This window comes from Erpetoichthys calabaricus, chromosome 17 (assembly GCF_900747795.2).
Source record: "Erpetoichthys calabaricus chromosome 17, fErpCal1.3, whole genome shotgun sequence".
Taxonomy (NCBI): domain Eukaryota; kingdom Metazoa; phylum Chordata; class Cladistia; order Polypteriformes; family Polypteridae; genus Erpetoichthys; species Erpetoichthys calabaricus.
The window spans coordinates 80,056,796-80,128,884 of NC_041410.2; the positions used below are offsets into that span (position 1 = coordinate 80,056,796).

General features: G+C 39.4%; 1 protein-coding gene across 3 annotated transcripts; it reads right to left on the reverse strand.

Moving 5' to 3' along the window:
* Positions 1 to 10,398: 10,398 nt before the first annotated feature.
* On the reverse strand, positions 10,399 to 50,192 carry golm2 (golgi membrane protein 2). Of its 3 annotated transcripts, XM_028822414.2 has the most exons (10): positions 49,439 to 50,190; positions 35,452 to 35,506; positions 32,308 to 32,410; positions 29,245 to 29,335; positions 21,365 to 21,464; positions 18,458 to 18,538; positions 17,784 to 18,068; positions 17,494 to 17,649; positions 16,831 to 16,998; positions 10,399 to 12,123 (listed from the first exon to the last, which is right to left on the reverse strand). In XM_028822414.2, the coding sequence occupies exons 1-10, from the start codon at positions 49,763 to 49,765 to the stop codon at positions 12,047 to 12,049; spliced, it is 1,443 nt and encodes a 480-aa protein (XP_028678247.1). In that variant the 5' UTR covers positions 49,766 to 50,190; the 3' UTR covers positions 10,399 to 12,046. The 3 variants fall into 3 exon arrangements, with proteins under 3 accessions (XP_028678247.1, XP_051776867.1, XP_028678248.1); XM_051920907.1 differs by lacking the exon at positions 18,458 to 18,538 and having other exon boundaries at positions 49,439 to 50,192; XM_028822415.2 differs by lacking the exon at positions 16,831 to 16,998 and having other exon boundaries at positions 49,439 to 50,189.
* Positions 50,193 to 72,089: the final 21,897 nt, after the last annotated feature.

Sequence of the window (72,089 nt, forward strand, 5' to 3'; positions counted from 1 at the left end):
GGCCAAGAGATGCTAACACTACATCTTAACTTCCTCTAAGCTAAGTAAGAGAGCCAGAAGATAGAGCAGAGATAAGGTTAGGGACGGGAAAACAATGTGACTCCTGGAGCAGTCAAAAGCACTCATCATCAAAGCCCAATGCACAGAAACAAAATTCAAAGTTAAAAGAGAGCTAGTAAAAGTATGATAGTTTTCCCCAAACTATACCAACACTAAAATGTTTGTTTTATGAGTAAATCCAAAACACAAATGCAGTCTACAACTTAAATAGGCACATCATTGTAATGCCATGTGATGCGACCTCCACAGATAAATGACAATAAAGATAGCGACAGTAAATATGTACATGGCCTTGAAAAACAAGCACAAAATGGAGGTGCTCGTGGGGTGGGGGAAGGTCCTAAGATCAGGGGCCTCATGTATAAACGGTGCATACGCACAGAAATGTTGCGTACGAACGTTTCCACGCTCAAATCACGATGTATAAAACCTAAACTTAGCGCAAAGTCACGCACTTTTCCACGGTACCTCATGCCCTGGCGTACGCAATTTCTCCGCTCAGTTTTGCAGACTGGCGGCACCCAGCGTCAAAGCAGTGCTACTGTTCCTGTGTGGTCACGCTTTCTTTCTTAGATCCACATTCCTGACGTGGCTTTATAAATACACTGAAACTAACTGCATATTGTTTATTAGTGTAATGCATCTGATTGTAATTAACCTGCAGCAATATAATGGTCCAGGGAATAGCCATAGTATTCCAAATACCATAACTGCTTTAGCGTTGTAACTCTCACTGCATCTTCTTCGTCTTTCAGCTGCTCCCGTTAAGGGTTGCCACAGCGGATCATCTTTTTCCATATTACTCTCACTGCACCACTCGGAGTATTTATATCACTGTATCTGAGTGGGGAATCACAGCAGCAGCTGATCGGAAAGAGAATTATCAGTATACAGCATGAAGCAGACGCTGCCTCAGCCATGGCAAAACGTTTCAGAGACTTTCCTGTACGAACTTCGCGGTTTAGAAAAGGTTTCATCCCAAGAACTATAAACGCACTCAATCAGTCCATCAAGTGCTCCTTGTAGAACTGTTTGGACTTATAAGTACAATCACCTCACTGTAAACTTGCACTACAGTTATAATATTGCACAACCTGCGCCACTTTATAAAGCGTGTATTTACATAGGATGACGATATCATTTTTAAGATGAAATGCAGCAAAATATATTGATTATATTATACAGAGAAAACTAACTTCATTTAAAAAATCTGTATTGTTAATAATTAAACATGTGAGGACACAGTGCCATAGCGCTAGCTAGTTCATGGATTGTTCCTGCATTGCGTTGTATTCTTGCTGGTGCTGACGCGACACTGGAAGGATAGACGGATAGAATAATTAAACATGTACTACGAAGATATTTCAATGTTCCTTAAAAGTTTTGAAGAATCTGCGTTCTAAGCTTACAGATGGTTTCACGTCTATTACAGAGCTGATTGTGTGGCGATTGGGTATTTGGAGAAAGAAAAGTAAGGACAGGAATTGGAGGTTAGTACGTTTGAAAGAGACAGTACTTTTGTAATACATTATTTCATCGAAGGTCGTGCATGGCGCAGTAAGCCTCTTGCGTGAGACATGAACAAGCACTGCACCACCGTGTTCCCATGTTTAATAACATGCTTTCATTCCTATCATCATGAAAAAGATATCACGTATACATCTCAGTATTTTAATTATTCAGAGAACTGTAATATCACGAATGTAATGGATTATGTGTCCTGTCGGAGAAAGAGAAAGCCCGTTTAAGAAGCAGGTAGTGATTCACACATGTAGAGCACATAGAAGATCAAATACAGAACAAAGCATTTAATGTGCTACTTTAGTTACAATGGGATTTGAGAAACTAGTAAATTAAACGATTTTAAGATGAAGTTTATGATGTTCTACTTTAATGGCAAAATAAACTACGTGATTGAAGTGGAAATTTCGAGATTAAAGTTGACATTTCGTGCTTTTTTCCCCACTGTGTGCCTATTTTTTTTGTTTGTACCCTAATAAGCTTTCATATGACACTCAGACGGTGGGCTACGACTCGCCTTTTCACACCGACTTTGATATGTGATTTCTTTTTTATTTCGGGCACTGTGCGACTTTGTGAACTTGAGCTTTCGAGTTTCTCCGACACTCTGTCACTCGATCAACTTTCTTTTGTTGATTATACCACTGTTTAAACCAACAAATAGTACGTTTTTCCATTGCCTCCACTTGGTATTCGCTGAAATTCTTATATTTTCCCCTGTGCTTTTCTCATTGTCTTTTCACAGAAGGCTATTTATATTGATTTGCGTATTCAAAGAGGCGTAATTCTGGGAGGAGTTGGGGCGGGACAGAAGGCACGTGCACGTGCGTTACTTTTCACGCTGATCGGGATTTATGTAGTGGAAGAACGTCAAAGTTTGCGTGAGCACAGATTCCTGCATCTGGATTTTTCTGTGCGTACGCACATTCCCGTTTTTGTGCTTACGCCATGTTATAGTGTGAGTTCTACGCACGGCGTTATACATGAGGCCCCTGGTGATTATGATGACTCCTTAATTGTTAACAAAAACCATGTCAATTTGCTCCTTGTACAAATGATAACCACACACAATGATCCTAGATTGCAACAAATGAAGTAAGACATTTCAACTTTGTGACAGAATTCCACTTGATATCAGCTGCAATGATGATGTGGATTTCTTTAGTAATAAACTAGATTACATTAAACTAAACACTGAACATTCATCCTCTTAAGTCTAGCATCACTGTATCAATGCATGTTACCAATTGCATTTACCTCTTTGATAAATTAAATTTGTTCTACGAGAATTTGGGATTTTAAAATAATGCGTGAACAGAAACAAAAGTAAAGAAAACACACCGAGGTCAAAAGTTAAAAGATCTAAGTTGAACCAAATACCAAAAAACATATTTGAAATGTTAAAGTTGCTTATGAGAATCAGTAACTAGCACTCTCAAAGTTTTGTTTTTCAATCTTTGAAACTAACAATAATGTGCCCAAATTAAATAACACTGCACTGCTGCATCACTTTTCCCCTTCCCATGTTGTCAAGGCAAATGCAAAGAATCCTAGACACTTAGAATAAATTGCCAAGTGCTGGGATGGAGAGTAGGACTTCAGGGACTTTCAAATCTCAAACTTGAAGTTGCAGATATCTCTTCGCTTTCCAAACACAGTGATGTTTCTGATGCATCCGTTTTTAGATATGGAGATGCACTCTGTAGCAACTAACAGTGCATCATAAAGACGGTGACTCAAAATGGCAGTACCCATAAAAAAACAAAATGGCCATAAAAAGGGCACAATTATTTTTATGAGTAACTGATATTATCATTAAGTGACAAATATGATGTAGCACTTCAGAAAACCAAAACAGGACAGAAGCTGAAACAAGTCCACCAGAAACATCCATCCATCCATCCATTTCCCAACCCGCTGAATCCGAACACAGGGTCACGGGGGTCTGCTGGAGCCAATCCCAGCCAACACAGGGCACAAGGCAGGAACCAATCCTGGGCAGGGTGCCAACCCACCGCAGGACACACACAAACACACCCACACACCAAGCACACATTAGGGCCAATTTAGAATCGCCAATCCACCTAACCTGCATATCTCTGGACTGTGGGAGGAAACCGGAGCGCCCGGAGGAAACCCACGCAGACACGGGGAGAACATGCAAACTCCACGCAGGGAGGGCCCGGGAAGCGAACCCGGGTCCTCAGGTCTCCAGACTGCCGCGCTACCCACTGCGCCACCGTGCCGCCAAGGTGAAACATAGTAAATGTAAAAAACACAAGCTCATTCTGGCTTTCAGAACAATCTAAGCCAAGAAATGTCCCAAATTTAAGGTGTAAATTCAATCCTACAGCCTCGTGCTACTGCATGCCTTGCAATAAACTATCACTTTCCACTATTTGGTCTAGTGATCTCTCTTCTCATACAACAGTGGGTTTCAATTCTGCATTCAGAAGTGTTAGAAACTCATCCAAAAAACACTATCTACCATCATGGCCAGTTCAAAAGTATATCTAACCCCCTGCAAGTGCAATTTAATGGGTTTGGCTCCACACTCTCTCGTCACTTTTCCTGAAATGCCCCAGCACTTTCTTTCCCTTTTTCGTGTCCTCAATTTGCTTCTCTCTGGTCTTGTGTGTCCAAATCTCACTCTTCTCCAATTCTTTCTGTGCATGCTCCCCTGCAACCTCATGTTGTTGTTCTTTTGGAGTTTCCCCACTCTCTCCCTGGCTGTACCCCAGCAAAGGGTCAATTCTTTAGCAACTACGGTTGCAAACATACTCATGGCCTCTTTCTAAAGAGTCACTGACTTTGTCACCTCATTATTGTTTAATCCAGTCCTTATGGAACTTTAAGTACTGCAGATAAACAACTCATCTAGTACTATAATTCAGAGACGCTCAGTGCAGCCAAGCTGGTCACGAGCTGGGTGGGGGCTGTCCTGTGATGTAATTCCCTCTCTTTCTCCTTTGGTCACCTCCATGTGCTGGCCAAATGTTGGACTTCTGTCCCCTTCTCTTTTTGTTTCCATTAATTAACATTTATGACTTCTTAACAGAAGGGGGTATTCAGTTGTTTTTCCTTTTTTCATTTGTTGATGTTCTATTGTTTATTATCTAGTTCATTATAATACTTCTAGATTTTTGTGCCACTTTTCAGACTGTTGATTATAGCATTCTACCATACATGTTTAGGAATTTAGTTGGCCTATCCGGCGCTGCTGTGTGGTGCTTACGTCACACGCCACAAATCATTTAAAAAGAATCTGGCTGCAGCTACTGCAACGTGTGGTGCTCCACGCTACACAAGAAACATGTGACCTCTACTGTCCACTGGAAGGTGTGGAGGTCCACAAAGACAGGAAACATTCTTACAGCCCCCAGGTGAAAAGGATTGCAGAGACTGTACAGGCGGTAATGATCTCCACTTCCAATATATGCCATTCTGACGTTACAGTGCCTGCAGAGACTATCACTTGGAATAAACTGTAATACAGTAATCCCTCACTATATCGTGCTTCGACTTTCGCTGCTTCACTCTATCGCGGATTTTATATGTAGGCATATCTAAATATATAACGCGGATTTTTCGCTGCTTCGCGGGTTTCTGCGGACAATGGATCTTTTTACTTCTGGTACTTGCTTCCTCAGTTGTCTGCCCAGTTGATTTCATACAAGGGACGCTATTGGCGGATGACTGAGAAGCTACCCAATCAGAGCACACAGTTAAAGTTCCTGTGTGCTGATTGGCTCAGCGACGGAATGCTGCATTAACCAGGAAGTCTCATCTCACTCATTCAGCATTAACGTGCCCCTGCTTCAGGGGCTGTGTCCAAGCGCCAACAGAAGATGCAAATGATTGCAGAAAAGGTAAAAGTTTTGGATATGTTGAAGGAAGGGAACAGCTACACCGCTGCAGGACACCATTACGGCATCAATGAGTCCACGATTCTTTTTATTTGAAAAGGAGGAAAAGCATACAAGATCTACGGCCGCAGTGTGCTTTTACCAGGGCGCAAAACGAGTTGCAAGTGGAAATGATGAGGCAGTAGTCTGGGTGGAATCTGCTTTAGGGATTTGGATTGAAGACTGCTGGAAGAACAACAACGGCGGTGCTACACAGTCGCCTGAACAGGATCCTTTAGAAGAGCTGTAACGCTCTCCTTTGTTTTGCAGTAAAATTAAACTCATCGTTATCAGACAAGTCGTCGTGTCATTGTTGGTGAGTAACCATAATTAATTATTTACGTACAGTACTTATTACATGTACATAGTTTAGTGTCACTGTACACACATTTTACTGTATACAATTTTTCTTGCATTGTACATATTTATTGCTGGTGGCCTGTCTGTCGTAATGGCTGTAACATATGTGATATCGGAGACGCTCGATATCTTTAAAATAATATTTAGGTTTTACTGTATATAAACTGTGTTTACATACATAATTTCGCGAATCTTACCTAATATCTAAGAGAATACAAAGGGTTTATGCTGTATAATTGTGCGTGAAATGTTTATAATAGTGTGGGAGAGTTTATAAGGGCTTAAAATATATAAAAAGAACCATATGAACATATGGTTTCTACTTCACGGATTTTCACCTTTCGCGGGGGGTTCTGGAACGCAACCCCCGCGATGGAGGAGGGAATACTGTAGTCCTTTATGAGACAGACCAGGGGTTCTCAATGTCGGTTCTCGGGGCCCACTGTGGCTACATTTTTTTGTTTTAACCAGATTCATAATCAGTGACAACAACTGACAACACTGATCTCAATTAATTAGCTGGTATTTTTTTTCTCTTCTCTAGCACCACAGCATGATTTTTACATTTAAATAACATTTAGAAATATTTCCATTTTTCCAAGAGATTTAAATGCTTAAGTCCCTTTTGTTGATTTCATTATATTTTGCCCTTTCTCTTTGCAGTTTGCTCCCTTCATTGTATCCTAATAATGACAACCAGCAGAGCAGACAGTCAGGCAAACAACACTGAATAATCAATGGCTGCAACTACTTTAGCGTTAGACCCACTAATTAGAAAATAATGAATTAATTAAACAATTAGAACACACGGCAAAAAAAAAAAAAAAAAGAATGAAAAGATGACAAATTGTTAAAAAGAAAAAAAAAACATTATTCCCATATAGCTGCTTAGTACATTTTAATTTTTTTTTTTATATACAGTATATACTAGCTGACGCCCGCCATAGCATACGGCAATGTAAGAATAGGAACAGAAAACAGTGAGAAAGGAATTCAGAAATCAAGAAGAAATAAATACTTCTTGAAAGACGCAGTTGTGAATAGGTGTTTTGGTGCAGACGACAGATTAATGAGTCGAAAGATCTACTCGTACTACAATATCAGGTCTGTGCTCTGGTCTTTGGGTATCTACAGTGCATGTAGAATTTCCGGCCAAGCAGGATTACATGTGGAAGTGATAAATAAATCAGGATTTCCGAATTTATGTACTATGGCCATGGCATCTTGATAGTTTTGTTGCATGTATCTTGGACTTCCTAGAAATGTGGACGGTAATATGATCATTTTGCCTACAAGTACGTTGTTATTTTCAGCGTCTGCTTGCAGTGCGTCTGATAGTTCCAAGCGCAGATCTTGTTGATGTAATCTGAGATAGTTGAGACGCGCGCCCTCTGTTTGAACATACGCATCTACGACATACTGTTGGAATAGTTTGCCGCTGGAGTGCAAAATACTAAATGTATTCCTCATTGCTAATCTGTGCATGTAAAATTGGCATTGAGTAAGCCTTATTCGCTTGGCGGTTCTTTTATCAGGAACATGTTATAAATCTTTGTGCCAGCTAACGTCTCCGTAAGGGAATAAAAGTGGGTAAACCATAGGATCACAATTCATATTGAGCATAGAAATCTGTTTACAGGAGTTGCCTATGGGATAGATGCAAATGTCCCTTTCAGTAGGTGGTTTGCCATCTTCTCCATTGAAAATCGCTGCAACATTGGTGTGACATGTTGGGGCATTATATCGTCGTAAATCCTGCCTAGGGTTATGCTGTTGGACTGGACTGAGCGATTTCATGCATGTGTTTGTATGATTTAGCGAAGGGATTGATGGTTCTGAGCATGGAATCTAGCTGGAGAAGTAAATTTTCGCTGCATGCAGAGTTTGCTTTATTTTGTAAGTGTACTGCAGTAGCTTGCGCTGTGTCAAAAACACAGAACTGTCCATATCCTGGAGAGGTAGAAGTGTTAGCATATAGTGGAGAGATTTGGTGATAATTTTGCCCATGTATTTTAAAACAGTATGGTCCGTGGCCAGGAGGTCGAGTTATACATAGATAGATACTTTATTAATCCCAAGGGGAAATTCACATACTCCAGCAGCAGCATACTGATAAAGAAAATATTAAAGAGTGATAACAATGCAGGTATACAGACGGACAATATCTTTGTATAATGTTAACGTTTACCCCCCCCCCCCCCCCCCGGGTGGAATTGAAGAGTCGCATAGTTTGGGGGAGGAACGATCTCCTCAGTCTGTCAGTGGAGCAGGACGGTGACAGCAGTCTGTCGCTGAAGCTGCTCCTCTGTCTGGAGATGACACTGTTCAGTGCATGTCGCACTGCGTGAAGATCATTTAAAAGTCTGTACAGCAGCTGTCCTTTTGTCTCACTTCTTTGTCTCGTGAGATGTTAAAGTGTATCCAAGAAATTGTTTGCAAGTAGGGTGTGACGTGCAAGTAGTCTTGCGGGACTTCAAAGTGTCTCTCTGAGATTATATTCAAGCATTGCATATTCCCAATCGTAATGACACAATACATTTTAAAAGTCTCACATACTGTCTTCTGTGCTGTCTTTTTTTCTAGGGCTTCCATCCGGTCCTGACCGCAGCGGATCGCCAGCTATAGATCACCACATCGAGCACATTAAATGTATGATATTCTAACTCTCTGCACATTTAGAATCCTTAGATTTATACTTGGTATCACTTTCATGATGAAATGCATTAAAGTATGTGTGTTACAGATAAATCGGTAATTTCGTTTAAATAATGAATACTGTTAATTATACACATGGGGGTTACACGGTGGCGGAGTGTTAGCGCTGCTGTCTTGCAGGGAGTCATGTCACTGATATTCCCTGCCTGGAGTTTTCATGTTTTCCTGCTGGGTTTCCTCAATGTGCTCCGGTTTCCTTCCAAAGATATGCAGATTTGGTGACACTAAAATGACGCTAGTGTATGTAAGTGCTTGTATTCACCTTGCGATGAGCTGATGCCTTGTCCAGGCATTGTTTCTGCCTCGGGCCCAGTGCTAGCTGAAATGGACAAATCCCTGGACTGATGGATTTAATCATTAAACATCCTTTTCAGAGATATTGCAGTAAGGTGTCATCGGAATTTAATGGGTGTTTCAGGCAATTCACAACACAGAGAAGCTGAACATGTTCTCACCGTGATGATATCTCGTACTGCCACCTGGTGGATTCCTACAGATTCATGCAAAGTATGCGTTCGCGCGCAAGTATAAACAGTACAACGCTTGCATAGCAGGAGCGTCCGCTGCAGCATGCGTCGTGTCGCATGAAGTATAAATCCGGCCTAAGAATTTCACATATTACTGTAACAGTGAGTCAAGTATAATAATAACAGTGAAAATAGAATCTATTTACTTATACTAATAGTGTACATAAAGTAATTAACATTTTACAGTATTGTGCAGCTGGAATTGTTTTCATAGACCGCACATTTCAACTGAAGTGATGAGAAGATCCACACGCCGTTAGTTGTTGAAAATGGAGGTTCTGTGTCTAAATGCAGTCTAAAATTTTTAAGCATAAAATTGCTCAAAGACATACATGATAGAAATATGAAATCTGTGCCAAATGTTGTGGAACTTTGCCAAAAAAGTACAATGACAGAGAAATACTGAATCATTATCATTTTTAGGTAGTACAGCCATAAGGTTGTTTTTAGTGTAACAGAAACAAGAGTCCACATTTAGTTGCTGTCTCATAAAATGTCACCAAGTCACTTTTCATATATTTCTACATTAAGTTATCATGTATTATGCCACTTACCCCCTTCAGTCTGAAGGAGCAGAAGTGTGATGCTGTGACTGAGCTTCACACAAGATGGCAAGCAACTGCATAGAAGAGAAGGGGACGGAGCAGAGGCAGAAGCCAGGATGTTAGCATATACGGAGACCTACCACTACATTCTGGTGCATTAAGGGATGATGCTTAGCTTGTATGGCAATTAATAAACTATCATTATTGCAACAGTGAATAAATAAGGATCATCATAGTTAGCGAGTTGAACAAATACATATACATCTAACGTTGTACCTTTCTTGCATTATAGTACTCAAGCCATCCAACCCTGCCTACAAATGAATCGGCCCAAGCCATGTGCCAAAGCTAGATATACTTGCACATCTGCAGGTGTTTCACTGCTTTGCCATCAGGAGATTCTGTCAAATGAGTAAAAGGAGAAAAAAAAAGATTAAGGAACCACTCAATCTAAATTTGACACAGTAAACTAACACAGTTAGTGTCGCACATAATGTATCTCTGTTTTAAGACAGACTAATGTTTTTCAATAGGTGGATTTCAAAACTCAAAAATGCATACACTACACTGTATTTGAGACATATCAATAAAAACGGACTCCTTATTGCAGAAAAAAATTGTGTGAAACAAATTCAACAAAATTGGTCCACTGGGAATCAAGTTGTTTCATTTGGGTGAAAAGACAGATATGGCTATTGCAATGAATGCTTTTTGCATCCTAAAAACAAAGAACCAATGAAAAAAAATCTGTTGCTTGACAATAGGTTGTATATTAAAAACTCTTTTATTGTTGAACATCTTGTTTTTTTAGCAAAGCACCTGAAGTTACATTCATTATGTTTGAATTCCTTTAGCCTTCAAAGTTTATCTAGCTTTGCACTCTGCTAGTTTGACTTCATCCTAAACACTTAACACTCACCGTTATAATACAGTTTCAAAGTTTTAAAAAAAGAGCTTTCCTTTAGTATCATACACAAATCTTTTCAATCCATAGCTTACCTGTTCAATTCAGGACCGCAACTCCAGCCCACATAGAGCAGATACTAAAGATATGATAGGGGATGAGATCACTGAAGAAACCCTGTAGTTACAAAACCTTATGTAGTACATGGAATTGTATAGTTATTTCCAAGCAAGCATGTGCAACCTGGAAATGGCCACTAGCTTTTACATCAGCTATGATGCAAATTCTTCTGTCTACTGTGCCGGCACTTGACAAGATTACATCTTGTCTTGGGAACATGAACCACAACTGTGCAAGCAGGCTGTAGAATTACTTTAGTACAGCATAATAAACTTTCCCCAACTACAAGAATTAGAAGAGGGGTGGGCGACCTGTTAAGGTCATCAACAACTATGTTGCAGTTTATTGTCTGCAGGAGCCAAGAAACAATGTAAACCTTCCACTTAATTCAAGGCGCTGAAAATCTCATTGAACACACTTTCTCTATACACATTTATATATACTATATATGTTTGTTCCAATTAGAAATAATTTACAATTCAAGTGTATTTATACTCATTTTGTTAAGAGTGATTTCTGAAGACAGCAGACCTTCATTATAAACCCAAAATTACAAAATATACACAAGATTATACAGGAACATTCCAGAATTGACACTTTCCTTGTTCAAATGTACCAACTATATGCATTAAAAAGTAGCCCAGTCGTGGAGAATGCAAGGACTGCACATGTTCATTGCAATCCCGTAGATGGCTTATTGAACACCTCGTTCAATTACTTATTTTTCTGCTTCCATATTAAATAAAAAAGAGCTGTGGCAGTATGTGTTTTGCTTTTCCAACACATATGGAAAGTATGAATTTTCAGTTCACAACTGCTTTTTATCTGTGTGATATCTTGTAAAGAGTTCATCTATATGAATGGTATCTATCTCTGATAAAACACACATTACCATTAAAAACAGTCATTTAGCCCATCCCAGCATGTTTGCAGCAAATTGCTTCCTATATAAAACCCTTTGGGGAAGAAATAAAGAATGCCTTCCTGAAACATGTCACGAGATAAAATGGAATCATACAAACTAAATCTTCTTGTTCATACACCTTTTCTAAATTTTATGCTGTTTTACAATTTAGAATTCACAAAATAGTGAAACGAACACAGTGAAATAATCCAGTTGAAACAAGGAATTAAACTTCAATTCAGAGGTGTTTTGTGCTGAAAATCTTTAGTCACCATGGCCCTGCAGAAATGACATTACAAATGCTTAATTAAAAATTTGCTACCACTTTAAGTCCTCAAGAACAGAAAAAGAAAAAGAAAAAAATCATTAAAACTGATTTTTGCTCCTCTCATCCAACAATAAAGGGGATGAGCACCACCAGAAAGGATCCCAGAGGATCAAACTCGGAGATTTATTTTCCTGAAAGTATTTCTTTATTCCAACATTTACAGGACACTCTTTGCTGGATGTCGTTTTCCATATTCCAGGGCATTATCACCTTGAAGGTCTCGCTCGTCATCATCTAAAAGAAAATAACATTTGAACAGACATTTCAGAGGGAATGAAAGCTAAAAAAATGTTCAGATTGATAAACAGCAGCATAAAAGATTTTGTGTCAGAACAGTTTTAGGTTAAATACCAACTTTTTAGAATCTAGGTTTTACAATATGTTGCTTTTCCATACCAGCTAATCAGTAACTCTAATTAGTCACTGAGTGTGTTTGCATCCACACACAACACTGGGATAACGTAAATGACCTGGCTAAAGCAGAAGCCTGGTTTCTTAAAAAGCCAGGCCTTTACAGCCAGGCCTTAAGTATTTGGACAGTGACACAATTTTCATAGTTTTGGCTCTGTACACCACCACAATGGATTTCAAACGAAGCAATCAAGATGAGTAAAATATAGACTTAACATTAATTCAAAGGTTTAACAAATATATTTTGAGATTCAGTATTTAGAAAAGACAGACATTTTTTGTACATGCCCCCCCAATTTTCAGAGGCTCAAAAGTATTTGGACAAACTAACAACCATAAATGAAATGGCCATTTTCAATATTTGGTTGAAAATCCTGTGCAGTCAATGACTGCAAAAGTCTGGAACCCATTGCCATCTCCAAGTGCTGGGTTCCCACCCTTGTGATACTCTGCCATGCCTTTACTGCAGCAGTCTTTGGTTGCTGTTTGTTCACTTGCTGCCTAAGATATCTCATACCTTGACAAGTAATAATGTAATGAGATAATCTGTTATTTGCTCCACCTGTCAGTAATTTTAATGCTATGGCTGATCGGTGTAAATATTTCCATGAAATTGATGGTTTTTTTCTGTGGCATGGAGTTAAATATATTTGATTCAGTATCACACTATACTTCAGTCCACGTATAAAATATAAAAAAAATGGTTTCCATAGTTTTGTTTAATGGTATATATTTTTTTTTCATGTCCAAAACAAGTCTTTTTGAAGGAAATTTATCTTTGTGGACACTTCCACCATTTTCTATCCTTGACTGCTGAATGTGTGTGCCAAGCAAAGACGGATGGGATAGAGTGGGGTTTAAAGAAGTCTACCACTAATCAATGGACATGCACAGACTATAAAATCCTTAACTGCAACCGGGATAAGGGCTTACATGGCCACATTACCAGGTTACTAGTGAAGAAATCTGTGTGCGTTAACCAAGTGCAATGAGGATATAAACTGTATTTTTGAAATCAGGTTTCTGTGAATAACCAGGGGCCTCATGCATAATGGCGTGCGTAGAATTCACACTATAACATGGCGTACGGACAAAAGCAGAAATGTTCGTACGCACAAAAAAATCCAGATGCATAAATCTGTGTGTTCGCCAACTTCCATGTTCTTCTGCTCCATAAATCCCAGTCATCGTGAAAAGTAATGCATGTGCACGTGCCTGCTTCCCCACCCAAACTCCTCCCACAATTACACCTCTTTGAATATGCAAATCAATATAAATAGCCCTTAAACTCAGCGTTCTGTGAAAAGGCAATGGCAAAAGTACGGGGGAAAATAGAAGAATTTCAGCGAATACCAAGTGGAGGCAAGGAAAAACGTACTATTTGTTATTTTAAACAGTGGTATAAACAACAAAAGGAAGTTGATCGAGTGACAGAGTGTCTGAGAAACTTGAAAGCTCAAGTTCACAAAGTCGCACAGTGCCGAAATAAAAAAAGAAGTTGTCAGATATCAAAGTTTCTGTGAAAAGGCGAGTCAAAGCCCACTGTATGAGTGTCATATGAAAGCTTATTAGGGTACAGAGAAAAGAAAAAAAATTGGGACACAGTGGGGAAAAAAAAGCTCGAAATGTCAACTTTAATCTCAAAATTTCCACTTTAATCATGTAGTGCTAGGGTGTTGTACCGTGTTAGCCATTATGAATGTAGAGAAAAGCCAAGCAAAATGACACCTTTTATTGGCTAACTAGAAAGATTACAATATGCAAGCTTTCGAGGCAACTCAGGCCCCTTCTTCAGGCAAGATGTAATCCATTGTGATTACATCTTGCCTGAAGAAGGGGCCTGAGTTGCCTCGAAAGCTTGTCTTTCTAGTTAGCCAATAAAAGGTGTCATTTTGCTTGGCTTTTCTCTACACTTTAATCATGTAGTTTATTTTGTCATTAAAGTAGAACATCATAAACTTCATCTTAAAATCGTTTAATTTACTAATGTCTCAAATCCTATCGCAACTAAAGTAGCACGTTAAATGCTTTGTTTCGTATTTGTTCTTCTATGTGCTCTGTGTGTGTGAATCACTACGTGCTTCTTAAACAGGCTTTCTCTTCCTCCGACTGGACACAGAATCCATTACATACTTGATATTTTCATGATGATAGGAATTAAAGCATGTATTAAACATGGGAACACGATGGCAGAGTGACAGTGACGAGCCGGCACCCTGTCCAGAGATTGTTCCTGCCCCCCTGCAAGATGCTTGCTGTGTCATGCACGACTTTCAATGAAATAATTTATTGCAGCAGTACTTTCTCTTTCAAATGTACTAACCCCCAATTCCCGTCCTTCCTTTTCTTTTTCCAAGTACCCAATCGCCACACAATCAGCTCTGAAATAGACGTTAAGCCATCTGTAAGTTGAGAACACCAATTCTTCAAAACTTTTAAGGAACATTGAAATATCTTCGTAGTACAGGTTTAACTATTCTATCCATCTATCCTTCCAGTGTTGTGCCAGCCCCAGCAAGAATACAGCGCGAGGCAGGAACAATCCATGAACGGAGCACCAGCTCCGTGCTAGCACTGCGACACCGTGTCCTCACATGTTTAATTATTAACAATATAAATTATTTAGATGTTAATATTTTATCTGTATAATGTAATAAACATATTTTGCTGCATTTTGTCTTAAAAATGTTACCGTCGTCATAAGTAAACATGTGCTTTATAAAGTGGCTCAGGTTGTGAAATATTATAACTGTATCGCAAGTTTACAGTGAGGTAATTGTACTTGTAAATACAAACAGTTCTATAAGGAGCACTTGATAGACTGTGATTATAGTTCTTGGGATGAAACTGTTTCTGAACCGTGAGGTCTGTACAGGAAAGGCTTTGAACCGTTTGTCGGATGAGAGCAGTTCAAATAGGCAGCATGTGCTTGATGCTGTATACCGATAATTCTCCTTCCGATCAGCTGCTCCAAGTGGTGCAGTGAGAGTGATATGGAAAAAGATGATCCGCTGTGGTAACTCCTAACGGGAGTAGATGAAAGTAGAAGAAGGTGCAGTGAGAGTAGCAACGCTAAAGCAGCTATGGTATTTGGAATTGATTGGCCATTCCGTGGACCATTATATTGTTACAGGTTAATTACAATCAGATGCATTAAACTAACAAACAATATGTGGTTAATTTCAGAGTATATGATAAAGCCGCATCAGGGATGTGGATCTAAAAAAAGAAAGGGAAACCACACTGGAACAAAAGCACTGCTTTGACGCTGGGTGCCGCCAGTTTGCAAAACCGAGCGGAGAACTTGGGCACGCCAGTGTTTGAGCTAGCGTGAAAATGTGCATGGCTTTATGCCACAAGTCTAGGTTTCATATATCGCGATTTGAGCATGGAAATGGGAGTATGCAACATTTTTGTGCATACGCACTGTTTATACATGAGGCCCCAGGTTATTAAAACACATGTAAACACATTCACTTTCAAAAGGAACACAAACAGTCCATCCTTTTGCATAGGGGGATCAAAATAAATGTTTATATGGTGATCCTTCATTAACAACTAACATCTCTTTTAAAGGACTACATAACTCTCTAGAAGACATCCATCTTCTCAGGGAGCCCATAGACCTTACCCACCAAAACGTTTTAATCTCAGTGACTCAAGATTCACATTATTTTTCCCCAAGATTTCTCATAAGAAACTTTCTTTTTTATTTATCCCATAATTTCCATTCCTTGAAATGACTTGTTTCATAGCAAATCTTTCATCCCTACTTACAGTACTGTGAACTCTAAAGTCCTATTTGCCACAAGACTCTTGTAAAGCACTTCTTGGAAATACTTTACTAAACTACCACTGCTTCTGGTGGCAATTGCTGTAGTCTGAACTAAGCAGTGTAAAAGAGGGGCATGTTCAGAGTAAAATTCATTTTGTTCTACCTGTAACTGCAGCCATCATCTTCTAATCAGGCCTCTTGGAATAAAAGAAATCTTTGATAAAGAAATGCAGCCTGGTATTTAATTGGATACCCAAGTAATTTACTTTTATATAAATCAGCACACAACACGCAAAACATGCACAAAACACAGTAGGAGACAGTTTTCACGGTGTTAGGAGGACATACTGATATTTCACTGACCACAAAGTACATGCAAAGCTGCACATACATGCAGACACAAGGAAGCGATAACAATCAGTTATGGTCATTATGTTGACTTAAGAGTGAAGATGTAAGAAAGAGTCATAAAAACAAAAAAACAATACTATGAAACTGACTCTGAACTACTAAATCTGGTGCAAGACATCACAGCCACCACTACAGTACAAGTAGAGAAACTTAAATATTGTTAAGGATGACACAGAAACAGAGGCAGATAAGTGAGTCAGGTGTGGATGCAGGCAGGGTGAGGGTGGGAATACAACAGCATAATTAGTGGAGGAGGGAGGAGCTAGAAAAAGTGGAATATAGAATGTTAACATAATGGTGGAATGTGGGAGACTTCGTGGTATGGAAACAAGGCCCAAGCTCACCTTGGACGTCTTCTTCCCCACCATCCCCGTCCTCTTCCTCATTGTAGGCCAGCTCGGCCTGTTTGTCCGCCTCATATTCCCCCACGTTCCCATCATCCCCATTATAATCTGCTAGTTTAGAGCCATGCTGTGGATCTACAGGGGACTCATTTTCATCAAAGAACCGGCCTGAAAATGCAGAGAAGTCCCCGTCAGGAGAGCGAGAGATAGCAAGTGTGTTGTTGTGTGAGAAAGAAAGGGAGAGAGATGAAGAAAAGGCAAATGAAAAATTAAAAAAGGTTGGTAAGGGAGCTAAAGGAAAGGTGAGGGAAGAAAAAGGAAGCTGACTGAAGAAAGAGGCCATCAGCATAAAGAAAGAATTTATTTTACTGTATGCAATTCCTTATCTCCTCTAGTTTAATATTAGACTATTAAGAAAACCACCTGGTCCTACCTCATGCAGTGTAGTGAATGACAGCCATATAAATGAGAATGATTTAGATCTAACAGATCTTTGTTTGAACTCAAGGTTACTAATAATTCCAGGGCCAAGCTTACAAAGAGAGACTTGATAGTTCTGCTGCTGAAGTACCTCCTGCTCCTTAGACCCAAGAGAAGAGTCATGAACAAATCACGGTCAAACAAAGCCAAAGTGTAGCATAATGTGGTTAAGGAGTCTCTTACTTTGCTTGTGCTGGCGTGTCTCAACAGGCTGCACTTCCTTCAAATTCTGTGGCTGAACATTGTTTGGAAGCACCTGGGCAAGATTCACAGGGGGCTGCAGCACTGGTTCCTTTGCTTTAAGATTGTCAGCATTGACTTTGATTTCAAGGTCAATTTCTGAAATTAAAAGAAACATTCAAAATCCTCAAGGACAACAATTCTGAAGTTAAGTAGGGTTTTTACAAAGGTCACAATGATCTACTTCAGAATGGTCAACTGATGAAAAACTAACTAGCGGCACATTGTGTTACCTTTTTGCGTTTTTGGCTTCTCCCCAAGTTCATCAGCTTTTAAGCCATTTTTCTCTTTTTCAAGCATCAACATCTTGTCTTCGCCTGGCTTTGGAACCTGAAGGTTCAAATGATCTGCATTGTTCAGTTCTGGATGGATTCTATTAGGCTCCACTGGATTGACAGGCTGCTTATTCTGAAGAACTGAAGAAATAACATTCTGAGCTGCAACATGCTCTTTCTCCACTATGGAAGGCATGGCATTGGTGTCTTTTTTAATCAGAGTAACAGATGGCTTCTTCAGAGCTAATGATTAAAATAGGAAATTAGAAAAAAATAAATCAAACATAAGAATTGCATATGAAGCATTATATTAAAAGACCTAAAATCAATGGCAAACATGTTGAGCTTTATATTAAATAACAGTTAAAACAATAAATCTTAATTTTGGGATACTGCACACAAAATTTGAATGTTTCACCTCTACATGCCACTGAGCACATGAACATCCATATTTAAAATGTAGCAAACGTACTGTCTGCATTGCTCTGCAGCACAACACACTATAGACAATTTTCCCTACTTCTTAATGAATTAAGGTAGGATATATAAAAAAATGTAAAAAATAAAAACAACCTGAAAATACACAACATGCTTTATATGAAAGGAAGGGAAACAAGAAAAATAGTACAGACCAAAAGCTCCAATTTCTGACTTGCTAACTTCATTATCTTCAATTCCTGGCATCCCTGCATCTTCCCCAGCTTTGGCTACATCTTCAGCAAGAAGAAGAAACAATAGCCAATGTTAAAACCAAACACAACTGTAAAGACCATGTTACCCACAGTGCTCTACAATCACATACCACCAGAAAACTTAAAACAGAAGTTAATGAATGCTGATTTTTAAGCACTTCTGCATTAACAGACTAAAGCAACCCCATATATAAAAACTCGAGATATCGCTAAATATAATGGTGTACTTAATACATTATCAACTCCTAGTTCTAAATAGTTGGGACCAGGCACAAGCAGGTCTAAATTATAAAGGTCATACAGGAACTTAATGTTACAATGACTGTATCCTCAAGTAGTGAACATATTTAAATTGGGACATTTTCTGTGCCTACACTGTAGCTGTTGATCCAATAAACACAAAAATTAACAGAGGGAAAAATTATTGCCACCTAAGTTTCACTAAAACATGTCAGATGGCGACACCAGGGTGCTGTATAAGGTTTATTTGGTGAATTGTTGATGTATGTATAAAAAAATATTATACACTTCTTGAGGAGCAGCATGTTAGAATCATCAGCAACTATTGACATGCTAACATTAGTGATACACTTGTGTTCTACTTTAAATGTTGCACTTACTGACATTATGAAGTTTGCACAATGTATGATCTGTATTGCTATGCTCAACAAGACATTATATTTAATGCTGTATCCAACACTGTATCCAAAATGCATAAAACTGTCCAGACATAGGGTTTCAAAATACAAACTCGAATCAGACCAGCAGGCCAGTCCAGTACCTGTACTCATACCCTCCTCTTCCACAGCCATGCCTTTGAAATGTGGGCAGAATGTGGTTTTACATTGTCTTGTTGAAAAATGCATGGGTGTGCCTGGAAAAGATAGTGTTCATGGCAGCATATATTGCTGTAAAATCTCAACATACTTTTCAGAATTAATGTTGCTGTCACAAGTATAAAATTACTCTTTATCAAGGAACACTGACACAACCCCATACCATGACAGACCCTGGTTTTGGATAACTTTTTGTGGCTGGTAACAGTCTGGATGGTCCTTTTCGTCTTTGTTCTGGAGAACTTGGCACCCATTTCTTCCAAAAACAATCTGGAATACTGATTTATTTGACCACAATACACGTTTCCACTGTGTGATGGTCCATCCTAGATGCCTCCGAACCATAGAGAAGTCAACGCCGCTCTTGGACATGGTTAACATAAGGTTTCTTTTTTGCACGGTAAAGAAAAGAGGCATCTTTGAATGTAATTCTGTATTGAGTGCTTGACAAAAGGTTTGCTAAAGCAATCCTTTGACAATGTGCTTGTATCAGTTATTGACGAGTGATGATCCTTGATGCAGTGCAGTCTGAGGAATCAGAGGTGACAGGTGTTCAGCTTAGTCTTGAACACTTGCCCTTTATGCAATGAAATTCCTCCAAATTCTTTAAATCATTGCATAATATTAATAAATGTTGAGGGAGAAATATGCAAATCCCTTCCAATCTTTCTTTGCGGAACATTTCAATAATTTTCTCATGCACTTGTTGACAAACTGGAAATCCTCTGCCCATCTTTGCTCCTCAGAGAATCAGCCTTTTGTGTATGCTGCTTTTGTACCAAATCATGATTACAATCACCTGTTGACATCACCCGTTTGAAATCCCATCATTTAATTATTCGTTACCTGCCTAATTTACCCCGTTCCAAATTTTTTTGGACCAATCTGCGGCCTGAAATGCAGGAACTGATGTATATTATATTAAATGAAATGAAACATGAAATATATTGGGTTTGAAGTTGACCAGACAAGACACGAAATATATTGGGTTCATACTGTATGTAATGAAATAAAGGTCAAAGTAAATTCAAGAATCATAACTTTTTTAAATTTGCATTTTCCATACCGTCCCAACTTTTTTGATTTGGGGTTATAAAAAAAAAAAAAAAAAACCACCATCAAATTCACAGAAAATATTTTTTTCATGATATCTTATACACAAATTTGTGTATCATACAACAATATTTTATTATGTGAAATCATATTTGAGGTGAGGAAAGTTCACTGAGCTCTGCAAATATTGTTTAAAATAGCTATGAAGCTCTGGACTTGTCAGTGGATGTTCATATTACATGGTGATTAAGCAAGCCTAAATTAATAGGTAGACTACAGAAAAATCTGTAGAAGAAAACACGTAATAGAATAATTCAAAACAGCACAGAAAGTGGAATTAAATAATCTGAAATTGTATCCAAAAAAACAGTGTATAACTTAATTCACCAAGAACAAAAAGTATAATCTAAAAATACTCCTACTAGTATTGAGAATGTGAACTAACTCCAGAGAGCTGATAATCTTATACTTGTTTGACATCAATAGCTGAACTACACAGTTAATCATTGGATGCTAAATTAACTCAACAGCAATAACACTAAAAATAAAATTTGCTTACACATTGAAAACTAAGCCAGTTCATTTCAAAAAACCTTTATAAACAGCTAATCTTTCACAAAAAGAACTAGACAGTGGTAAAAGTGGGTGTGAAAAAGAATTTCAAATTAATCCATAATGAAGGCTCATCCTTTTTTACTCATACTGATCACATGGTGGAGGTTCTCTTGGCTTGACTTTTACACTCTGCAAATTCAGTATCACATTAGCACTAGACATAAAATTAGAACATTTTTTAAATAGTTTACAAATACATTTTAGAGAGAAACTCTCAAATTTCCAAAAAGAAAAGGTCTATGGAAAAGCACACTTTGGAAAAGCAAATGGTCTACCCTACCTTTTAATGTTAGAGACCTGCAGCACACTGTAATAATACATGCATCTTATTTTATTGACTAACCTTTATTTTCATTTTTGTTTGGCACAGGTTCTTTTTTCACTTTAGCTGCTACAGTAGGCTTAGGCATGTTAGGGTTGGAAGCAACTTCATCTTTAATACGCTGCAAAGGGAAAATATATACATTTTAGAGGTACAACACACTGTTGGATAAATGACTAAGCTGATAACTAGACACTCTCTTTACAGGGCAAGTGTAACAAGCAAGTGTTTTGGAATGGGGACTACACATCACAAAAACAGTACACTAATCAGGAAAATCCACAGTTGACCTATTGTGGAGGGCATCCTAAACAGTGTGTAAAAGAGCCATAACTACTAATGTGTTGCCTTTGTTTTGAATCTAAATAAAAAGGTCTGTTAAGGGCTACATTTATACCCATCATTACTATATTCCAGACAATATACTTTAATCAGCAAACAAAATCTCAGCTAAGTACATGGTCTCCATTTTATCACTGACCTTTGCCTAAGATGATCAGTTTTGTGTACTAAAAAAAAAAAATAAATGAGATTGCAACTTATACAGAGTGCCATCAGCCTTACAACTTATTTTACTAATGTCCTGACGTTGATAAATCATTTTTTTACCAGTAACAGAAGCAACAGGGCATACCATTCCTGGTGCTTGCTTCATCTGTTCCAGCAATTTAATAATTACAGTGGAACCTCAGTTCACAAACGTCTCGGAACACGTACAAATCGGTTTACGACCAAAAAGTTCGCCAAACTTTTGCATCTGTTCACGACCACACACTCGGTATACGAACAAGTCAGTTTCCCTTTCGGTTTGTACGTGTTCAGTCTCTCCTTGTGCATTTCCTGTGCAGCGTGCAAGAGAGAGTGAGCGCGACAAACACACACACACACACACACAGGCATGCGAGAGAGACACACACACACACCGCCATGCTTCACTGTGGGGACTGTATTGGACAAGTGATGAGCAGTGCCTGGTTGTCTCCACACATACCGCTTAGAATTAAGGCCAAAAAGTTCTATCTTGGTCTCATCAGACCAGAGAATCTTATTTCTCACCATCTCAGAGTCCTTCAGGTGTCTTTTAGCAAACTCCATGCGGGCTGTCATGTGTCTTGCACTGAGGTATGTGTGGAGACAACCAGGCACTGCTCATCACTTGTCCAATACAGTCCCCACAGTGAAGCATGGCGGTGGGAGCATCATGCTGTGGGGGTGTTTTTCAGCTGCAGGGACCAGGACGACTGGTTGCAATCGAGGGAAAGATGAATGCGGCCAAGTACAGGGATATCCTGGACAAAAACCTTCTCCAGAGTGCTAAGGACCTCAGACTGGGCCGAAGGTTTACCTTCCAACAAGACAATGACCCTAAGCACACAGCTAAAATAACGAAGGAGTGGCTTCACAACAACTCTGTGACTGTTCTTGAATGGCCCAGCCAGAGCCCTGACTTAAACCCAATTGAGCATCTCTGGAGAGACCTAAAAATGGCTGTCCACCAACGTTTACCATCCAACCTGACAGAACTGGAGAGCATCTGTAAGGAGGAATGGCAGAGGATCCCCAAATCCAGGTGTGAAAAACTTGCTGCATCTTTCCCAAGAAGACTCATGGCTGTATTAGCTCAAAAGGGTGCTTCTACTAAATACTGAGCAAAGGGTCTGAATACTTAGGACCATGTGATATTTCAGTTTTTCTTTTTTAATAAATCTGCAACAATTTCAAAAATTATTTTTTTTGTCTGTCAATATGGGGTGCTGTGTGTACATTAATGAGGGAAAAAATTAATTTAAATGATTTTAGCAAATGGCTGCAATATGACAAAGAGTGAAAAATTGAAGGGGGTCTGAATACTTTCCGTACCCACTGTATATATAAAATGTAATATTATATATATATATATATATATATATATATATATATAAGCCTAAAAGTGCAATGATTTTATGTCATGTTTTTTGTGACGCTTTAAATCGTGCTTATTTTAAAACCTACATACTGTATATATGTTTGGTATCATTCTTTTCAGAATTTATCGAACTTTAATGTGATGTTATTAGATGTTCAGATTCTTATTCCATTTTTAAATTATAAACTAATATATCAAGAAAGTCGTGGTTTTTATTTTTGATCAAGTAAACTTTCTTCCACAGGAACAAACTATTAAAAAATATTTATTCATAACAACAATGTTTGTATTTAGGTGATTTAGTTAGCTGAAGGTCGAGTTACGATGACCCATTGCATACCACTTTAGTTTTCATGCAATTTTTTTATCTTTTTTTTTTTTTTTTAAGTTTTTTTTTTATCTATAAGAATGTGAGTTAAAACGAATGGATCATTTATTTAGTCTCTTATAAATACTCATCGAGCATAGTGGACCTCAGTTCAACGGGAATACTCCATCGGCAATAGAGTAAACATTTTATTCTCACTTCATGATTTTTACTTCGTTAAATAATAATTTTTCTTTTACATATTTATAGAATTTTTTGATTTTTGACTCCAATACATAATTTTTCTTTTGTACATTTATAGATTTTACGAATATTCTGGCCACAACTGGCCCCCCTAGTGTGCGTATGTGTATATACAAATATACTAAAAATAAAAGCAGCTTTAAAGTTGTATTATATTCTTCCAGTAGTCTTCCAAATATCATTTAATTAAACTAGTACTTGTATCAAAATACAATACAGGGCTTAAATTCCCCCAGTGTAACAAGTATGGTTGAGTAAGTGAATTCAAAGATTATTTAGGATATTTTCATTTAAACTGCTTAAAGCTATTTTTGTAACTATAAGCTATTGTAAGATATATATTTGCAAATTAGCTGGTGAAAAAATATTTAACAAACGAGTCAAATTCATTCAGAATTCAAATGAGACACAACTACTGCTGGATTAATTGTTCACATCTCTTCTTTCTTATTTACGTTTATTCCAACTTGAATGCTTCCTGTGTGAAGTCAAATATTTCATTTTTACACTAATCTATTATTTCAGAACTCCTGTAAAACAGCCTCTGTTCTGCTGTTTTCTAGTTCTCACATAAGTTATTGCTTATGTTCATGTAGAAATGTTGAATTAGAAAATTAACTTGACTAAATGTTTGGAGTATTCAAATACACCTAACTAATGGACTACATTCTTATTAACCAAAGTAATATTCAAATATTTGATGCAAGCTTGCCCAAAAATCAAAATAACAAATTTAGAATCTGTAGAGTCATATTCAGCCACGCAGCATGCTGCTTTGGCAGTTCTCTGTGTGTGTGTTTTCTTGTGATTAGGAATTTCTATTTATGCAGTACATGACATTTTAATAGTTAAGCTTTCTAAAGTTATTTTATTTGGGTATTAACAAATGCAGCAGTTCATTTTCATTTCAGCGCTGGTGTTGATAAGCCAAATAGCCACTTGGTTTAAAACTTGCTATGATTTATATTTGCTGTACCTGTTGTTTGAACTGCCAGTGTGAGGTTCCCATTCACATCCCACAATCCTATATGCATTACAGTAATCCCTCGCTATATCGCGCTTTGCCTTTCGCAGCTTCACTCTATCGCGGATTTTATATGTAAGCATATTTAAATATATATTGCGGATTTTTTGCTGGTTCGCGGATTTCTGAGGACAATGGGTCTTTTAATTTCTGGTACATGCTTCCTCAGTTGGTTTGCCCAGTTGATTTCATACAAGGGACGCTATTGGCAGATGGCTGAGAAGCTACCCAACTTACTTCTCTCTCTCTCTTGTGCCGACTTTCTCTGATCCTGACGTAGGGGATGTGAGCAGGGGGGCTGTTCGCACACCTAGACGATAAGGACGCTCATCTAAAAATGCTGAAAGATTATCTTCACGTTGCTACCTTCTGTGTGCAGCTGCTTCGTGAAGCGACATGCTGCACGGTGCTTCGCATACTTAAAAGCTCAAAGGGCACGTATTGATTTTTGACTTTGTTTTTCTCTCTCTCTCTCTCCCTGCTCCTGACGGAGGGGGTGTGAGCTGCCGCCTTCAACAGCTTTGTGCCGCAGTGCTTCGCATACTTAAAAGCCAAACAGCCCTATTGATTTGTTTGCTTTCCTCTCTGTTTCTGACAGTCTGTGCTCCTGACGCGCACTCCTTTGAAGAGGAAGATATGTTTGCATTCTTTTAATTGTGAGACGGAACTGTCATCTCTGTCTTGTCATGGAGCACAGTTTAAACTTTTGAAAAAGAGACAAATGTTTGTTTGCAGTGTTAGAATAACGTTCCTGTCTCTCTACAACCTCCTGTGTTTCTGCGCAAATCTGTGACCCAAGCATGACAATATAAAAATAACCATATAAACATATGGTTTCTACTTCGCGGATTTTCTTATTTCGCGGGTGGCTCTGGAACGCAACCCCCGCGATGGAGGAGGGATTACTGTATTCTGAAGGCATGTGAGGTTTCCTGGGCAGCACAGAACTGTATACGCTGGTTAGAAAATGGGTGGATGCTTGGATGGACATCTGTAGACGTGCACATCACAGACTTAATGCAAAGCCTCCCTTTATTTCTCACGACAGTGCATGACATTTTATTAAAAAGCAATTAATTGTGACATCATTTCCTCTCCCATGAGAAATTTGTGACATTACAAGAAATTATTACATGTTAATGACATAAAAATGGCAATAATGAAAGACTGTGCATCTTTCTTTTTTTTTTTTTTATTATTAAGCACTCCCTCGGGTTGTGTGCTGAAATTATCCCAGGCTCAAACTCAAAGCATTCAAAAGAATAAGAATACGTAAAGAGATTTGACAAGAAGAGTAAACCATTTTGTAAATCAAGTATGTTTGTTTAGCTAAAAGCCAAGGTGTCCCAATAACTCATCCAGATTCTTCTTAAAGGTGGTTTTTAAGGTTTCTGTTTCAACTACATATCTCTGTAAGTTTGTTCCAGAGTCCCAAAACTCTTTGCAAACAGAACTGCTTCAACGTTTCAATTTGAAATACACTTCTCCTTAATTTCCACTGATGTCCTCGAGTACATAATTTACCCTTAAGCTGAAAAAATGTTGCTGGATCTATTTTATCATATCAAACAAAGCTTTGTTGTCTTTTATTCATTTCAGAACAGAATTTTGCTAAATAAAATACGATTAACACCACCCACCACAGAATAGCCCTGAAGGCTGTTTAGTTAGTTAAGGGCACAGAAAGCAGAAAACAGATAATGTTCAGGGTAAAGAAGACTTAAATAGATGGAAACACCCTAAAAATGTCCACTCTTCTGAATTCATATTTGAGCCTATATTGAGACTAATGTGCTTATGTAATCTAAGTGTACAAAGCCAAATAAAGGTTTATCTGCAGAAAACACCACATAGAGAGAGAAGAGATAAAGCTAAGAGAACTTTAAACACAACAGATTACAATATTACAAGGGTTAATTGAAATGTATTCAAATCACACCTATTACTCCATATTTCAAGACTTAAAAGAAAATGCATCCTTTTAAACTATCTTCCCTTCCTTCACACTCTTTATTCATCCAACACTAAAGAAATGTTCAACTACAGGTGCTGGTCATAAAATTAGAATATCATGACAAAGTTGATTTATTTCAGTAATTCCATTCAAAAAGTGAAACTTGTATATTAGATTCATTCATTACACACAGACTGATGTATTTCAGATGTTTATTTCTTTTAATTTTGATGATTATAACTGACAACTAATGAAAGTCCCAAATTCAGCATCTCGGAAAATTAGGATAGCAATTAAGACCAATGCAAAAAAAGGATTTTTAGAAATATTGGCCAACTGAAAGGTATGAACATGAAAAGTATGAGCATGTACAGCACTCAATATTTAGTTGGGGCTCCTTTGGCCTGGATTACTGCAGCAATGCAGCGTGGCATGGAGTCGATCAGTCTGTGGCACTGCTCAGGTGTTATGAGAGCCCATGTTGCTCTGATAGTGGCCTTCAGCTCTTCTGAATTGTTGGGTCTGGCGTATTGCATCTTCCTCTTCACAATACCCCATAGATTTTCTATGGGGTTAAGGTCAGGTGAGTTTGCTGGCCAATCAAGAACAGGGATACCATGGTCCTTAAACCAGGTACTGGTAGCTTTGGCACTGTGTGCAGGTGCCAGGTCCTGTTGGAAAATGAAATCTGCATCTCCATAATGTTCGTCAGCAGCAGGAAGCATGAAGTGCTCTAAAACTTCCTGGTAGACGGCTGCATTGACCTTGGACCTCAGAAAACACAATGGACCCAACACCAGCAGATGACATGGCACCCCAAACCATCACTGACTGTGGAAACTTTACACTAGACCTCAAGCAACATGGATTCTGTGCCTCTCCTCTCTTCCTCCAGACTCTAAATTTTGCATTTCCTTTGGAAATCAAGGTCCCACTTTCATCAGAGAACATAACTTTGGACCACTCAGCAGCAGTCCAAAGGCGAGACACTTCTGACGCTGTCTCTTGTTCAAGAGTGGCTTGACACAAGGAATGCGACAGCTGAAACCCATGTCTTGCATATGTCTGTGCGTGGTGGTTCTTGAAGCACTGACTCCAGCTGCAGTCCACTCTTTGTGAATCTCCCCCACATTTTTGAATGGGTTTTGTTTCACAATCCTCTCCAGTGTGCGGTTATCCCTATTGCTTGTACACTTTTTTCTACCACATCTTGTCCTTCCCTTCGCCTCTCTATTAATGTGCTTGGACACAGAGCTCTGTGAACAGCCAGCCTCTTTAGCAATGACCTTTTGTGTCTTGCCCTCCTTGTGCAAGGTGTCAATGGTCGTCTTTTGGACAACTGTCAAGTCAGCAGTCTTCCCCATGATTGTGTAGCCTACAGAACTAGACTGAAGGACCATTTAAAAGCTTTTGCAGGTGTTTTGAGTTAATTAGCTGATTAGAGTGTGGCACCAGGTGTCTTCAATATTGAACCGTTTCACAATATTCTAATTTTCCGAGATACTGAATTTGGGACTTTCATTAGTTGTCAGTTATAATCATCAACATTAAAAGAAATAAACATTTGAAATACATCAGTCTGTGTGAAATGAATGAATCTAATATACAAGTTTCACTTTTTGAATGGAATTACTGAAATAAATCAACTTTGTCATGATATTCTAATTTTATGACCAGCACCTGTACATACAGCAGAGATTTTTTGACAATATCTTTAAAGGATGTACTCAGAATTTCTCTCTTCAAAGGGCTGAAAAATTCCTCTCTTTGCATTTCTCAAATACTTTGTCTCAATGTATCCATTCCATAGTTCAAAAGTCTCCTGGCCACTTTCCCAAGCTTCACACAAAATTCAAACATACATCTTTGACATAGTGATGAAAAATCTTCACTTGTGGCTGCAACTGCAAAAGAGGGGTTAACTACTAGGGCATGACAGCTCAATGGCTAAACAGAAATCTGCCCCATTACTGGTATACAGTCCAATCACAAGACCTCGACCTTGACTACTGCTCCTCCACTGTGCAGAAACACCAAACAAAGCACACATACAGTACAGTTCTATCTCAACACTTTTCAGTAAGCCCCCAAACAGACCAAAACAACCTTTGTAACTGAGCTGGGAATAACACAGAAAGCAACAGAAAACTATACTACCACAGTCCATACATACATGTGTTGGAATTTTAATAGAAGACAAAGTTTTTGTATACTGTTTTCATCTGAAGCTTTTATTAGTCTATAAACAATCTGGTCAATATTTACACTGTCCCCAAAGAACTGATCATTCTGCACTTTTCAAATATATGTGCAAATGTTTGCTCATCAATTTTTAAGTGTAAACAAAATAGTTTTGCTCTAGTTGTTGTTAAAGAGTCATAGTAAATAAATATATACGAGCTGTGACAGACAATCAGACTGAAGATGATCTAGAAAAGGAACATACCAGTTTCTGCTCAGACAGCTCCATGGTTAACTTCTTCAAAACCTCCTCATGTTGCGTCTTTAACTCTGTAATTTGCTGGACACAATGCAGGCTAAAATGACAAATACACTCCAACAGATTAGTTCAAAAACCCTATACACTACTCAGTGGAGTGCAATAACAATACTTATATACATAAAATTTCACAACAGAGTCAAAGAGACAGACCTAGAAATAACTTATAATTATTAACTTCAAAAATAACAAGTCTAGACAATAATACATATTTTGATGTGTCAGATATTTTCTAATGTTTACCATTAAAATTGAATAAAATAATGTAGGTATATCGTTAAGCAACAATTATGTGAATAAGGCTGTTAATTATGATTAATTAGTAATCTTAGTGGAGTGCTACAATATTCACACACTGATATGGAACCTGACGTACCCAATTGATGTCCGAGGGGTTCTGTCAAATTATTAAGGGTTCCACCTACTGTCATAATCATTCTTTGGATTTAATTATCACCCATAGCTCCGTCTTGTTATTGAAAGCATTACACATCATTACTTGATTAGCTTTGATTTATTTCTTCCTCTGCCTGTATGTGTTTGTGTTGTCATATATGATTAACATATTTTCAAGAATTTCAAGACATGTGTAATTATTCTTTCCTCACAGAATGATTCTTTCTAGAATGTGTAACCTTGGAAAATTGAAACTGGACCTAAAGGCACCCTGTGTGTGTGTGTGTGTGTGTGTGTGTGTGTGTGTGTGTGTGTATGTATGTATGTATGTATATATATATATATATATATATATATATATATATATTGTTTAAACATGTTGCTAGAGGTTTCCTTGTTTGTGTTAACATTCTGCTGTGTTTATATTATGTTTTTCATGGTGCATTTGTAATTACAGTATAGATGAAATGCACTTAATACTATGAAACCCTGCAATACATATGGTTCTGTTTCACTCTCAAAGAATAAATGGCAAAGTGTAATTAATTTTTTTAGTTCTTTGGAACGTGCAGATGATGCATCAAATATGTCTTTTCCTCACAAAAATGAAGGAAAGCTGTTATTAAGTTTCATAACATGGAATGTGTAAATAAGTTGCATGGCCAGATCCTCTGCTTTGCCTGTTGTAATTCATTTAAATGTCCAGAAGAGGGGGGTGGTGTTCATACATCATACTTGTCATTTACTAAAATCTGGTTCTGATTTAATCAGAAAAAAAAAAGCATTTTTAAGTAGTACTTAAAATGTGCAGAAGATACATACCAAAAAATATGTACAAAATATTGAGGAGAGCTGCACTATTGGAAATTTATTGAAACAGAATTTCTGAACATATCATGTGGTCAAATACATGTCAAATATTCTACTAACTCTTAACTTGTTTCACTATGATTTTAATAGAGATTAAAAGAATTGGTCTAACCTATGAACTGTTGGTTAGTGATGAATTGTCAGTAAATGAATGGTTTACTTCAGTTTGTTCTTGTAAACCTCTGCTAAGTATCACTGATAGGTTAAGATAACTGACCGTTTCCTATTACAGTATTTTCTAGGACCATGTTGGCACTCCTTCCTTACAAATGTTTCTATAAGTTTACTTATTTTAATAGAACTAGGAAAGATCTTTCAGAATTGACTATATACTGAAGACAAAATGTAAACAAAAAAGTGAGTCAATACAAATGCAACAACTTGAGGTGGCTGTCAAAAGAATAGACTATACATGTCCATACTCTCAAATAAAATAACACTTGAACCAAAAAGCAGGAAGAATATACCAATTCTACTAATAAATTACATACTACAGTGATCCCTCGCTATATCGCGCTTCGCCTTTCGCGGCTTCACTCCATCGCGGATTTTATATGTAAGCATATTTAAATATATATCGCGGATTTTTCGCTGCTTCACGGGTTTCTGCGGACAATGGGTCTTTTAATTTCTGGTACATGCTTCCTCAGTTGGTTTGCCCAGTTGATTTCATACAAGGGACGCTATTGGCAGATGGCTGAGAAGCTACCCAACTTACTTTCTTTCTCTTTCTCTCTCTCTTGCGCTGACGTAGGGGGGTGTGAGCAGGGGGGCTGTGTGCAGCTGCTTCCTGAAGGACATGCTGCACCGGTGCTTCGCATACTTAAAAGCTCAAAGGGCACGTATTGATTTTTGACTTTGTTTTTCTGTGGCTCTCTCTCTCTCTCTCTCTTCCTGCTCCTGACAGAGGGGGTGTGAGCTGCCGCCTTCAACAGCTTTGTACCGGCGGTGCTTCGCATACTTAAAAGCCAAAAAGCCCTATTGATTTTTTTTTTGACTGCTTGCTTTGCACTCCTTTGAAAAGGAAGATATGTTTGCATTCTTTTAATTGTGAGACAGAACTGTCATCTCTGTCTTGTCATGGAGCACAGTTTCAACTTTTGAAAAAGAGACAAATGTTTGTTTGCAGTGTTTGAATAACGTTCCTGTCTCTCTACAACCTCCTGTGTTTCTGCGCAAATCTGTGACCCAAGCATGACATTCTAAAAATAACCATATAAACATATGGTTTCTACTTCGCGGATTTTCCTATTTCGCGGGTGGCTCTGGAACGCAACCCCCGCGATGGAGGAGGGATTACTGTAATTACTTATGTCCCTGCTTATTACTTAAATTAATACCATAGAAGACTAAACTTCCGCCTTTGACAGCAATGTTTATTCTTTACTCTATGGCAGACAGACAATCATGTTTACTTTCATAAATCTACCTATATAAAATCATTGTTTGTTAAAAATTTGATTTAATATTTACCCTAATGACACGAAAAACCATTAACATTTGTTCAAGCTAAAGCCCAGTCTCATTCTATAAAAATTGAATTGTGATTTTTCACAATTCATGCAGCACATTTATTAACAAATAAAAATAATATAATAATAAAGCATAATAGAAATACTTCATTCTGACTCCAGAACTTTTAATGTTTAAAACCAAAAGACAATAAGGAGGTGACACAGTGTTTACATAGCTGTGTATTTTAAACTCTCCTAAATGATGCTACTTTGACAGCCTCATATTTACCTCTCATATTCTAGTTTCTTCACAAGAAAAGTGCTGTTCTTCTTATATTCATGAAGCTGCTCTTCCTGTTTTATCAACTCCTGTTGCAACTCAGAAACTTGCTCTGATAAGGCAGATAAATATAAGAGGTTTAATAAATAAAAAATAAAATTCATTAATCAGGCCGGGTCTGTATCGAAGGAGTGACATAACAAAGGAGTGACATTTTATTGGACCACATCCGACTGAAAGTACGTTCGCCAAAAAAATTGTTGTCGCCTCACCTACCACTTGGATGGTTGTCACTCACTCCTTTGAAATTTATATCTGAGGTTTCACTCCTTTGTTATGTCACTCCTTTGAATAGGACCGATCAGGCCAGCATTGGACCTGCATTGCCATCCACAACTTGTTCAAGGCAAAAAAATATAAATGCTTTTAGTTACTCAGGACACAAAAATACTTTGCCATTAGAAGAAACTGTGAAAGTAGAATTATGTAAATTATAAAAGCAAAAGGAAAAAACGAATTACAAGTGTCAAGTGAAAACTCAATATCCTGTGGAAAAGTGAATTTCCTCAAAAGGCAAAAGCACATTCTTTGCATTTAATATAAAATATTAGGATATTATGAATGTAGGGCAAGATAATCCAGACCCAGTGTTTGAATTTCGCACCTGGTTATTATCTATGTGGAATTTCCATGTTCTCCTTGTATGTGTATTGATTTTCTCCTGGGGTCCAGTTTTCCTCCCATGTCACCAGAGACATACAGGTTAGCTTAATTTGCAATTTCCAATTAGCCTAGGTAGTTTTGAGTGTATTTGCCATGAGCAACCCATGAGATGAACTGGAATCTCAGCATGTGTTTTTCACCTACACATAATGATGACTTTGAACTTCAAATGTCAGTCGCAATATATGCAAATACATTTTATTTTTTCAGATTGCTGAAAAGTACAATTTCTTATTAGACCTAATTTTTGTAATAACCCTACAGAAAAGTATTAACTACCATAAAGATAATTTGCTTGGGCAATATTTTACTAATATATTACTTCTGACATGCAAAACTGTAGTAAGAAAATATACTGCTCAAAAAAATTAAGGGAACTCTTAATCTTCACAATCTAACACCAAGACAGTTAAGCGTAAGGGATATCAGTCTGTCCGGTTAGGAAGCATAAGCAATTGTGAATCATCTTCATCTGCTTTGGTGCAAATGAAAGTGACAACAAGTGCACTGGGGAAGCAACAACAAGACAACTCCCAAAAAGGGAATGGCGTTTTGCAGGTGTTGGCCAGAGACAATTGCTCTCTGGACTACAATTGCACAAGTAGTCCAGTTCCTCCAGGTTGGCACATGCATATATGTCATCACAAGAAGGCCTCAAGGGCATGGAGGAGGTATCAGAAAAGGGCCATTACATGAGGAGAGCTGGAGGACGTGCGGGCCAATCAATGGTATCAATGCCCTTGTCATCCAGGAATTGCCTACACACTATGGACACATGAGCTTGGCAATGTCATGCACCAGGAGGAACCCAGTGCACACTGCAACAACATAATGTCTGACAATGGATTTGAGGAGGTCATCCTGGTGACTAACAGCAGTCAGGGTACTGCTGCCCAGCACATGCAGGTCTGTGCAACCTGCCCAAGGATATGCTCCCCTAGACCATCACTGACCCACCGCCAAGCCGGTCATGCAGGATGATGGCGAAGGCTACATAACATTCACCACCGCATCTCCAGACTCTTTCAGGTCTCAGTGTGAACTTGCTCTTATCTGTGGAGAGAGTGGGGTGCCAGTGGCAGAGCTACCAACTGTGGTATTCTCTAGTGAATGCCATTTGAGCTGCACTGTGATGGCCTATGAGCACAGGTCCCACTAGAGGACATTAGGCCCTCATGACACCCTCATAGAGTTTGTTGCTGACAGTTTGGTCAGAAACATGCACACCAGTAGCCAGATGGAGGTCATTTTGTAGGGCTCTGGCAGTGTTCCTCCTCACACAATGGAGAAGATGGATGGATGGATGGATGGATGGATGGATAGATGGATAGATGGATAGATGGATAGATGGATAGATAGATAGATAGATAGATACTGGTCCTGCTGCTGGGTTGATGTCCTTCTATGGCCCTGTCCAGCTCTCCTTGTGTAATAGCCTGTAATTTGCCTCTGCAGTGCATCAGTTGTCACTTTCATTTGCACCAAAGTAGTTTAATAAATGGTAGAGTAGCCTGTCCTGTGTGTTTTCTGCATTTTAAAATTATGTACAAATGTTTGTGCATCCTCCGTCAAATTCTGTTTTTTTTAATTTTCTAACTGAAAAGAAGTTTAGATAACCTTTCAAAAAATTCCTTCAAAAGATTTTTGAACCAGAAGAATTTTTTTAACTTTGGGGATGGGTTAGTTGGGGTGTGTGGAGGGAATCATACATCAAGAATAGAAATACTGTTAATTGTGAACAATAAACATTTGGAATTTGTGAGTGTAACAAAGTACTAACTGGCAGGGTGCATAAACCTTTGCACATGCCATATTTTATACATTGTTTTCCAGTCAAATAAACCGGGAATGTGCATTAAAATTTCGACACTATGTCATATTTAATTATGTTCCCTGTAGAAGCTGTGTTAACTTACTTTCACTTAAAAAATATTAAAAAAAAAAAAAAAAGACAACAAAACGTAATCTTTAGCACACAACTGAAGCAGACTAAGCAAAAACTCTCCAGGTCAGTTATTAAAAAATAAGTCTTTTATTTTGATGCTTATTAAAAGTCAAAAGTAGATTCCTCTTGTTTCCTGAAGGACATATAAGGAAAACAGAGTGATTTACCCAGAAAGCTCAAAAAATAAGCTCTCCTTCAGTTCCCATTTAATAACTTAAAATTGGCATTTGTTTCACTTATTACATTACCGAGAAACAAAATCAAATTAAAAAGTACATGAAGACATGCCAAGTTATTTACTGACACACATATTGAATCAAGGCCAGAATTTGAAAACTAGCATATTTTGTTTCTCAAAAATTAACATTGTTATTCTTTGTCTTTGTTATCCCTTTGTCAGCTTTGGGTATGACCATCTCTTACATAATCTAAATATTTCATTAGCTCTTTTCATCACAGACACAACAGACACTGCTTCCAAATACCTTGTAAATGCTGGACTTTGGACTGCTGATCAGACAGCTCATTTTGCACTTTAGTCTAGAAGGAGAAAAAAAAAAAATTAAGTACAATACCAAAAACTGGACATACACAAAACTTAACACAAGTCTGTATTCAGCACATCCTGCTAGGAACCACCCATCTTGTACATAGGGAAGATGACTTGAAGCTATCAGTGCAAGTTACTAAACTGACACACAAGGGGAAAACCAGCACTATTGTACCTCTGTTAGATACTGCCAATTCTATTACTATGTACTTAACTCCGAAAACATCAGATATGCATATGTACTGACACAAATACAGTAAGCGCAAAATGTAGTTGCCCAGAAAATAGACATAATGAAGACACTGTACTGGCTTCCTGTCAGGTAATGATTTACAATTAAAACTATGTTATGGATTTAAAAAGCTGAATAACATCCCACTCTATATATATTCAGTGTATGATCATATCTTTTGAAGCCAGAATTATAACAATTCTAAAGCTACATTATCTAACTTTCAGTGCTGCCCCTCTCTAGAACCACTCCTTTACGCTACCTGGAAGACCCTATTCAGTGCCAATATTAAAGGAAATACTTCACCTAGTGCTGGACGGTATGATCAAAATTCTATATCACAGTATTTTTCGTACTAGGGTGTTGTACCGTGTTAGCCATTATGAATGTAGAGAAAAGCCAAGCAAAATGACACCTTTTATTGGCTAACTAAAAAGATTACAATATGCAAGCTTTCGAGGCAACTCAGGCCCCTTCTGAGTTGCCTCGAAAGCGTGCATATTGTAATCTTTTTAGTTAGCCAATAAAAGGTGTCATTTTGCTTGGCTTTTCTCTACAGTATTTTTCAAAATTATACCGGTTTCACAGAATTAGACGGTATTTTTTCCCATGCATGACTGGATGTTAACCACATTTTCCACTGCAATTACTGCAGTAGACTGGCTAAGAATAACCTATTCCACTGTCATGAGAATTGTACATTGTACAAAAAAAAAAAAAAAAACATTTTAATGTGCAAACAAGTATTAAGACAGGTTTGCATGGCCCCATAAAGTGATAGTTTTCAAGGGGGTGGCACTAATGAAGAGAAGGAATCACATTGCATGACAGTTGCAGTCAAAATCTAGAACCTTTTTACTGAACAAATTTTGCAAACAACTTAAAACTATAATTTTGACAACATATTTTCAACCATCCAAAGAGGCATTTAGACTTAGTAAAATATCCAGAGGTGCTTCTCAAAAGTTGTACTGCACTGAACATGTCTTAGAAAAGGGATAAATAGTAAATATTTTTTGTAAACCAACTACACTTTCTGTTAATGTTAATCTCTGTCCACTGACACATTAGCTATCTGGATTGTAATGGCGTTGGTTATCTTGATCCAGCGCTTGCTTTTTTTTGTCGTAGGCAGTACCTCTAGCAAACGCGTGTACAAGTGACGTCAGACTTGAGTGTCCTCTAGCTTTTTCAATTTTACCTGAGGACGTGGAGGGTGCCAATCTTGGCTCCATACATTCATGGTACTCCAGAGCATGTTTGCGGCTAAGGTGGTGCAGCAAATTACTCGTATTGCCGCCTGCGGCGACAACTTTAGCTCAGCAGCATTTGCAGTAAATAGTTGTTTGGTTTTAAAGGGTCGGATGTAGACCAAAGTATCTCCAGACAACAGACAAGGGTCCTTTTTCCAGCAAAAGTTCTTCTGTGTCATCATGTTCAACTTTTATCATCTGCTACAGCTTCAGTTTCGGAATGTTCTCAGTCCATTTTCACTGCTCAATACCTCCACTAACACATGTACTCCGTTGCATGCGGTTTAGCATTGTAGCAGTGAAAAAGGTCCCCCATTAAACAGTCTCCTACTGCGCCACGTTCAGAACGTTGTTTAGGCTATTTAAACTGGTGTTGCAGTATAAGAAAAATCCATATCATAACAAAAATAAATGGTTTTCGGTATGAACCAGTATACCTCCCAGCACTAACTCCACCCAAAAAGGATTTTTTTTCCTTCATTCGAACACACTGCTTTGTAAGAATGGTGTCTTTACTGTTAAGATTCAATACAGAGTTTAAGAAGTAACTTAATATTTCAGAAAAAAATGCACACATTTTCAAACTTTGTATCATACAAATGAATAACAGATATGTGGATTATGCAACACAAGTCACATGAGAATTTTTCTTCCTTTTCTACTTTTTTGGTATTATTTGCGGTTGTCCAGAATCTATCATAGCAGGGCCCTGTTGAGAGTGAATATTCAGTTTACAATTTCCTCACTAAAACACAAGATTTTAAATTTACCTCAGCCACCACTAACTACGAAGTACATGAGATAAATAACAATTAAAAAATTATATTTCTGGGGGCAATAGTCCTTTAATATCAGTCCTGAAAACACTTCCGATTTCCGCATTAAATACTGATTCAACTCTAACGTGCTGTCTATGAACTCCTTATTGTTAACATTGTATTTTTTTCTTGTGAAAAAATAAACTTGTGAAGAAATGCTCGTGCTTATGTTTTGTACCTTTTGATTCTTTTTTCCCCCTCAGATTGTGCTTGGTTTGTGGGTGTTGGGTGTGTGTATGCCCTACGGTGGCCTTGTGCCCTGTGCTGCCTGGGATTGGCTTCAGTTTACATGCAGTTTTGCTGTGCTGCCCAAGTTTATATTGAGGTTTACTTTGTACATGGTACACTGAAATTCTTACTTGCATGTCTCCCAACAGACAAATGACTGTATAACAATCCTAACTGACAATTCAAATACAGTACAATCCCTCTTAAACGGCCACCTCGGAACTGGACCCATGACCGGTTAATCCGACACATCTATTTTCATGTAGGAAAGTATTTCTAAGGTATGTACTGTACGAAACCATATCCACAAGGCTTCATCCACGATTTTGCACATGGGTTTTTTTTTCTCATACAACGATTGGACAGTGTGGTGTAGCTCAAGTCAAAATGGCCACTTTTTAAATAAATAATCGCCGCACTCGCGGCTTAGCAAGTATGTGTGGCCGATCGGTCCCCGGGGAATTCGTAATGCAGGCAATCCTAGCTTAAGTGCACAGGTGAGGAGTCGTCTGCATCCGTAATTGTTCCCGGGAACTGCTAATTGCCACATCTGATCCGTGTCCCCATGATAAATAGAAGCGTGAGGCACTTTGGGGGAGAACAGGAAAGAACGGGAGGTTAATGGAGAAGGAAGCAGACAGAGGAAAGCCGTTGCAGGAGAACGAGCGAGAGAGAGAGCAGATTCGATGGAGCAAAGGCAGACAGCTGGGAGGTGAACCCCTGCTGATGAGTGTTTGGGTGACACTCTGTGGGGCTCAAGAAAGCGGTTGCCCCAGCTGAGAGATCGGTATTGAAGATGACTGGCTGTTGAAAGGCAGCGGCAGTCGTGGAGGCTTTGGGCCAGTTTAGCCCCAACGTGAGCGCTCTGGCCGCTGGGGAAAGAACCCAAGTCTCAATCCGGATGGAGCCCGACGTAGCCAGGGATCGGAGGGCTACCAGACCAGTGTGGAAGGCAGCTGCTCCTGCAGGTACGGCAACTCCCGTTGCGAAGCCCAATGGGAGAAGAAGGGGAGCCGTCAGGTAGAAAGAAGAAGGCACCGTGGAAAATTCATAAAGGAATATGTAAACGGAAATCACTGAGCTTAGGAGCCCTCTCACCTGCCAGGAAAGAAGGAAGTGCATACATATAATATAAAGATGAACTCAGGATTAAAAACATTATTTTATTTTATTTAACAGGCCGGTTAATCTGTCAGCCGGTTAATGCGAGGCCAGTTAAGAGGGATTGTACTGTAATTACATAAATCTGTACATCTCTGTCTAAATCTATATTACCTTCTTAAAGCAAAGCAAGATATATAATTTTCTGTGCCAGCTTAACCAATCACTGTAGTGATTGGCAATCCTAAGCCAAGACGTCGTTACTTTATTAAAATTGTCTTTGCTCTATAAAGCTCTGGAGGTTAGTAAAGGCTGTTAATGGACCCACAGATTTAATTATCTTGCTTCTGCTTTATATCCTAATATCTACCAGCAAACCTGCGATTCTCGAAAGAATCGCAAATCCAAGAATGGCAATCACTTTCTGTTCCCTCTGATATTTGGAGGGAAGAAAAATCATGGAGGGTGGGTGTGTCCTGGGAAAGTTTTCATTTAATTAAATAAATACAGTACTGTGTAAAAGTTTTAGGCAGGTGTGAAAAAATGCTGTAAACAAAGAATGCTTTCAAAAATGGAAGTGTTAATCATTTATTTTCATCAATCAACAGAATGCAGTGAATGAACAAAAGAGAAATCTAAATCAAATCAATATTTGGTGTGACCACCCTTTGCCTTCAAAACAGCATCAATTCTTCTAGGTACACTTGCACACAGTTTTTGAAGGAACTCGGCTGGTAGGTTGTTCCAAACATCTTGGAGAACTAACCACAGATCTTCTGTGGATGTAGGCTTCCTCACATCCTTCTGTCTCTTCATGTAATCCCAGACACACTCGATAATGTTAATATCAGGGCTCTGTGGGGGCCATACCATCATTTCCAGGACTTCTTGTTCTTCTTTACGCTGAAGATAGTTCTTAATGACTTTGGCTGTATGTTTGGGGTCGTTGTCCTGCTGCAGAATAAATTTGGGGCCAATCATACGCCTCCCTGATGGTATTGCATGATGGATAAGTATCTGCCTGTATTTCTCAGCATTGAGAACACCATTAATCCTGACCAAATCTCCAACTCCATTTGCAGAAATGCAGCCCCAAACGTCACCATGCTTCGCTGTTGCCTGCAGACACTCATTATTGTACCGCTCTCCAGCCCTTCGATGAACAAACTGCCTTCTGCTACAGCCAAATATTTCAAATTTTGACTCATCAGTCCAGAACACCTGCTGCCATTTTTCTGCACCCCAGTTCCTATGTTTTCGTGCATACTTGAGTCGCTTGGCCTTGTTTCCACGTCAGAGGTATGGCTTTTTGGCTGCAATTCTTCCATGAAGACCACTTCTGGCCAGACTTCTCTGGACAGTAGATGGGTGTACCTGGGTTCCACTGGTTTCTGCCATTTCTGAGCTGATGGCACTGCTGGACATCTTCCGATTTCGAAGGGTAATAAGCTTGATGTGTCTTTCATCTGCTGCACTAAGTTTCCTTGGCCGACCACTGCGTCTACGATCCGTTTCTTTGTGCTTCTTCAAAAGAGCTTGAACAACACATCTTGAAACCCCAGTCTGCTTTGAAATCTTTGTCTGGGAGAGACCTTGCTGATGCAGTAGAACTACCTTGTGTCTTGTTGCTGTGCTCAATCTTGCCATGACATGAAACTGTCTTCCACAACCTCACCTTGGTAGCAGAGTTTGGCTGTTCCTCACCCAGTTTTAAGCCTCCTACACAGCTGTTTCTGTTTCAGTTAATGACTGTGTTTCAACCTACGTGTGACATTGATGATCATTAGCACCTGTTTGGTAGAATTGGTTGATCAGACACCTGACTATAAGCCTACAAAATCCCTGACTTTGTGCAAGTGTACCTATAAGAATTGATGTTGGTTTGAAGGCAAAAGGTAGTAACACCAAATATTGATTTGATTTAGATTTTTCTCTTGTTCGCTCACTTTGCATTTTGTAAATTGATAAACAATCATTATTTATACTTCTGAAAGCATTCTTTGTTTACAGCATTTTTTCACACCTGCCTAAAACTTTTGCACAGTACTGTACATTTGTACTAAAGCAGTTTCTTTTTGTAGCCGTGACTCATCTGCTTCTGGTGTTTCAGAGGCGCGCCTGCGTTCATTGTTTTTATCAATGCGGTCTTGTATTTGTTTTTATGGCTGTCGTTAGCTAGAAGTCGTTTGTGGACCGCGGCGGATTGACGTGCTGAAGTGACCATGGCGGCGGATCCGGGCTTGGAGGGCTACATTACTAAATGAAGGTGGTATATGCGGTGGTGTGCACGGTCGTGTTCATGCGGAGGTTGTACTGTGTACAGCTTGCTTGTGGCCTCTGGCATCTGTGCATATATACAACCTGCCATGCACACTTTACCTCAAGTTTAGTTTACAGGTCGTGTTGTGTTGTTTGGACGCCACCTACTGACTCTGGGAAGCTGCTGGGTTTGACTTGGGGGCGCTTTCGGTGCTTCTTCCTTGCATATATACAAACATCAGTAAACGAAGGTTATATATGCGGTGGTGTTCCCGTTCGGGTGGCGGTTGTATTGTGCCCTGAAGTTTAGTTTACAGGTTGTGTTGTGTGGGCGCCACCTACTGACTCTAGGAAGCCGCTGGGTTCGACTCTGGGGCGCTAAGGCGCAGTGCGTGTACGCCTGCGCTGTTGGTGCTTCTGGCCTCTGCAATATTTGCATATATACAAACATTACTAAACGAAGGTTGTATATGCAATAGTGTGCGCGTTTGCGTTCGGCCGTTTGACTCTAGGGTGCTGAGGCGCAGTGCACGAGCGATTTCGGTGCATCTGGCATCCGTGCATATATACAACCTTCGTTTAGTAATATAGATAAGCTACGTAAAGCAAGCTGTGATTATTTTCTCAGTTCTACACAGCACTTTTAACTTGATTGACAGAGTTTTTAATAGAGACAAAAAGTAGCTAGAAACAGACCTCAGCTTTAATAAATTATAAGCAAACTATACAACTCTGAAATTCATATACCGAGGAAAAATTTAATCAGTACATGCTTTTGAGTTTAACATAAAGCAGCACTTGGCTGCAACAAGGTTTACAAAAAACTCATCTATCAATTGTACAAGTACAAAACATTTAAGGCAAAGGTGAACATTTTTATATAAACAAGAATTCAATTGTATATTAAAAAAAAAATCAAAAGGTCCCTAACCAAATATCAGAAGTACTGTCACAAATGAACTGGGTATTTTCTATTCAATTTAAATTTTAACACAAATTGACTAAGTCTCCACAAAAGGAACTCTTTACCTGCTGAATGTTGTGGTCTAATGTGTTCAGTCACATCTTAATGTTATGGAGCCTGAACACAATAATAACTCATAGAGATAATTGAATAAATAAGATTAGCGCAGCTTCTAGCGATGCAGCACACAGCAGGATTGGAAATTATTTAAACGCTTCCTCTCTGCAGGATAAATTTAATGACCAGTCAAGCAGGCTAAAATGAAAAATGGAACATGGAGCAAGGATAAAATGCAGTAAAAATATGTATTGCTTTTTTTTGTATTTGAGACTTTTTTGCTAATATGTGTTTGGATTCTGGGAAAATCATTACAGATGAGGCAAAAGAACAATCACTATGGCTACAATAAAGTAATGCTCTACATCACCTTCCACTTTCTCCCCTACGTAAATAACCACCACAGACCAGCTATTAAAAGACCTTGACCAGTACCTGGCATCTGTTCCAACAGGTTTGAGTTTTGCTTTGTAGAAACTAAGACAGAGTCAGCAAATTAGAACAAAGTCGATCCACACCTAGGACTATTGTGCCTATAACCTTCTTTCACATCTATTACCACTAATATTTGGACAGGGCTTAACTCCTTGTAACCTTCTTACACATGCAGGTTTTCATTCCAACCAGTTTCACTATCATCAAGTCACTCTTACTTTTAAAATGATTTGATTGTTTAATCTGGGTTTTGTATGTGGAAATGTTCAGCAGTACTAGACATTTTGTCATTCATTAAATATTTAGGTTTCTTTCATTTCCTCATTTCAATTCACCTTTTTTCTGTGAAGCATGCTTCCTTCACTTTATTTCCATGGACAATTTCAAAGAGTTGGGCAGAAATGGGCTCACTATAAGTAGATGGCTTCAAGAAGTGCTCTAATTAATTCTATACTATAAAAAACAATAACTTGCTACAATCCTCTAAACAGTTCAAACTAGGTTGAAATTTCTGAATTGACACAAGGGCAGAAGCTGGGGAACAACAGAAATTAGGGTAATAACCCAAATGAAAGCAGAAATTATTTGGAATGAAAGCATGCAGTCAAAGAGGACCCCAGGAACAAACTTGAGAACCACTAGCTTAAAAGACATCTCCCAACTAAGTTCATATCCTTACAGAACTATTCACTTAGAATCTGTGGGTCTGTCAATCACACCTACTCTAATGAAACAAATGAACAACAGAGTGCCCAACCAACAAAACACAAGTCTCCATTAAAATATGTATCATACTGAGAAGGGGGGTCAAACGTCACATTCTGACAATTCTTGGGCCCTGCCTCCTTAAAGTAGTGTATCGACTATAAAAAACAGTCACACTTATCAATCTACTCTGCTTCAAGACTTTTATCATTTCATCAGATTTAGAAGGCGACAGATTTTTTTCCTTTTCAAAACAGCCACAATCTGTTGCAAATTAACACACACTTAGGATCATTATGCTAAGCTGATTAAAGACCAGTTTAACTCCCTGATTTGTGACTAACAAGACCTCTGGGGTCAAAAGAACTAGCTGGACACAAAAGCTGTTCTGTGAAATTATTTTAGAAAGTGTGGCTTGCATACAAATATGTATACTTCACCTAAAAATGAGGTGTGAAAATTCACTTGAACATCTCAGCAGGTTTAAAAAAAAAAAAAAAAAAAGGTATTAGCTAGTTATTAGGTTAGGGATCTGCAACTTTCTTTCCTAAACAGAGCTACGTAAATAAACTGTCTAAGAATGCTATAAAGGCCAAAACCTAACTAAAAAAACAAAGTCAAAATTGCAATGTAACAAATCATGTCACTATCTAAAACCATGGTACCTGCATACATAAAACTTCAGTAGACCACAGAGTGCCTCCCTTACAAGCAAATCAAAACTTACCGATAGACATTCTTTACAGTACTACAGCTACTGTATAACCTATAAAACAGATTTAAGTAGTAATATTAAGAGTTTTATCACGATGGCCGCTTTGAGACTATACTGGACAGACTAGCTTATTCTTGTATCCAAGACATCACCAAGATCATGTGTCACCAACATTGTGTTTTTCCAGAGGACTGCAGATTAAAAGTACTACTACTATCAGGGCTACTGGGAGTAACTTGACTCATGCACTCATTGCTGAGCAGACACTTCAAGCCTTGACATTGCAAGGCTAACAAGGTTCCCAGACCTCCTGATTAACACATTTTACAACAGCGATTTAGATGCTCATCTTTCACCTCCTATTAACTCTCTGCATTTCTGAGTCATTTCTAAGAGAATCTGTACATTACCAATGTAATTACTAATGTACTAAAGACAACACTAGTCAATATTTACAAATCTTCTCAGAGTACTAGAAACTAAATGGTTTCAAATCTCAGTTGTGCAGCTTCTTCTGTGTTTACTGTGGATGTTGCAGAGAAATGGGTGCCAGTGGAATATCACTTAGAATGATCTTGATTAAGAAAAAATAGACTTACCATGTATCCTTCCTTAATCACTAAATTTCGAAACACCAGGGTGGGTGAGTTCTGTGATTAATTTGGATCCCACATTAAGTACAACAGAAACCTTTGCACTAAAGATGAATCTATCACAGACTTAACCAAAATACTCCTAACAAAAGCATTTAGAGTGAACTCTACTTTATTAGAGATATCCTTCTATAATCCATGTTGTTTAGCCTCTCTCTTAAATAGATTCATAGTGTACCTAACAAAAGCAGAATCTGTAGCTAAACACCTTTTGATCCTTTTAAGAAATACTTAGTGCATTAAAGTCAAAGTTTCATATTGTTGTTTATTCAGCAAAATTTTTGTCTATATGATGGAAATGTAGCACTGTATTCAGGCTGTGCTTTATTTATATTTAGTGTACATTATATGGTATTAGGCTTATAAATGGAGTCTTGTTAAAAACTGATGTATGCCAAGTACAACCAGAAGGAATAAAATATTGCATACATGAGCAATGTATGGTTGATCTGTTGCTAATTATACGTTGTAATGGACACTTTAGACTGTTTGTATACAGTGCCCTTCCATCATTGCCACTTTATTTGGAAACACTTTTTTCTATGACTGTGAAGATAGTCACAAATATGTCTGTTGTACTAGCAGCATACAACATATAAAACACACAATATAGCAAAACTACACCTATTAATTGACACCCTAGAAAAATAATCATGAAAATAACTTGCATTAGAGACGTCTACATTCAAATAGCTCCTTCCTCACACATTCGGAAGATAAACAGAACTGACAGGGTAATTTGACCTCTAGTCTCCTGCAGGAAGTGGGTGGGTATATTGCAGGCTTACAGTACTGCAGCAGTTGTGGCTAACTCTTGACAGTACGGCCGCTTATCAAAATGTGCAGGGGATACACTAATACATGCAACCAACAAAGTATGCTATTAAAACAATAATGTTACCAATAAAGTGTAAGCTTTTACATTTGGTTTTAAAATGACCATGTCCCAATTACAACTGAGGGCACAAACATTAGGCCCTAGCTTAGTGGTCCCCCAAAAACTATTCTACAAAACCACATTAACTGCAGGTTTAAATAACTACTCGCAAAGAGGCACATATAGACCTAAATATGTTTATTTCATTCATGTAGAAGAAATCAAAATACAAAACAAGGCTACAAACAAAGATGTTTTACTAAGAACAGTGTATTGAACAGGCAAACAGCCCTATAGGTTGTCCTCATTTCCTTCTAAATAGCTTTTAAAAACAAGAAAAAACTTCTTTGATAAAAAAAAGTCTTCTGTATTCTAGCCCTAAATTTTGCCAAGTTTTTCTAGACAGCAATTTTCTTTATAAATATGAAAAGTGAGTTTCAATAGTAAGGGGATTCAATGGCAACTCAATAGCCAGCTTATACTGCTAGTTTTTTCCTTCATCAATGAATTCTTTGGAATGCAGTCTCTCTTCCTTCATATGCACTAGATTGTTATTTACCTTTTTTCTTTCACAAAGCACTGGCTAATTGGGCATTTACAAAATATTTAATGCTCTAACCTATAATTTAGCTTTCTTGTGGCTTATTGGATACTCTTTGCAAGCTACAGAGGTTGCTTCACAAACCTTACTGCTACTTTCTTAAAGTGTCCCAATGGTCATTGCTAGCTTACTTTCTCTTTAAAATATCCCCCTCAACAGTCTATTTCCAAAGCTACTTCCTCACCACACAGTGCTTCCTTTTGAGGTCTTGATAAGCATCACAATTAGTCTTCCATGCCAATCTGGTAATAGCACATACAGTGCATTCGAAAAGTATTCCCAGCGCATCACTTTTTCCACATTTTGTTATGTTACAACCCTATTCCAAAATAGATTAAATTCATTTTTTTCCTCAGAATTCTACACACAACACCCCATAATGACAACGTGAAAAAAGTTTACTTGAGGTTTTTGCAAATTTATTAAAAATAAAAAAACTGAGAAATCACATGTACATAAGTATTCACAGCCTTTGCCATGAAGCTCAAAATTGAGCTCCGGTGCATCCTGTTTCCCCTGATCATCCTTGAGATGTTTCTGCAGCTTAATTGGAGTCCACCTGTGGTAAATTCAGTTGATTGGACATGATATGGAAAGGCACACACCTGTCTATACAAGGTCCCACAGTTGACAGTTCATGTCAGAGCACAAACCAAGCATGAAGTCAAAGGAATTGTCTGTAGACCTCCGAGACAGGATTGTCTCGAGGCACAACTCTGGGGAAGGTTACAGAAAAATTTCTGCTGCTCTGAAGGTTCCAATGAGCACAGTGGCCTCCATCATCTGTAAGTGGAAGAAGTTTGAAACCACCAGGACTCTTCCTAGAACTGGCCGGCCATCTAAACTGAGTGATCAGGGGAGAAGGACCTTAGTCAGGGAGGTGACCAAGAACCCGATGGTCACTCTGTCAGAGCTCCAGAGGTCCTCTGTGGAGAGAGGAGAACCTTCCAGAAGGACAACCATCTCTGCAGCAATCCACCAATTAGGCCTGTGTGGTAGAGTGGCAGACGGAAGCCACTCCTTAGTAAAAGGCACATGGCAGCCCACCTGGAGTTTGCCAAAAGGCACCTGAAGGACTCTCAGACCATGAGAAAGAAAAGTCTCTGGTCTGATGAGACAAAGATTGAACTCTTTGGTGTGAATGCCAGGCGTCATGTTTGGAGGAAACCAGGCACCGCTCATCATCAGGCCAATGCCATCCCTACAGTGAAGCATGGTGGTGGCAGCTTCATGCTGTGGGGATGTTTTTCAGCGGCAGGAACTGGGAGACTAGTCAGGATAAAGGGAAAGATGACTGCAGCAATGTACAGAGACATCCTGGATGAAAACCTGCTCCAGAGCTCTCTTGACCTCAGACTGGGGCGACGGTTCATCTTTCAGCAGGACAACGACCCTAAGCACACAGCCAAGATATCAAAAGAGTGGCTTCAGGACAACTCTGTGAATGTCCTTGAGTGGCCCAGCCAGAGCCCAGACTTGAATCCGATTGAACATCTCTGGAGAGATCTTAAAATGGCTGTGCACCGACGCTTCCCATCCAACCTGATGGAGCTTGAGAGGTGCTGCAAACAGGAATGGGTGAAACTGGCCAAGGATAGGTGTGCCAAGCTTGTGGCATCATATTCAAAAAGACTTGAGGCTGTAATTGCTGCCAAAGGTGCATCGACAAAGTATTGAGCAAAGGCTGTGAATACTTATGTACATGGGATTTCTCAGCTTTTTTATTTTTAATAAATTTGCAAAAACATCAAACTTTTTTCACGTTGTCATTATGGGGTGTTGTGTGTAGAATTCTGAGGAAAAAAATGAATTTAATCCATTATGGAATAAGGCTGTAACATAACAAAATGTGGAAAAAGTGATGCGCTGTGAATACTTTCCGGATGCACTGTAAGACAGACAAATGAAATCTTTGAACACAGGAGGAAAGCCAGCTTTAAATGCAAGACTCGGAAGAACCAACTTCAAAGACAAAGAGAGCCAAAAACACTGTCCTCCTTGAAACCTGAAAGTTTCTAAGTCTTTAAGAAGAAGAAGAAAAAAAAAAAAAAGGAAGATGCCTGCATCTCAATTCCCAGAAGTAAGGGGAGTAACACTGAGCCAGAAGCCCTCCGGGGCCTTTTACAATGATGAGGGAAAATATATCAGAAAAAATGTGGCTAGGTTAGTTTACCTTATTACTCTGTTCCACATCAGCAGTTTCCTGGGTGGAAAAACAGGAAGTACATCCTTATATTCAACAGGACTTGCATTCTTCAGATTAAAAGCCACAAAGGAGCAACTCATAAGTAAATTTGTTCATGTTTTATAGCTTAGATGGAAATACTGTAGCATGTCTGAAATTATACAAAGCATTAATGACATATACCCATTAAGGCAATGAACCTAAATGACTGGCAACTCCTACTGTGCATATACAAATTTGGGTCATCAATGAGACGAATACTGAAGGACCGATATGTCACATTATGTCTCACAATTCAGTATGACTAAAACATAACTAAAATGAGACAAATACTGAAGGACCGATATATCACATTATGTCTCACAATTCAGTATGACTAAAACATCACTAAACCACCTCTGCCATACGTTCCTAACGCACTTATGTGTGACTCTGGTTTATGTCTGATCACTCAAACACACAGTGAAATGTACAACATGAATTCCGTTGGTAAGGGCACATCGAAGTAATTTTACTCGATCAGTCGGATCTAGTTGCAGTTTACGGAAACGCAGTCCTTGTAACTCGCACGTCTTTACTGCACTGTGGTTGCTCCCCCCATCACTCAAACAGTGTGCCCACTGTTCCAGTTGAAATTACACCGAAATGTTGTGTCTACATGCACCTGACCTTCTGTACCATACCCGTATTTTGACCGTGCCCTTACCCTAATATGGATCAGATCTTTTGTACCTTATGTCCATACCGAGCAGCACCATTCTTCCCTCTAAATGATACCTTGTCCTATTGACGGTCCGAGCACAAGCTAGCGTATAGCGATGTATGTACTCGGCACAAACCTTCTTTTCAAGGCACTGTCGTGCCTGATCCTCTTGAGCCCGTAGTTGATCTCCTAGGTTTGTCTTGTCATTGTCCCGTTGCTCCAGCTCCTTCCTATGGACTTCCACTTGGCTCATTAGCTCCGAGTTGCGCTTTTCTAGGCGACCTCGAGCAGTTTCCCCGCGCTGCACTTGCGCCTGTGCCTCAGCCAATTCGTCCTGTAAACGGGCCTGCCGACCGGACACCGTCCAGTAGTTGAAAAGCACAATGGCCATAACCACCAGCAGGGCGACCAGCAAAATATTAGGCAGGCGGCCGCCCCGCCGGTTGGCACTGAAGCCCATCATTTGGGCACGGCGACGTCCTCCGTGAGGCGCTCAGGGTTTCATCGGCGTGTCCCAATAAAGACTCAGCACTGTCGAACAAACAAAAGAGATCGACGACAGGCGATTGAAAATGCCGAAGAAAATGCAGTTGTCTTCCGAGGCCCTCGTGTTCAGTTTCAGCGCCGCCTAGCACGGCTCATAGTTACCGGAGCTCACAACTGCTTCTACTTTGGCCGTGTCCAACACTTACTACACGCCGTTATGAAAGCAAAAGCATGCCGACATCAGCCCCTTTATTGCCTCAAATACTAAGGTAGTTGTATAAACGACACAGTCTCCCCAGCCTTCTGTCCCCTCTTCGTAGCAGCGAACTACTTCCCACTAACCCGCGAACCGGACCTCCAGCTCGAGTCTCCCCTCCCCTAACGACTCAAGACGCTCTGATGTGGCACGTAGGGGTGGAACGCAAGATTGACAAGACCGTCACCCAACCAGATAGCGCTTACTGACAAGTTGGCTAACGCTGAGTGGATAAAACAGCTGGCGGAGCCGGAACATGGAGGGAACAGGAGCTATCGTTGGACAAGGCGTTCATGTGTGGGTGGGGCGTCACTGGTGCAATTCCGCCTTCGTCATCCACTGGAAGTATTCTTTTGTGTTAGGGAGCGAATCGTGTTAGGTCAGTGTCAGAAAATCCAGAGGTGCTCGCTACACAAACTTCACTTTGCAAACTATTTACAGAAGATTGTATGTAATTGTGGAATACTTCGTGCCAATTTTGAGATGTGGTTTACCGACTGATACTAGTTAATAATGACCGCCAAAGAGAAATTAGTTAATATGATAATGGAGAACTGGAAGTGGCCTTTAATTACTGAGTTTGTGTGTGTGTGTGTTACTATACTTTGATGAGTTGGCACCGCATTTATGGATTGTTTATGCCTTGTGCCGGAAGCTTCAAGACAGGATCGATAAAGCAGGTTACAAAAAGGATGGATTTTGTTGTAAGCATTCAATACTGCATAAACATTTAAATTATTGGCCAACCAACTTCGTGATTATATACAGTAAATATAAACAGGCATTCAACAGACGGCCAGTCCAGGAATCTCCCACGGACATCGTCATCAGACTGGCAGAACTGCGTCATGGCCCACAATGCCTTCTCTTTTGATAAAACTTTTTTTCACCAGATCAGTTGCATTGTAATAGGTACTAGAATAGGTCCGGCTTAGCACCAGGCTTACAAAGATCCCTCAAGGCTCTGTCCTCCGCCCTCTTCTGTGTCATCGTGCATTTGCTTGGCTATATTATTTGTAGCTCTGGACTAGGTTATCGTTTTTATGTGGATGATACTCAGATCAATTTCAGTTTTAAAAGTAAAAATGTTCATCAGAGTTTGCTCAACTCACAACTTGTCTTAGTGAAATTAAAACCTGAATGGAATATAACTCTTTCAAATTAAAGTGCAACAAAATTGAAGTCATGTTAAATGGAACCAAAGCTCTGCTTAAGAAAATGACTGTAGCACCTGTCATCAGACCTTCTTCTTCATCTAGGCATCTTGGTCTTGTTTTTGATTCTTTCCTTTCTTATACTTCCCAAATAAATCACATTAAAACCTTTTTTACTTCCATCTCCATAACATATCTCATGTTTGCTCATTCCTCTGCTTTTCTAATGCTGGGAAACTTGTCTGTGTTTTAATGACATCCCACAGTGACTACCAGTGGCATAGCTAGCTTGCTGAAGGCCCCTGTGCAGCGCCCTGAGGTGGGCACCTCCTGTCTAGCATAACTGTTAGCAAATTATTCGCAACTAGATCCTAGGGGCCAGCCGGCTGGACAGTGGTGTCCGCGACACTATCAGATCACACACTGGTGAAAAACCAACCGGCTCTCGACATGGAATTTGTTATAATTTTTAAACCACTTTATTACAGCAGCTGTAAGTTAGCAAAAATAAATTGTAGGAATGGAACGTGGGAGGTGTGGGTAGTAGTAGTAGTACATAATATATGTAAGATGCGGACCCGATTACTTTTTCAAGACAACTTTCTGAAGGAAGATAATTAAAATGTAATGTTAAGCTAGAAAGTAGAAACTGTTTTGTACTATAAAATTAAGCCATTTCAATTTGTAACATTAAAACGACAACACTGGCTGACAGGATATTATTCCACAATCGACCTGTTTTACACAAGTTCTGAGAAAATGGACATCATAAAGTTTGCCTTGTCGGTAGGAAATTGCTTGGTCATATACAGTGGTGTGAAAAACTATTTGCCCCCTTCCTGATTTCTTATTCTTTTGCATGTTTGTCACACAAAATGTTTCTGATCATCAAACACATTTAACCATTAGTCAAATATAACACAAGTAAATACAAAATGCAGTTTGTAAATGGTGATTTTTATTATTTAGGGAGAAAAAAAAATCCAAACCTACATGGCCCTGTGTGAAAAAGTAATTGCCCCCTGAACCTAATAACTGGTTGGGCCACCCTTAGCAGCAATAACTGCAATCAAGCGTTTGCGATAACTTGCAATGAGTCTTTTACAGTGCTCTGGAGGAATTTTGGCCCACTCATCTTTGCAAAATTGTTGTAATTCAGCTTTATTTGAGGGTTTTCTAGCATGAACCGCCTTTTTAAGGTCATGCCATAGCATCTCAATTGGATTCAGGTCAGGACTTTGACTAGGCCGCTCCAAAGTCTTCATTTTGTTTTTCTTCAGCTATTCAGAGGTGGATTTGCTGGTGTGTTTTGGGTCATTGTCCTGTTGCAGCACCCAAGATCGCTTCAGCTTGAGTTGATGAACAGATGGCCGGACATTCTCCTTCAGGATTTTTTGGTAGACAGTAGAATTCATGGTTCCATCTATCACAGCAAGCCTTCCAGGTCCTGAAGCAGCAAAACAACCCCAGACCATCACACTACCACCACCATATTTTACTGTTGGTATGATGTTCTTTTTCTGAAATGCTGTGTTCCTTTTACGCCAGATGTAACGGGACATTTGCCTTCCAAAAAGTTCAACTTTTGTCTCATCAGTCCACAAGGTATTTTCCCAAAAGTCTTGGCAATCATTGAGATGTTTCTTAGCAAAATTGAGACGAGCCCTAATGTTCTTTTTGCTTAACAGTGGTTTGCGTCTTGGAAATCTGCCATGCAGGCCGTTTTTGCCCAGTCTCTTTCTTATGGTGGAGTCGTGAACACTGACCTTAATTGAGGCAAGTGAGGCCTGCAGTTCTTTAGATGTTGTCCTGGGGTCTTTTGTGACCTCTCGGATGAGTCGTCTCTGCGCTCTTGGGGTAATTTTGGTCGGCCGGCCACTCCTGGGAAGGTTCACCACTGTTCCATGTTTTTGCCATTTGTGGATAATGGCTCTCACTGTGGTTCGCTGGAGTCCCAAAGCTTTAGAAATGGCTTTATAACCTTTACCAGACTGATAGATCTCAATTATTTCTGTTCTCATTTGTTCCTGAATTTCTTTGGATCTTGGCATGATGTCTAGCTTTTGAGGTGCTTTTGGTCTACTTCTCTGTGTCAGGCAGCTCCTATTTAAGTGATTTCTTGATTGAAACAGGTGTGGCAGTAATCAGGCCTGGGGGTGGCTACGGAAATTGAACTCAGGTGTGATACACCACAGTTAGGTTATTTTTTAACAAGGGGGCAATTACTTTTTCACACAGGGCCATGTAGGTTTGGATTTTTTTTCTCCCTAAATAATAAAAATCATCATTTAAAAACTGCATTTTGTGTTTACTTGTGTTATATTTGACTAATGGTTAAATGTGTTTGATGATCAGAAACATTTTGTGTGACAAACATGCAAAAGAATAAGAAATCAGGAAGGGGGCAAATAGTTTTTCACACCACTGTATATTGCTTGTTTGTCTTTAGTAGTTTCTCCGTTTTGAATGGTTTTAGCAGATAGCACCTGATCTGAAGCCGTTGTATTGCTACTTCCAGACTTGGTATACAGTAGCTGCAACCATTTCACTCACTGCACTGTCTGCATAACCTGCTTGCAACCGTTGCGCCAATTCACCAGCATCAGCATTCTCAGTTACCACTACTGGCACTTGTTCAGTTTTGAGAAAGGTATAACTCTTGGTAGGTTTAGCGTTTTTCAGTTCCTGTTTCAGGCATGCCTTATGTTTAGCAGCACCATTCTTATATTGTTTGCTGGGTCCGCTGCTACTGGCCTACATGGTGTCTGTCGTCTGGCAAGAGTATAAAAGCATGAAATTGTTCAAATATTCGGCATTTGCCAACTAGCGGGGACCATAACTTAACAACAGAATTGCTATGATTTACCATTAACGAGTTTGAATTTCGAAAACTTGATATCAAACCAAAGTAACAATTATTTACAATAACTAGGGGGCTTCGCCCCCTGCTTGCTTCGCTCGCCAACCCCCGTGTTTGGTTTTCTGGATACACACTTTTAAGATTTTTTTTTTCTTTGAATTGTTGCTATTTCATTAGTTTCACTTTTATTTCAGAACTTCTGTAAAAACAATATTTGTAATCTTGCGAGTCCCAATATGCTGAATCTTTTTAATGAGGTCAGGATAGGTTTCTCTGTTTGGAATTTCAGCACAGACAAAACAATCTACATCATCAGCAGTTAATCATTTTTTTTACAAAGTAAAAAAGTAAGTAGAGTTCTGCATTGGGCTCCTGTCTGTAAAGTCGTGTTATTTTCCTCTCACAGTTCCAAAAGTACATGGGGTTACCAAGGGGATACCCCAGCTTTTGTCTAGGTTTTTGTACAAGGGCTAGACAGAACGTTTTTGACTCCTGGGGTAAATTTAGCTTTTTAAATAAGCAGACAGATAAATATATATACATGAACAAAGTAACCAATAAATGCATGTGCGGTAAACTCCGTTTTTGAAATTCTCAAGATTCTTTATTTGTCACATGCATAGTTATACAGGACAACACGCAGTGAAATGCATCCTGATCCACTTATCAAAAACTGTGCAAAGTTAGAAGAATATCAGTTAGATTAACAAAAATCATAGATTGAAAGATAACAGTATCCATCCATCCATTTTCCAACCCGCTGAATCCGAACACAGGGTCACGGGGGTCTGCCGGAGCCAATCCCAGCCAACACAGGGCACAAGGCAGGGAACCAATCCCGGGCAGGGTGCCAACCCACCGCAGGACACACACAAACACACCCACACACCAAGCACACACTAGGGCCAATTTAGAATCGCCAATCCACCTAACCTGCATGTCTTTGGACTGTGGGAGGAAACCGGAGCGCCCGGAGGAAACCCACACAGACACGGGGAGAACATGCAAACTCCACGCAGGGAGGACCTGGGAAGCGAACCCGGGTCTCCTAGCTGCAAGGCAGCAGTGCTACCACTGCTCTTTAACTTTTTTTTCCCTTGCACGTTGACACAGCCTTAGACTAACCCCAGTAAATATCTTTTATGCATATAAACAGTGTTTGCAAGTTAATTATTGATTAGTTTTTCAATGATTGTAGAACCCAGAAGTCTAGTTCATTTAAAACATAAAGAGAGCATTAAAGATGGCTGACACCTTCAAAGGTCATATTGTAATTATGTGTTTTGGAAGATATATGTTTTGTCAACTAAAACTAAATTAAGACCCCCACGGCTCCAGAATGTCAAAACTTAATAGATCCCCTTCATCACACTACCAATATAAAGAATATCTGTATAACCACATTATGAACATCACATATGTCAATAATAAACCAGGCACAGGCATTATAACTCCACAACATTATCCAGAGCCAACTTCACCTTTCTTCCTGGTTCATTAGTGTATTACAATGAATTTAACCAATGCATTGATGAGTACAACATCACATCTGCAGAATATTACATTTCTTCTGGCAGGGCAGCTAATGTACATCAAATAAAATATTTTTAAAAGGCACATTGTGGCAAAAAGGTGATGTGTGACTGAACATTTTGGGATTGCATATTTGCCCCAGATAAAATAAAAGACCTAATAAGGATATCTTTGTTGATGTTTGGCGTTGTTGTGTGTGTGACGTGTGTCTTATGTCTTGCAGTGGTCTTGTTGTCCTTTGTTGTTCATGTCTGTGTTGGTGTTGTTGGACTGCACATTGCTGCTAAATCTGCTAGAAGTTGCCATGTTATCCTTTTTTCCAGACAGTCTGCAAAGTCAGTCTTATTGGTTTCAACTGCTGTATGTATGACTTGTTCAAGTCAACATGTAGGTATATTTATTTATTTTTTGAGTTTAAAAGCTACAGATGTCTGTATAAGGTGCAGTTTTATCAAGACAATTGTCAGAAGGGGACCTTGTTTTTCGATTTCCTGGATAATCCAGTTACTGATTGTGTCAGGGTTGTCTGTGTAGGTATTTGCTGTCTTGCAAAGGAGTCACCGCTTTGAAGTCTGGCTGGTTGAGTATACAAACAAAACCAAGTTGTGATAAAAGAACTGCTGCTTCCTTGGAGGATGTCTGTATTTACCTGAAATTAACATGTTTGACAATATTCGTTTCTAATCAGCAGATCTGTACTCATTAATGGTTGGTAACAATACATTTTGTTAACTTGTGTTTTCATTAATTGTTAAACCCAGGAAATTTAGATGTGCCATTGATTAAACTGATTGTCCAGGACTGACAACAGCAGGGACTGAAGGAGATTTAAACTCCTGGGCAGCAGAAGGCAGAGGGGACAGTCCACTGAGAACACTGCCAAGACACTCGGACAGAGCACAGGGGCTCGTAGGCAGACGAGGTTACCTGGCTGGCACGACGTGAGGCACAAGGACGGCAACACTTCCAGGGAGGAAGAGACAGCTCCACAAGGAGACGCCGGATGTGGGTTCGGCGAGAGAGGGAATCTGCATGAAAGGACCAACGAAAGCTGACAGATGAGAAATGAGGCGTGCCTAGGTCACAGCACCACAAGGAGCCTAGAGTGGAAGAAAAAGGAACAACGAAGAGACGCTGACAGGGATTCAACAATTTGACACAACTTCTGTTGGGAAAACGAGTGTCTGGTGAACAGAGTGCATCCGTGGACAGTTGAACGATTAAGTGTTGGGGTAACACAGTGAGCAACTTGGACTCTGCACCACTAAAGGTTGTATCCTCCAATTCTTGTTTTTAACGGACTTTTAGAGTGTGGACTGTGTGTTTTCCTTTTTTTAAAAAAAAGGAAATTAATTCCTGATTTTGTTATGTTCGTTTATCTTTTTAATGTACTTTATATTGTCTTGTGTAATAGAACTTACTGTTGCTTTTTTCTGAAATTACTGTTGTGTCTTTCATTGTGTGTTTACTCACCGCCCAATTTAAAGAAACCTGTGTGCTATTATTGGTAAATTTCAGGAGTTCCCAGTCTCTTAATAAAACTGGGTGGCGTAGTCAGATATTTAAATGGTGTCTAAGTTAGATTACCTGTAAGTGTGACCAGACACCTGTTACACAATACCTTTTGTTTCTTTCTCTTTAATTTCCCCTTTTGCTGCACCACTTGGCTCTTGCTTTAAATGGTCATCCATTTTGTCTTTTTGTTTTTTGTGACACAATCTTACAAAAGTGGCCCATGAGACACCTGCTCTGATTGTGCAATACCCCTTCATTTTTTTTTTGTTTTAAAAGCTTTTGTTTTGGTTTGATTGGACAGGTTGATAATTGTGAGGATCAAAGTAGGGTTGGGATGGCTGTGAGTGTCTGGAGTTTTCCTGTTATTCAGTATTTTTATTGCATATGCTAAGACTCCTTTGTGAGCAGGGCCCCTGCTTGTGCGTCCCAGTCACAGTGATGGTAGATTGATAGGAACAATAGCTTAAGACGATTTCCAAACTTAAACATTATGAAGGGTGTAGCTAGTTGAACCATGGATTTATCACCTCTGTGGAGTTTGTGCATTCTCCCTGTGTCTGCCTAAGTTTTCTCCAGTTATTCTGGTGTTACTCTCACATTCAAAGACGTGTGTTAAGATAATCAGTGATTCTAATTATATGCTGTGCCCAAACTCACAGACACAAGTCTGTAATACTGGGACAATACAATTATTTCTCTCTCTATTTTTTGTAACCTCCACTCCTCCCAGGCAAGCTTTGTCCATCCTCCACCTACACCCGACTCCAACTCTCCTGGATGAGGTTGAATGGCTTCATTTTTTATCTTAGACCCATGAATACTTCCAGTGCTAAGGCATAGCCCATTGGAAGCACTTCCGGTCAAACAGCACTCCCACAAAATAGGGATGATGGATCCCTGCAGCACCCCCTGGCGGCTCCCACAGAACCCAACAAGGCTACCTTATGGGACTACACTGGAACTTTAGTTCCCAGCATGCCTTACCCTAACTACAAAGAGGACTATTTCATTTATGTTAGGTAGAATGCCCAAAGGGGACTGAGCGGTCTCGTGGCCTGGAACCCCTACAGATTTTATTTTTTTCTCCAGCCTTCTGGAGTTTTTTTGTTTTTTTCTGTCCTCCCTGGCCATCGGACCTTACTCCTTTTCTATGTTAACTAATGTTGTCTTATTTTAATTTTGTATTTTGTCTGTTATTTTTCTTTTCTTCATTATGTAAAGCACTTTGAGCTACTTTTTGTATGAAAATGTGCTATATAAATAAATGTTGTTGTTGCCTTGTGGGTGCCTAAACAGGTAGTGCCACCCAAGGAGGCTGCCACCTAGCATGTCAGAGGAGCATGTAGCCCGGCTAGGTTGTCTTCCCTTGTCCTTCCGTCCCATTGGCCTCCCTGTAAGGGTCGGCATGATTTATCAGTATTCTGGCAAAAGCAGGGAATATCTTGCCCTTCTTTGTGCCCACTTACTGCAATGGCCCCGATAGGGATGCCAGGACATCACAACAGCTATAGATGAAAGGGGTTTGAGAACATTAATGATATTTAAAAATTAAAATAATGTTGGTAACAATTGTGTGAGTGTTGAACCTTTATTAGATATATTCATTCATCCACTTTAGAACTTCTTTAATTTAGTTCAAGAAAATTAAAGAGGCCATAGCTGTCCCTGCAGCATTAGGCTGAAAGCAAAAACCAACCCTAGAAGGTAAGTCAGTCCATCAAAGGGCATGCTCATTCATAACGTTAATGTACGGAGACATTTAAAATTGGTCAGTTAATGCAACAAACACAAGTTTGGGAAATGGGAGAATAATCAGAATACTTGGAGAAAATCTACAAAGACATATGTAGAATAGCATAAAATATTCTGTTAATAGGATGAGCTTCAGCTCTGCGAACTTTGCTGCTGATTTTCCAACATTAAGCAATGCAAACCACAACATCCACCTTAATAAAAGGAGAGGCGCCTGTGTGCTTGTCTGTGTGTCCATCCATTTGCTATGTCTCTGTTATTCTGATAGATGGTGCATCGCAGATGTTAACATTGGTTTTACAAATCCCATACCAAATGACATGTAACACAGACATGTGTATTGCATTGTGTAGTGCAAACATTAATGCTGAGGTCTACAGTGATTATTTAGATTTCAACCTGCCTAAGACAGGCAGCATAGCTAGGATTTTTTAGAATTAGGAGAATTGTAATTAGATAGGAGAATTATGTACCATGATAAGAATAAGACAAAAAAGGTAATGCCAGGAATAAGCTTTGTCTAGATCACAGGTGTCGAACTCCAGTCCCGGAGGGCCGCAGTGGCTGCAGGTTTTCATTCTAACTTTCTTCTTCATTAGTGACCTGTTTTTTTCTGCTAATTAACTTAACGCGACTAAGGCCCCTTAGTCGTCTCTTTTTCCTTAATTAGCAGCCAAACTATAATGAGACACAAAACGAGGCGCTACATGACCAGCTCCCCTGTGCCCATCACACAGTATCTGGAAATAAAGAAAGGTGAAGGTCTCAGTAAGGTTGATCTCTCAGATCACCAAAACATGGTGACGGTGTTCTTAGAAAAAACAGAAAAATCAACAAAGAATGAGAGCAGCAACAAGCCATGGAATTAAATAACGAGTTTAATTAACAGCAAGAATCGGCTTCTCATTAAGAAAGTGACTGGAGTTTGAAATCCCAGCTTAGCTGGTCATCTGTCGGCTCGTTTCACATCTCATTTCTGTTTGGCTGTGTGGGGAACAGCCCGGACACAGACAGGTAGACATGTTGGTTTCACCACACACATGTTTATTATACATAATATTTACAGTATAAGTGCACAAACCAAGTGCCGCAGCACCAATCACCCCTCAAGTCCTTGGCCACAACACAATGCCTCCTCACAGTCTCTGGTGGGCCTCCACTCCTCTTCACCAGGCTTCGTCCTCTTCCACCCGACTGTTGCCCCTGACTGGAGGGAGGCAGCCCCTTTAATACACCTCGGAAGGACTCCAGGTGCATCCTGAGGCTTCTGTAGCCACACCCCTGTGTGGCGGAAGTTCTAGCGGTGTAACCGGAAGTCCACCGGGTGTCCCCAATCCTCTTCCCCCCAGCACTTCTGGGTGTGGTGGAAGTACTGAGGTCCAGGGCTCCCAAGGCATCGAGGCGCCCCCTGGCGGTGACCACGGGCCCCTACAGGGTTGAGCTTCCAAGCTCTGTACCCGTGGCCCCCTCAGCAACCAGGGAGGACACCCCCTCGTGTTCTGGAGGAGGCACAAGCCCTCCTCCGGTCCTCCTGGGCATCCCGGCCAGGCATGAACCCCCGCCAGGTACCACAGCTGTCATTTAATGAAGAAAGGAATACATTCAGATGACTGAATCCTTAAAAACCGGGCTATTAAAATGAAGGGAAAAGGAGTTAATTAGCAGTGAAAACTGATCACTGATTAGGAAAAGGGTTAGAATGAAAACCTGCAGCCACTGCGGCCCTCCAGGCCTGAAGTTCGACACCCCTGGTCTAGATATTCAAGTAAGCCCCATCTTTGAGTCCCTTAATTTATGGGGCACAGTGTAGAGTCATTCCGGAGTCATATTGTGGCTTTCCTGTCACATATCTTATTTTTTTGATGTAATACCAAGTGCCTGGATAAACAAAATATTGTGCAACACTATGTGAAACACAAAATCCTTTTCAAAGTCTGCCATCATTTTAAATAATAGTGTAAAGATGCTTTTACCGTGCTATATTGTGGAGCACATTATGGTATTAATTAATCAATGAATGTTTACCACCATGTGTTATCATTAGGTTCTTTACAGAAAAGCTAAGTTTTCAGTACAGTGTCAAACTAACAATCCTTTGAGTAGAATAAAAATGAAGAGCTGCTATAATGGTAAATAATAATGCAGTATTGACAGACACTAAGAGGAGCCTGGAATAGGACCTAGCCTCACCAATTGATAATAACACACTGTGGAAATAAAGAAATTAAATAACACAAGAGAAGCAGTAATAAAAGGGAAATAGAGGGTAATGTTAGTGCTAGAAGAAGTCCTTCAAAACAAGAGCTAACAGACTAATCTTTGGCCATGTCATGCTTAAGTAAAAAACTATGAAAATCAATGTGTATAGTGAATATTGATTCAGAGTAAAAAAAGGAATCTCTGCGTCAGAATAACAAAGACAATTTACTAAGGAATGTAACAAATGTTAAATTTGAGAGATTGTCTTTAGCAAAAGGACAAAGAGCAGTTGGCCTTAAGTAGCAAAACCAGAATGACAGACACTAAACCGGTCTCACTCCCTTGACTGGTTGCTGGTGCCTTAACTTTGTGCCTAATCCCTCAATTGGCCTTTATTTAAAATGACAAGGCAGGGTGAGTTTTTGATTACTCAAACATATCAGTGTGCATCCGTATTAACTTTTAAAGCTACATGACTGTGATTAGTTGGCTCACTTTTGTATTAATTACTCATTCAATATAAACTATGGTGGGAGTGGTAATTATTAATACTTCATTATTAAACCTGGAGCCTGGCTAATTGAAATTTGGGGCTTTTTGAGAACTTTTTTTTTTTTAAACAGGCAGTCAAACATAAAATAAAGATCCTTAAAACACACAAATGCTAATATTTGTTAGAAAAAGACAGAAAAAAATAAAACAAACATCACCTACAACAAAGAATCAATCAGCCAACCAGCCAACAAGGGATGTAGTTACTGAATTCTTGTCATTATCTATATAATGAAAACCTGCTGTTCTAGATGTCACCCAGAACTGAGTTGGTCCACTTCTGCCGTGCACATACAATTGTCCGCCATGACGAGACATGTACTCCCATTTGTTCTTTTCAGATTGCTGTCTATTCATCTTCTAACCCATCTATGAGGTTCAGGGCTTCAGATGACCCTGGGCATTCACCCTCACACTCGGCTATTTTGAGGCAGTTTAGAGAGGCCAATTAACCTAACATGCACATTTGAGGGATATAAGATGTAAACTAGAGTACCAGGAGAAAAATCCTTGCAGCCATAGGTGGGCAATTTAAATGCCAGTCAAAATGTGTCCTTTCAGATATTAAACCTTTTCAATTACAAATTCCAGTTAAAACAAGCACCTTATTAATTTTATGCAAAGTAACAGTCAACTATCCAGAAAATTACAGGAGACCAGAATGCATCTGTGGGTATTAGACCTAAATGAGGAGATACACTTGTGACAGTACTGTATGATCAACCTCTCTACGAGTTGGCCAGTACATCTTCTGAGAACGTTTATACTTCGGTATCTCCCACTGTCCAACACACCCCCTTTTTCCATAAGAGAGGTATGTGCGAAGAATAGCAATCAGTCAACCTATATCTCTACAACAATACAATACAATACAGTTTATTTTTGTATAGCCCAAAATCACACAGGAAGTGCCGCAATGGGCTTTAACAGGCCCTGCCTCTTGACAGCCCCCCAGCCTTGACTCTCTAAGAAGACAAGGAAAAACTCCCAAAAAAAAAACCTAGTAGGGAAAAATGGAAGAAACCTTGGGAAAGGCAGTTCAAAGAGAGACCCCTTTCCAGGTAGGTTGGGCGTGCAGTGGGTGTCAAAAGAAGGGGGTCAATACAATACAATACAGTACAGTACACAGAACAGAACAATTTCTCAATATAGTAAGAAATAAAAAATATAAATTTTAGAAGTACAGAGCAGAATTTAACAGTAGATGATATATCCCATAATAAGATTTGGATTTGTGTAGAGTCCTGGAGACCTCATCCTTCAAGCTGCCTCCCCCATTTGGCCATTCCACAGCTGAAAACAGTGCTGGGCCAGCCAATCCGATGAAAGGACCCCTCTCTCCCACGATTCCTGCGATCCTCCATCTGGGATGACTTTTCCTTAGGCAGGCAAAACAACTTGGCAGGTGGGCCATGGCACCAAGTGCCACATTTGAGTACCGAGAAGAAAAACAGAATAAGTGAGGGTTAGTATATAATTATAACTGTCATGTTACTTATGTTTAAGTGCTAATGACTAACAACAGAGATGCAGTCTGTACAGTTAATCAACACTGCTTGCGTAGTCTATTCCAGTGCTGTAAGGAACCCAGCTTCTGTGCCAGAAGCATCAGGTGCAGGCAAAAGGTGACAGCCATTTTTCAGTGGACATCCTCATGAATGAACCCATACTGGTGTATCTTTATATATAACTAGGGGGCTTCACCCCCTGCTCGTTTCGCTCGCCAACCCCTGCGTTTGGTTTTCCGGATACACACTTTTAAGATTTTTTTTTCTTTGAATTGTTGCAATTTCATTAGTTTCACTTTTATTTCAGAACTTCTGTAAAAACAATATTTGTAATCTTGCGAGTCCCAATATGCTGAATCTTTTTAATGAGGTCAGGATAGGTTTCTCTGTTTGGAATTTCAGCACAGACAAAATGATCTACATCAGCAGCAGTTAATCATTTTTTTTTACAAAGTAAAAAAGTAAGTAGAGTTCTGCATTGGACTCCTGTCTGTAAAGTCCTGGTATTTTCCTCTCACAGTTCCAAAAGTACATGGAGTTACCAAGGGGATACCCCAGCTTTTGTCTAGGTTTTTGTACAAGGGCTAGACAGAATGTTTTTGACTTCTGAGGTAAATGTAGCTTTTTAAATAAGCAGACAGATAGATAGATAGATAGATAGATAGATAGATAGATAGATAGATAGATAGATAGATAGATAGATAGATAGATAGATAGATAGATAGATAGATAGATAGATAGATAGATAGATAGATAGATAGATACTTTATTAATCCCAATGGGAAATTCACATTCTCCAGCAGCAGCATACTGATACAATAAATAATATTAAATTAAAGAATGATAATAATGCAGGTGAAAAACAGACAATAACTTTGTATAAAATATATATACATGAACAAAGTAACCAATAAATGCATGTGCGGTAAACTCCGTTTTTGAAATTCTCAAGATTCTTTATTTGTCACATGCATAGTTATACAGGACAACACGCAGTGAAATGCATCCTGATCAGCTTATCAAAAACTGTGCAAAGTTAGAAAAATATCAGTTAAATTAACAAAAAGTCATAGATTGAAAGATAACAGTATAGTAGAACATAATAAATAAGTAAAATTATGTGAATAAAGTAGAATTAAGTGTTAAATTGCAATAGTGTAGTAATTATTGTGCAAAACCAAAGTTAGACTGGTGCATAGTTAAATGAGGCAGTTTGTTTGTTTGCGCTACTGCGATCTTTACTTTCTTTTTTTATATTTTCTAATTTTCCAACTTTCATATCCTTTACCTTTCTCCACATATGTATAGCGCAGTTTTTTTTGGTTTTTTTTGAGTCTTTCTAATTTCACTGGTTTCATAGTCTCTAACCTGCTCTGCATGTGTTTAGCGTCAACGTTTGTAATCGTCTTTATGAAGTTCTACTTTCTTTTATTCATTGTCTTTTAATTCTGAGCCGGATTGAACGTGCTTTTTTTTCAATTCCACTTCTTCTGGGCTGATAATTACTTTCCTTATTTTCTGAATTTGCACCTCGATTATTCTTTTTTGCTCCTTTTTCTGTCCAACGCATTTGAGTCTCTTTTCTCCGCGCCCGATTGTACGTGCTTTTTTTCCATTCTACTTCTTACGGGCTGATCATCACGTTCCTTATTTTCTAAATTTGCACCTAGATTATTGTACTTCTTTTTAGCATTTTTTTCTCTCCATCGCTTTTGGGTCTCTTTTCTTCGCGCTTTTCTTTCTTCTTCGTTTTATCGTCGACGATTCATTCCCGTTACCCTATTCATTTCTACCGTATTGACCTTATACACTTTATACGCACTGACAGCCCCGGAGCTGTGTGTGCTGCATGACTGCCTTTACACTACTGATTTGTTTTTTTTTATACTGCTTGTAAGTAGGGTGTGTCTCGCAAGACTCTCGTTCTATGTTCCCGTGAGACGCACCGTGGCAGGTCTCTTTCTTCTCACGGGTCTTTAAATTATCTTCCGAGAAGATCACGTATCATAGACTATCAGGACAGGGGACAAGATTTCTTTTTATAATAGAGAGATACGCTACCGTGGCTGTTCGTTTGTCTGTCCAGGATTTTAAATCACCTGTAGCTCGCAAACCGTTTGAACTATTGACCTGAAATTCGGTACACATATACTACGTGATGTCTACTATCCGGTTTCGGGGTGATGATTGACCTCCAAGGTTATTCCTCTTTTTATTTTTATTTTATTTTATTGTAGAATCAAACAGCAGGGCAGCTGTGCAGCACATGCGTATGGGCACTGTTCTCATTCCCTGCACCTTTGCCATCACTTCCTCTACCTCTTCATATCTTAAATCATTCTTTAGGCAGATTGAAGACTTAAGTGTCAGCTTAAGTGAAAAATTAAAGAAAATGTACTAAGCAATTGCAACACAAACACTGACTTAATCAGTTTTAATGTGAAAAGATGCCGACGAAAGAAGAGAAGAAGCAGGCTGCTAGGGTGGAGAAAAGCGCATCAACCTCTGTGCAAACGAATGATAAATGTACAGAGAAAGAGTAGGAAAACTAGGAATGCTCAAGTCAAGTGTATTCACTGCACGTTATCCTGTAGTGCGCCGTTACTGGTATTATATATTATAGTTGCTCATTAATTCTAATGGCTCTATTTTTGGTATGTGGGAGTAACTAGAAGTACCCCAAATTGAGCACATGCAGACACAGGGAGAATGTACTTATTAGGCTGAAATTAATGTTGATTAACAAATTGACTAGAATTGCTGGTAAAAGCCCAGCTGGCTCTCTCCCTTGTGTTAGTGTTACACAGAAATTGATCTTCTGATTGAGTAACACCCGTCGTTTCAAATGACAACTGCTTTCCAGCTGGAGTAACTAGATATTGACACCAGTGCAATTCAAATCAGCCTAAATGTGCCCTCCAGTGATTTAAAAGAAACATTTTCAAAAACTCAGAGAAACATTATCTTTGTGACAAAGATATACTGTAATTTAGACCAACAATGGGATGACTTAAAATTGGCACATAACATAACAAACAAGCCAGTTTCAAATTTCTGATGGTCCTCAAATGAGTTTAAAATCAAAGTGTAGTTACTGTGACCAAAAACCAACCCAATGTATTCCCCTTTGTATACAAAATCCATATTGTTCAGTAAATATCAGAAGAGCAATGAAGAATATTCAAAGCTCATGATGCTAAATTAGCTTTTCTGAAGACAAAATTATTTATGCCTGTCATCACCCTCTGGTAAAAATTTAGAGATCATAAATATTATTTTCTCTCTTCTTGTCTTTTTGTCTTCTTAACTCTTATTCCTCACACTGAGTTGATTGCACCTTCAATTTCGTTGTTCCTTGGCAGGGCCGGATTTTCCTATAGGCTAACTAGGCTTCAGCCTAGGGCCTCAAGATCAAGAGGGGCCTACATTCAAATTGTTAGCAAAATTTTATTATCTCTCATGTAATTTACAAACTTAAAAATGAAAGGTGAAAGGGCCTCATAAGTGGAATAGCCTAGGGACTTTTTTCATATAAATCCGGCCCTGTTCCTTGGTAAAAGTGACAATGACAATAAAGATCTATCTATCTATCTATCTATCTATCTATCTATCTATCTATCTATCTATCTATCTATCTATCTATCTATCTATCTATCTATCTATCTATCTTGTCCTGCCTACTATACTAAAATTAATATCTATCTATCTATCTATCTATCTATCTATCTATCTATCTATCTATCTATCTATCTATCTATCTATCTATCTATCTATCTATCTATCTAAAAATGTAAGGAACTTTGTTTAGTTTTCTTCAGCCAGAGGTTTTTTCCCAGTTTTACTTTCTCTCCTTTGATATTTTGTAATATTTAGACTTTAAAATCTTCTGCCCCATTTTTGTGGCCTGTGCCTGCCATTTAGATAGAAAGATAGATAGAAAGAGGAATTTCAGGTTTTCTTTCCACGACTAAGTAAGGACGGTCAAAACCTACCTCTTTCCATAGTCACAAATTACATTGCTCTATCTGCTTTTGATCTTTGCAGTGTCATCCTTCTAATATGTGGTCGTTTTCCCTTCCGAATGATTAAGTTTATAATTGAGTCGAGCCTTTTGAAAAAGGATTTGTGAGTATATAAGTGAATGCTCTGGAAAAAAATAAAGGTTGACCACCATTAACATTTCATTTAATACTTTCTAACTTGTTGTGGGAGTTAAATGTAAAAACCCATTAGAAAATTTTACTTCTCAAAAGTTGATGTTTCAAGGCTCATGAGCCTTCTCAGAGATTCTCATCTATGTTTCATTTAAAACTCAGGTTTGTCACAGACGTTTCTCCTAAACCTCCTTAGGAGAAAAAGCGTTAAAAAAAACGGAGACATGAGATACAACAGAGTAAAAAGGAGCCAAAATTTGGAATTTGGTTTGAAATAGTGTGCTATGGTTTGTGAGATCTCTTTGAAAACTTCACATTTTTAATTTATTATTAGACTGGCGTGGCACGGTGGCGCAGTGGTAGCGCTGCTGCCTCGCAGTTAGGAGACCTGGGTTCGCTTCCCGGGTCCTCCCTGCGTGGAGTTTGTATGTTCTCCCCGTGTCTACATGGGTTTCCTCCGGGTGCTCCGGTTTCCTCCCACAGTCCAAAGACATGCTGGTTAGGTGGATTGGCAATTCTAAATTGTCCCTAGTGTGTGCTTGGTGGGTGGGTGTGTTTGTGTGTGTCCTGCGGTGGGTTGGCACCCTGCCTGGGATTGGTTCCTGTGTTGGCTGGGATTGGCTCCAGCAGACCTCTGCGACCCTGTGTTCGGATTCTGTGGGTTGGAAGATGGATGGATGGATTATTAGACTGGTGCCTTTATCCAAGCTGTTTTACAACATTTGAGATATAATTAGTTACATTCTTCTGCTTTTGCAGTTGGAGCACAGGCAGATGATGTGACTTGCTCATAGTTGCACTCTGATGTCAGGAGTGGGATTTGAACAAACAACCTCAGGATTTGAAACTTAAAGCCTTTTCCACTATGCCACATTGCCTACCTTTTCTTCCAACATAAGTATGGTCTGACTGGAGTACAGCAATATACAGTAAATAAGAGTAAGTAATAGAATTATTCAGAAGCAAGGACTACAGTTTTGTAATCGTAGTAAAGTGTTTCATTACTACCGTCAATGTATTTCTCCATACATTACTGAGCACACAATGCAAATACTTTAAAACTGCAAAAAAAATGTCCATCCATCCATCCATCCTCTTCCGCTTATCTGAGGTCGGGTCGCGGGGGCAGCAGCTTGAGAAGAGATGCCCAGACTTCCCTCTCCCCGGCCACTTCTTCTAGCTTCTTCTGGGAGAATCCCAAGGCGTTCCCAGGCCAGCCAGGAGACATAGTCCCTCCAGCGTGTCCTGGGTCTTCCCCGGGGCCTCCTCCCGGTTGGACATGCCCAGAACACCTCACCAGGGAGGCGTCCAGGAGGCATCCTGATCAGATGCCCGAGCCACCTCATCTGACTCCTCTCGAAGCGGAGGAGCAGCGGCTCTACTCTGAGCCCCTCCCGGATGACTGAGCTTCTCACCCTATCTTTAAGGGAAAGCCCAGACACCCTGCAGAGGAAACTCATTTCAGCCGCTTGTATTCATGATCTCGTTCTTTCGGTCACTACCCATAGCTCATGACCATAGGTGAGGGTAGGAACATAGATCGACTGGTAAATTGAGAGCTTTGCCTTATGGCTCAGCTCCTTTTTCACCACGACAGACCGATGCAGAGCCCGCATAACTGCGGACGCCGCACCGATCCGCCTGTCGATCTCACGCTCCATTCTTCCCTCACTCGTGAACAAGATCCCGAGATACTTGAACTCCTCCACTTGGGGCAGGATCTCGCTACCAACCCTGAGAGGGCACTCCACCCTTTTCCGGCTGAGGACCATGGTCTAGGATTTGGAGGTGCTGATTCCCATCCCAGCCGCTTCACACTCAGCTGTGAACCGATCCAGAGAGAGCTGAAGATCTTGGCCTGATGAAGCAAACAGGACAACATCATCTGCAAAAAGCAGTGACCCAATCCTGAGTCCACCAAACCGGACCCCCTCAACACCCTGTCAAGAATGTCAAAAATGTCAAGACACTATTTGGAAGATCTGAGCCCTCTGTGTTACTTTGCTGAGATCTCCGCTGAAACTCAAAAGGAGACCCTTTGTGAGAATTCCGGGGTATTTTTTTTTTCTCAGGATAAAAAACCTGATAAACATGTGACAGAAGACAATGTCTCCATTTTATTTCTTTCTGATCTCATTGTTGTTGAGGAGAAACCAAAAAGATATTAAGGAGAGCTCTTTAATTTTTCATTCCTATGGGGATAGGAATATGGGAATTGTGACTGTGACTCCCAAATACCTGAATTGTTCTGAGACATCCATCAGAAAGCACTCTAACATTGTATAGCATTTATGGAGGATACATATTATTTAAATATATTACTTTCTTTTTAAAAGTTCCTGGAACCTCCTGTAAAATGTTGTCACTCTTTTATTGTCTGCTCTGTATGCAGCATCTCATAAATGCCATCAATGAAATAATGGTGGCATCATAGTCGCTGACTGGTTTAAGACTTTGTCTTCATGCAGGTTGTCAAACTAATTGAAACATGAGAGTTCTGGTGGCTGTTTCTAAATGCTCGCTTTTATTTGTTTTGATTTACATTGTTTAGTGCAATTATCATAATGGACAAAACCATTTCAAAATTAGATTTCAAAGTATAGCAGGGGGAGTCAAGACTGAAAAGGAAAATTAATGGATGGACCCCAAGTCAGAGCATAACATTCAGTAGGGTTTGGAACTCAGATCCATAATAAGAAAGCATATCGGCAAATATAAAAGTATGTAATGAAACAGGCATGACACACAGCATAAAACAGCACAGAGAAAATAAATTATAAAGCAAAACTATAAGGGATCATAACAACAGGGCTGCCTCTGAACATAAATCTCCTTCCTGGTACATCACAGATGCTGTTCTCTAACAATGTCCAGCGAGTTTAGAATGGAGTGGCGTAGATTCAGTTTCACTTGTGTTCCTTTTTAATTCTCATGTGTTTTTCTCACCTCAGTCTGGCCCTCAGTTACATAGAATTTATAGAGGGATGGGAGCACGCACTGATACAGCACGTTGCTGCACCCACCACACAATAAACCACCTCAGGATTCCAAATTAGGACCCAAGTGCAGCCGTGCAATGGGTGACACCTCAGCAGCACACTAGTTCAAATGAAATGGAACAGTGTCAGGTTTTTTACAGTGGCCACCAACACCCAAGTTCTCTCTGCAAGTTGGAGGACCTTCTTGCAGGACTGGGTACAGATTAACACCATAGAAAGCACTATATAATGCCAAGAATACAGAGTGGGTATAGTTTACCTTTTTGTATGTTCTTAATTAATATCAAATATACAGGTATTTAGAGATTTTTTTCAGGTAAGGAAGACAAAAGTTTTGAAAAGTTTTAGTTATAGTCACTAATAATGGCACTACAGCGTGGTGACATATTGCACGCTAATTAGCACATGCAAGTAAAATGTTAACTGGACATGTGACACTAATGACCACTTGAACTATAAATCACAGTGATGTACAGGTTATTACAGCAGGCCATCAGTATCATTCTGCTTCTTGGTATTGTTTAGTGTTAGAGCAAAAGCAGCAATGGGTCTTAGTTTCTTTAATCTATCAGGAAAGTCTTCATTTGTATTGAAACTGTGTTCTTACACCCAGTCCTGTGTAGAAGGGAACAGCCCGGAAACAGACAGGCAGACACGTTGCAGTCCATCACCACACGGTCGGCCATCTCGCTCTCCTCTCTCCTAGGAGAGCGATTCTCCGGGCAGCTCCGCGGCTGCTGCGGCTTCCCCAGCTGCAGCAGCTCGTTCCCGGCAGCGCCTCTTGTTGCTGCCGCGTCCGTGAGCCGCCCCTGAAATACAAAGTCCGACACCGGACCGCTAACGGTCCGCGACACTGTATTCCCCTGCAGGGTTGGGTGCACGCCGCCCCTGCGGCATGTGGGTGAGCTCGCCTGCTGTGCCGGGCCTTCCACAGACAATTTATTGAATGCAGGTCTGCACCTTGTGCCAGGTGCAGCATCCTGCCGACTACGCCACTGTAGAAGGGAACAGCCCGGACACAGACAGGCAGACACTTTGCAGTCCATCACCACACGTTTATTCGACTACTCACTATATTATACAATGTCCAAGTGCACCGCCACCAAACACCCCCCACAGTCTCTCCACAATCCTGGCTTCTCTCCAAGCCGTCTCTTCACTGCACACACAGGGCCTCTCTTCTCCTGCCTCCTTCTCCAACCTCGTCCTTCTCCTCACCCGACTCCGGCCTTGATTGTCGGGAGGCGGACCCTTTTATAGGCAGCTAATTGAGGGCCGCACCCGGCCACCTGCCACACCTGTATGTGAGCATGTCACCGATAGAACAAATTCTCTCAATGTCTGAGTGATGTTAGGTTAGGTTAGGTAGACTTCATTATGCCAGAGGGAAATCTGTTTACAGCAGGAAAGTAGAAAACATAAGGTGTTGTTACACAGTTACAAGAAAATAAGCCCAGATGCAAAAACTGACAAGAAGTGTTATCGTATAAATACACACTTGAGACTATTACAAAGAAAAAGAACTACTTTTAAAATGGTAAACAGTAATAATAATAATGCAGAATTAGCAGCACCTCTACATGTAACAGAATTCAAAATGCTTACAGCCCTTGGTATAAAAGAATTATTAAACTGGTGACTCTTTACCCTTGGGAACCTAAATCTACAACCTGATGGCAGCAGGTAAAATTTCAGAAAAAGAGGAGGGCCAGGGTCTGACACAATTATGTCAGCTTTGTTTGCGATATACTGTAGCTCAGTGACAGAGGTCTGGTGCAAACCACCAAATTCACCACCATGTGTCAACACCAGAACAGCT

What these genes read in the sequence shown, in the direction of transcription:
- golm2 (XM_028822414.2), bottom strand. Translation starts at nt 49,765, where the DNA reads ATGATGGGCTTCAGTGCCAACCGGCGGGGCGGCCGCCTGCCTAATATT. An exon ending in AAACAAAAATGAAAATAAAG is followed by an intron (nt 18,539 to 21,364) that starts GTTAGTCAATAA and finishes TTCTTGCTGAAG; the next exon opens with ATGTAGCCAAAGCTGGGGAA. An exon ending in TGGGGAAGAAGACGTCCAAG is followed by an intron (nt 12,124 to 16,830) that starts GTGAGCTTGGGC and finishes ATTTTCTTTTAG; the next exon opens with ATGATGACGAGCGAGACCTT.